The 71826-nt window shown below is 48.1% G+C and overlaps 1 protein-coding gene and 1 pseudogene across 1 annotated transcript; one reads left to right on the forward strand and one right to left on the reverse strand.

Annotated features, from left to right (window-relative positions):
• Positions 1 to 21193: 21193 nt before the first annotated feature.
• Positions 21194 to 36378, reverse strand: LOC144155061 (uncharacterized; annotated as a pseudogene).
• A 4371-nt stretch (positions 36379 to 40749) lies between these two features.
• Positions 40750 to 43968, forward strand: LOC144166455 (uncharacterized). Its single transcript, XM_077695970.1, has 3 exons — positions 40750 to 41391; positions 41452 to 41659; positions 43568 to 43968. The coding sequence occupies exons 1-3, from the start codon at positions 40918 to 40920 to the stop codon at positions 43966 to 43968; spliced, it is 1083 nt and encodes a 360-aa protein (XP_077552096.1). The 5' UTR covers positions 40750 to 40917.
• The last annotated feature ends 27858 nt before the right edge of the window (positions 43969 to 71826 follow it).

Here is a 71826-nt window from a genome sequence, read left to right on the forward strand (position 1 = left end):
TTTTTCGATTGAAACTTTGGGTGAGGGTTAGAATGGGCAAATTGAAGGCGAAATCAACAGCTTAGAAGATGACATCGCACCGAGGAATTAGCGACGAAGCTGTTTTCGCTTTGAAGCGGGAGGGCAGGGCGACGCTATGTTAGTCAAATCAAACCGGAGACAGCAAAGGATGATGGGATAGAGTGCTGGGCTCCGTGGGCTCAAGTCATGGCGGGACTCGGCTTCACAAATGTGACGTCAGGGCCTCTCCTAACCTTTTCTTTCCTCTATGCGGCTGCTGGATTCGGCCATTTTTCCTCCGCCACCCGGGGATAAAACCAGAAATGACGTAAAAGAGGTCATGTGACTTCCTCGGCGTTCCCTGTTACTCCGCCACTGGCGACGGAGCACCGAGAACTGCTCTCGGCGCCAAAAAAGTGCTCCTCCTCGACCAATGAAACACAACGCCCCTGCTCCTGCCCGACCACTGGAAGACGCCAGAACTCGCGAGAGCAGTTTGGGTGCAGTTAGAAGTGCTCCTGTGCACTCAATGGAAAGCGCTATAAGTTAGACATGCGAGATTGGCTAAAATACAAAGTTGTTTACGGTGATAATCGCTTGGTAATTCTTGTTACTTGGGTAATGCTGACCAAAGATTTCTCCGTGTGACACACAAAACGTCGTGGAGTATATTAGTAACAGTTGTGAATCTAAGCAGGGACCCATTATGGGGGAAACCGGGTGGGGGAGTGGGGGGGGCGGAGCTGTCTAGTGCCATCGCCCACTGTATTTTACAACGCCAAACGTATCGCCCGCTTCCCAATGGGAGTGAGAGGTACGCCTGCAGTGCTCATATGTCGCAAGGTGGGGCCACGAGCTGAACCGGGATCACCCGACCGTAACTGAATTCGAGAGCGGCTTGTGCCTGGTTGCCAAGGCAACCGATGTTTGATTGCCGAAGGAGGAGCGCCCCCTCCAGCGTCAGACAACTCAGACTCACGGCGGAGCACATTTTGCTAACGTTGCCGCTTTCCACCACGCGTCGCCCAAGATGAACCGGTCACTTGACTAAAGCGCTGGGAAGGCTAGCGATCGGGGGAGAGTGGCGGGAGTGGAAGGAGAAAGCTTGGTCGGCCGGTCCGGGCTGATCCGTTTGGCATTGTAAAAATAAATGAGGCGATGCTAGTGCCCTTGAGAGGGCACGAGCATCGCCTCATTTGTTATGCCAGATTGTCTTAGCATTGAAAGAACGATACTTTTGCGCCCACAAAACTTCAGAGTGCAAAAAAGAGCTGAAGAAAACAATTCAGGCCTATATACCATGTGACTTTGGTTGGAAAGCAAAGCTGTAAACGGCACCCACAACGATCACCCATGAGGCGTCACTTAAATTCCCTCAAGTCGCTGTACAAATAGTGAAGCCAGAGAGAAGTGAAATGCACTAAACCACACCCGTTGTTACTTTAAAGCGATATTCTTGGTAAGTAATAAATCAATGCATGATGTATGAGACGTGGTTAGTTGAGTTGTATTGGTGTAGCACATGAGTGGAAACTCTTTTTTTACAAAATTAAAGGAAGCTCAAACCCGGTATTAGACGATCTGACTTCTCCGTTTCTGCCGCCGCGGACGGGGGCGACGAGATCGGTGGCATAGAAGGAAAAACGAGCAGGATGAGGAGGAAGAAATACCTCTATTCAGATTTCTGAACGGCCCAGAGTGCGGCCCAGGGGAGAGGTTCCTTCTCCACTGGAGCCCATATGCAGTGCGCGCGGCCTGTCCACCAGCTGAAGCTGGGTAGGCGGAGAGGGGATGGACAGCAGGATCTCCCATTGCTTTTGTTGGGTAGTTAACAGAAACAGAGGGGGGTGCTCAGGGCTAAAGTCGCACACCCCGCTTATGTGGCGGAGTGTTCCTACTTCTGAGCAAAGTTTACATTCAGCGTCGTAGCGATTCGGGTGCATTAAGGGAAGACACGTCGGATGTGGGAAGGACCCGGATTGTATGAGCCGTAGGGTAGTTTGTTGTTCTCTGGAAAGGTCAGGGTAAGGCGAAGGTAGGGTCTGTCTATGAAGGCGATAATGCTGGGTTATGTCCCTGAATGAGACCTCGTGCAGCTCCATAGCCAAGGAGGGGGGAGGGGGGTAAAAGCGCAGGCTTGTTGGTGGGCGTGTTCGGTGCCCTCTATTGAAGCGTGAGCTGGTGTCCAGATGAGCTGAATGGAACCGTTTGGAGAGTGTTTTTCTAGCACACGCAGTGCAGGTCGGGACACTCCACCCGACTGGTAATTTTGGCTTTGGGAAGAGGTGACTGCCTTCCGAACCCCTGGTTGAGTGAGAGGCAAGGCGATGGCTGCCTCTTCTGCTGCCGTCTTGTCTTGGGTCTTGAGTGAGGCAAACGCAAGGAGGTTAGTTCTGGAGGTAGCCACGATGATGGCGTACTGCTGCTCTCGATGTTGGGAGGCGTCTGTGTAGACGACTTCATAATCCCCACCGAGGATGGGGTCGATGGCTTGAGCCCGTCCTTGTCGGCGACCCCCATCGTGTGAGGGGTTCGTATTTTTAAGCAAAGGGAGAATTTTTAGTTCTTGTCGCCAAGAGTCCGGGAGTACATCAAGCGGAGTTACATTCTGTGCTGGCCATAAATGAGTATTTGAATGTGGTCCTTGATGTGTCGTTTGGTGTGATGGCGGATGACAAGGAGCTGTGATTTCTTGCGTGAACACTGGAGGCCACAGACTTTATGACATTGGCGTACTAGAAGTGAGATGACATGCGTTGGTGTGAGTGTCCTTTAATTTTGTAATTTCTAGCACACCCGCGAGGCGCGCGCCGGGCCGCTAGACGGGCCGTGGGCGGAGCTCATAGCGGCGCGAGAGGTCGCGTGACGCCATCACGTGGCATTCAGCGAGAATGCAAGAGGTAAACCCGTATATGCACTCGGTGAGTACACCACCTCCCTTCCCCGTCTCCGCGTGGGCTCGTAGGTAAATCGGTAAGACAACGGGCTCTCGCTTTGGTACTCTATTAGTTCCAGGTTCGATTCCTGCCGGCGCCAGGCAATTCTTTTATTTGTTCGTGGGAGTTTGCTGTTGACACCAACGGTCGTGAAAGAACCCTTGGTGGGTAGAGGTAAAAAGCTTTGCTTTAAAATCTGCCGGAAAGGCACGTTCGTTTCCTCACAGCACCAGTACGATAATTCACTTGCGCATGCTGCTGTGATAACATTAAAATAAAGTGTTGCAATGCATGCAAGCGTTGTCATGAAACGTACTAAGAAAAGCCATGATAACGGTAAACACGACGCGGCAGCCCCTGCCTTGCGTGGGGTAGCGTGCCTGTAAAGCCAACTATAGAAGTGCAGCAAGAACTATATTTTTAACTCCATGTAGTGATGCTGACGCTGTCCCGATAAACTCTGCAATACTCACTCCAACTTCGCACGCCGTAAAATATTCAAATGTCTATACGTTTTGTACGTATGGTTTCGTAACCCAGAGCTACCTATCTGCTTCGTTATGGGCACTCTATCAACCGTTCAATATATTTTCTCGAAGAGCGGAGACTCGTCGCCGACTGTGATGGTATGGGTGACTGTAGCTGTTTGAGCGTTTGTTTATTCACCGCGATATTGCATTCAAGAAATTAAGCGAAATACAAATTTTCGGTGTCGCAGATACTTACGTTATAATGAGTTCGTTTGAATTCCAGGAAATGGTCATTTAAATGTCAGAGAATTTTAAAAATGATCCACACCGGTAAGGCCAATTGCAACCCCTCCATCGTCAAAGACGTCTGCGATCATGCAAGGATAACATTAAAAGGACCCTGCAACATTTTTTGTGCAGTGCAAGTAAGCCTGCGCGACGTTTAGATTACAGAGCGAGGAATACCTGAGCCAAATATTACACGTGCACGTGAAGCGGTGAGCGCGCGAATCGCTGTGAAAGGCGCAGAAAAACCAACCGCGCTGTCTTCAATTCTCCTCATTATGCACCCCTGGCATGGCCTAAACGACGTCACTTTGGGGCATGGCTGTTCTATTCGCTGTCACTGGTCGACTTCGCGGCCTATTTCTCGCATTTCCTGTGACAATTCGCCGTCGTCGGCGCTGTGTTCCACCCTCTTCTATGCCTGAACCTGTATGCATAGTTTGGTGTTTTTGTGTTGTGAGTGCGCGCGGAGTTTGAGTGACGTACTCAATACTCCTTTCAACGAGGCCGCTCGACAACAAACGTTTATTGCTTCAAAAACGCCCTAACAACCTGAGCGCGCACTTGCGAGCAGGCAGCCACGCCTGGTTTTTTGTGCCACCAGACCGGAAATTGACCCCTCCACGTTGCGGAGAAAACTCCCCGGCATGTGATATATCGAAGGACACCGAAGAGAACGCCGCTACGAGAGAGCGCGCAGCTTTCGACGCGTTGTCAGCGATGGAGTTGAGAGGGAATAATTATGCGCGATTTCTCATCGCGCTTAGTTTCGGTGATAGTGAACGGATTTTCATAATTCTTGCGGGAGGCAATTGCTGGGAAAATAGACTATACCCCAAAATACATTCCGAGTAGTCGATGGTAAGTGTTGCAGGGTCCCTTTAATTCGAGGCCTCGTTTGTGTGTTGGTACTTAATGCGAGCATGACTTCCCCAAAAGCCACGGGTGCTTGTATTTGCGGAACATTGCTGTTGTTGTGGGGCCCTTAAATATACACTGGTCTCGTCGTCCGCCGCCCAAGGAAAAAGCGGCCGTGAACGGCGGGGCTTTAGTTGTGACAGAGGCCAAGGATGGCCATCGGGGCTTCACTATAAGGTCCCTGGCCTTACCGTCTGCCTGTAGCGATAGGGGCCGCCATGCGTTGAGGTTGGAACTGGCTCTGACAGTCGCAGTGCGGCCCTTCTGTCCCCCCGAGGTTCCCCAGCTTCTCAAGATAGAGAAAAATACAGAAAAACAAATCTGTCAGGCCTTACTCTCAAGGGTGCTTTCCCCGCGCACGACCCTCGTTCATCTAAACCACGCATTTTGCCCAATATGACTCACCGTATTCTTCAGTCACCTTGCAGGTGGCTTCGGTGTCTGCTGCCGCCGCCGCTGTGTTGCGCGCGGTTCTGACAGGCAGAGATCGTCGGTTCCCTTTCCTTCACCCATCAGTTGCCGGCGGTTCCACTTTTTCCGCCGCCAATTACTGCAGACCACCCCCTGCTTCCCCCGCCACAGCATGAAGAGTTCATCATTCTTGCTGCGTTGAAGTCTGCGCGGTTTTCCACCTGGGAGAAGGAGGATAAACATCGTTATCGTTGTCTTAAGGAGGTGAAGTCTTCAGTCCAGGTCACATATACCTTGCCAGGCACTGCAGCCCGCTCCACCAGTTGAAGCTGCTCGGACAAGCATAAGCTGGACAGGGCACCCCTCCGTAGGTCGGGAGATTTGAACCGCTACTGTTTGATCGGATTAGGTGTGTGGAGAGGGAGTTTGCTTTTCCGGGGGAGAACAACACGACCGGCGAATTATTCTCTGCTAGGTGACATCGGCGGCATGTCGCCACGCATTTGAGTGTCAGGCAATTCATGGCAAGTGACTGCAATATTAAATTACTGAATTAATTAAAAATAACAGACAGGGCCAAACAGTGGGGCAAGTCTGCGGCCTTTCATTCCCACAACAATTGCGCGTGTACGCCAGCCGAAACTATTCTGCAAAAATATGAGATAATTGGATTTGCTCTTACAGTGCTAACAGGCATTCTAAACAAACCAACAAAGAAAACCTTACCCTGGATTTATCTGTGCCGACAAGGTTTTCCCGCGGCGCGGCGTGTATCCAATCGTCGAGCAGTTTTTCATTCGCCGGCAACTTGAACGCATTGACTTCAGTATCCACAGCGTAGATGCCGCGGCAGCATGTTGCACAACGCTCGACCGGCAATGTCTGCGCAGGTCGCCCGTATTTCTGCTCTGCAGCTCACGAGAACACTCACAGGACGCGCCAAACACGGCCAGGGGAGAAAAGATGCGCGTTGGGACTGACCGATTACGGCAAGCAGCGAGGTCATTCTTCAGCCGTTCGTGTAATGCTGAGACGTCTCGGTGGCAGTTGCGGGGAGCGGAGCCGCCGCCTCCTTGCTTCCCGGCTGGTGTTGCTTCCAGCCTTGAAAGCGGTTGGGGGAGAACTCGTCAGCCTGGCGGCTGTGGACCCCCAACCTGCCCAGCGTTGAACCTGCCCACTGCTTTTTCATCTCGCCGCTAGCGAACTGGCGACGACGGGCAAGGCTGTCCGGCGGCATCGCTCCTTGGTACGCACGTAGGGTGCAAAGATATTTTACGGGGATTGCACGGAGCCACGCGCCGAAAAGCGCCATTGCCGCGCAAGTGCGGTTGTACAAGGGCTCCCTTCCTGACCTCTTTTGTCGTCAGAAACACGCGTTTGCAAACTTCTACAGCGAAGCTTGTTTTCCGCGTCAAGTAAAAAAACATGCACCCTGCCCTGAAAGGCAAAACAAAATCAAAACAAAAATGGAGGGAGTAGAGTATAAATGCGTTCCTGCGTTCCAGGAAACAATCCATCTTGCACAGGGACAAGTTGACCCGCAAGATTAGCGAGGCACATAATATAAGAAATACGGGGGTGTGGTGCTTTAGTGTGCCTTCGATTCATTTACATTATACTGAGTTTGAATTTTTAAATCGCTCTCTAGCGTAAATATAAAACACGCGCCTTCATCCACAGAGTTTTTTGTTGCCTGTCACGTTTTGGAAATAATACGATGGGTTGTGACGTATGTATCATGTGGTCACAGGGGTTTAGGTTGTAGTACCCGCCGTGGTGGCTCAGTGGCTAAGGCGTTGTGCTGCTGAGCACGAGGACGTGGCTTCCATTCCCGGCAGCGGCGGCCGCTCTTCTGATGGAGGCGAAAAGCAAAAACGCCCGTGTGTACGAGATTTCGGCGCACATTAAAGATACCCAGGTGGTCAAAATTAATCCGGGGACCTACACTACGGCGCGCCTCATGTAGGCTGTGGTATTTAAATGTGTGTCTGTTCTAATAAAAAACTAGTTGTGAGTCAGCGCTGTGGTTTGTCGTCTCTCTTCTTAGTTTCCTTGTGTAAGTGCGCTACCTTCAAGGTGTTCCAAATCCAATACCAACTAGCCCAGTGGTCACTTCTTCTACAGTAATAAAGGGATACGGATTAATTTATATTAATTTATGCAGCCTAGGGTCCTTTGCTGTGCCCCGAGATCTTGACATCTGGTCGGTCTAGTTTTTCGCCTCCGTCAGAAGCACGGCCGTCAGGTCCCGCGTCAGGTCGAACCAACAGCTAGCGGGTGGCTAGCACATTTGTTTGACCCAAAACGACGAATGGAACCTCGAGGCGGTATTTAAGCACTTCCTCCTCCCTCGTTAAATAAATGTACAGTTAAACCTGGATGCAACGAACCTCTGTGTAGCGAATGACCTTGATTTAACGGAGTTTTTTTAATTCTTCATTGCAGCCTCGTTGAAACCCATGTGTTTGCGCCCTCTATGTGTAACGAATTAAGGCGTTGCGACGCTTAACCTTGGTGTAACGAATTCTCCACGCTAACGAGCCGTTGTTTTTTACACTTTGGCTAAAAAATCGTCTGGAGAAATGCACAAATTCAACGAATTTTGTCGGCATCGCAAACTACCGTGCATTTTTCCACGTGTGAGTGTAGTGTCGGGTAGGTGCTAGGCCTGCCTGTCGGCGTGTAGTCGCATGTCTCCACTGCTATCTGTGGTGTCATTTCGTCGGTGGTGACTTTTGTTGCCAGAAACGAAAAGTGTCGTCTTTGCAAGAAAAGCTCGAAATTTTAAATACGTACCGTCTCCTCCGGCGAGAAAGAAGAACATAGCCGCCCGGTACAGTATTTCAGCACGCTCTGACCAATTTTGTCCGCGGGGAAGGAGCGGTTCACGCGCCCTTTCAGCATAAGTCTGGTACTTGAAAGACGTTAAGGCACCAAAGAGTGCCAAAATGCAAAAGTGATACTTAGGTTACGAGTTTGAATACGGGGCTGGGTGACATTGCTTTTTTGGAGTGCGGCGTAGTGACTTAGCTCGCGGAAAAAAAAAAGGTGCAAATCCAGCAGTTTTTCACTGTGAAATAAATCCTTGAAGGGTGAGTTAACCGTCACTGATGTCTAACATTTTGGTTTTGTTTATGTTTCATTCATGTGAGCCAAAACTCGAAACCTGCATGCAACGAAAACCTCCATGCAACGAAAACCTGGATGTAACGAAAAATTGCGAATTTTCGTCAGCTTCGTTATATCCAGGTTTAACTGTGCACTCAACACGGCATACCAGAGCTGAAAACAGGGAGGTGATACTGCCGTCGGGTATACATCTAGCGAGCGCATAAATCGGCGTGTTCATTGTTTTTTTTTTTTTATCATTTAAATATGCGTAAGGAAGCCGCGATAGTAGTTTGTTGGCACTGGCCTTCCCAGCGCTGTCACCACTGTTGAAAATCAGCCATCCCGACGCTGTCGCCACTCTTGAGACTGGGCCCTCTCACCTCAGCCACCCCTGTTGCCACTGGCCATCCGAGCGCAGTCACCGGTGTAGCGACGTTGCCTTGCTCTGTCCGCTATCAACACGGGGCAGAGCAGAGCGACGAAGTTCTCTAGCCGACGAAAAGTTGAAGCAACGTTTATACACAGTATGTACAAGGGCAATAAAAGCGTTACATGGCTCGCACAGAGGCACAGAGGCCAATCGGTGCATCCGAAAAGTGCCGCCGATGAGTGCCGTGCTCGCTGTGCCTCCGGGCGGGTTTTATACCCCCGTGAGCGTGTGCATTTCTTCGTGCAAGCAAGAGCAAGAGAAAAGCAAGCGTGTGCATTTCTTCGTGCAATAATGTGTTGAAAAGAGCCTTCTTGAGTTTATTTTCTGCTCCTCCCGCAACCCGCAATGCTTTCGGCATTGTTCCAGGTTAGTAGCATGGGTTTTAGTTTGATTTCTACCTGCTTTTGTCGCGCTCGTGTAACATAATTTCCTTTGACTGCGAATGGTTGACGCACCAAAGATGTCGTACAAGTCGGGAAGCAGCTGCGCTGAAGGCAGTCGCATCATCGCTCATCGCAAGTGCGAACACCGCCTCATGATCTCATCGCGCGACGCGCGCCGTCGCGCGACGAGGCAAATCGCCAGAGGGAATGAGCCTTCAGGCAGGAAACACACGCCATCGTCACGCGAACGCCCCCTCACGTTTTCGCCAGCGTCGCGCAGACGAGCGTCTCGTGCAGGCACAGCATGCTGCCCCCCCCCCCCCTCCCCAACCGCACACTTTCGAGAGAAAGTGTTTATTAAACTGAAAATATTTACAAGGCGAAGTTTTGCCTTTCGACAGAGAGCACAGGTCGCACCGGGGGAGAAAATAGCATTGAAGAAGGAAAAAAAGGCAGTGAAAGGGCAATGGAAATTAAATATGACAACAGGCTATTAAAAGGCTATGTACAGACTATATAAATACATACGCAGGTTATATACAGACTATTTACATACACACACACGCACACAAAAGGGTTAACAGGGGGTGGATAGTGGGTGGGGTCTGGCTTCGACAGTTCATGGGCGGGTATTGAGGCCTGACTCGTCGAGGTACGAGAGGAGCATCCTGAAGGCCTTTCGGTGCAGCATGAAGGGTTCCCTAGGACGCAGGATGCCCTCTGCAGTTCTTGAGGGTAGCCCCAGCCGCCGGTACCCAGCCACTAGTTTGTTCCGAGCACCAGCGTACGCAGGGCAGGAGCAGAGGACGTAATCCAATGTCTCAGGGTCGGGGCAGTGGGCACAGGTGGGTGTGGCCTTGCGACCAGGCCTGTGGAGGCGTGCTGCTGTGCTGTAGCAGCCGGTGCGGAGCCGGAGGAGGAGGGACCGCTCTGTTTGGGATATCCCACTGGTGGGAAGGAGCCGCCGGGCCTCACCGGTGGCCACTCGTTTGCAGGGGTGGCGGGCGGCCACCTCTCGCCTGATAGCGCACCAGGGACGCGGAAACTGGAGCCATTTAGGAGTGGCGGGCTGCTTTCGCTAAATCGTCTGCAGCCTCGTTCCCCGGTATACCAACGAGGGCAAGAAGCCACTGCAGTGGGGTGTTGCAGCCTTGTCCCTGCAGGTCGCGCAGCTTGGCAACTCTAGGTGGCCACCTGGCCCGCGTGATGCAAATGCCTTCCTCAGGTGAAGTAGCGCCGGCCGGGAGTCGCAGAAGATGGTGGCCGCTGGTGGCGCTGGCGCCGCCACGGCGAACCGCTCTCCCTTCACAATTTCGCGAGTCTCCCTCTCTGCTTTCTTTCACTATTCGGTCTTGCCATCTTTCACCCGGTATTTTCACTGTTCGATCTTGCCATCGTTCACTCGATTACGACGTACGACGACGACGCGGCTCAGCCCAGAGACGGCCGCCAGAGGGCTGTGCCCTAAAAAAGACATCATATATATTTAAAATCTCAATTTTGCGCTACCGTGAAGCAATATGGGCAGGAGTGAGGCATAGAGGGAAGCAATAAAATCATAGGTATTGTGGTAATAACTGCACGCTGGCATTTAAGATACTATGGAGACGAACAATCTTATGCTGTTAAATGACCCCTTCGAAGCAGCGAGTATAGGATTGCACGCTTCCCAGAAAGACACCTCACCTTTGCGTCCCCGGGGCTAGAAACTACGTGGAAAACATTCGACACCACTTGGGGCAGTGATCACTTTCCAATATCAATTTTCCTTCGTGGTAAGCGAATCCGGATGACAAAAACGTTAGAATTGACGAACTGGACCTCCTTTCGTGAAATTCTCAACGAATCATCTCAAGGAGTTCTCAACGAAGCGCGCACACACAAACAAGTATACTTACAGGATCAATTCAACCTGAGAAGTGACCGCTTCGAACACAAATGGGATCCGCATCGTCGGAATTCTATCGCACGGAAGTTATTCCATTGCATTTTGCCGTAAATTGTTGGGGATGTTTCAGAACACTCTCCGTTTTGCAACACCGACTGCCGATTGTCCGTCAGGGCAGCTAACGGCATTGGTGCCGTTGCGTATGTTTTTTTGCCGTAAGTTGTCAGAATTTCACAGATCAGTGACCTTTATGGGTCTCGAACTGTACATTGGCTGTAGCTTTGACAAACAGAACATGTACTGTTCCATCGTAGCCGTAAACTGACAGAATTTGGCAGAACAATACCTGCCATGGACAAAAACAGGCGCTCTCTCTGCAACGCCGAGGAACAGAACATTCATGTTCCGCTCATTTTTTCCTCTAACTGGACGGTAGTTTTGTACACTAGAAAATGGCAGCGACGTCTCACAGCTGATCGAAGTGGAGAAAATGCCAAGGTATATAGTGTATACAGCGACGGGTTAGCGCATTACCGCCTCAAGAACGACAGCCTGTCCCTTCAATACCCGGAAGAGGCAAAGCGGCCACGCAAGGCACTATAGTAGACACAAATGTGCACTCGGTTGAGCACTAGGCCACAGTAGAAACTGCTGTATAAACCTCATACAAGGATTACGTCAAGGTTTCCTAGACTTCTCCCGTGCTCGTCGGCAATACAAGAGCTTGTCATGTGAACGCTCGGCTGGGGCTAGCCATCCAACGAACGCTGCATGCATACTAGGATTTGCTTCTCATAATCATTTGTCGCGTTTTTTTTTTATATTGGGTGTAATGACGTCCATTTATACGCTAGAATAATTTCTTGGTTGCGCCTGTGGTATGGGGTAGAACTTAAGAAAAGAAGCTGTCTTCTCCGTGTCACTGTAAGAGGAAAAAAAGGGTAAATTTGCTAAGCAAGCTAGAAGGCCAAATGCTAACCCCACGCAAACTGTTCACTGTTGGAACAAAGCCAGGGGGATACTCTCGCGCACAGTTTGCATCGACCGAACGGTGAGTATGCACATTATTGTTATAAAATTGACGTACACCATTTTGAAAGTTCAAATGTTTGAAAGAAATATTTCAGCCATTGCCCTTGGCTTGCAACTGGTATATAATAGGATCACAAAGAGCTTCCATGAAACAACCAACCACACTCACTAGCCATGATGGGCAGTCTAGAAATTGGGGGCTAAAAGTTGAATAAGTTGTTTATCTACTCCAGTATCCATCCTAACTGATCTGCGGTTATTAGCTTCCATGAAACAACCGACCACACTCACTAGCCATGATGGGCAGTCTAAAAATTGTGGACTAAAAGTTGAATAAGGTGTTTATCTTCTCCAGTATCCATCCTAACTGATCTGCGGTTATTAGCTTCACGCAGCGGCTCTCTAAGAGGTACAATGAACTTACTTTTCCCCTCGAATGCGCATGCCCGCGAAAAAAAGTTACGATGGTTGTAGTCAGTAATTATATATCTTGCACCATATGAACTACGAGCAATCAAACCACTGTGCTCTAACTTCTTGCTTTACTTGTATTTTCATTTAGTTAAAAAGGACCCGCCGCGGTGGCTCAGTGGCTAGGGCGTTGTGCTGCTGAGCACGAGGTCGCGGGTTCGATTCCCGGCCGCGACGGCCGCTTTTCTGATGGAGGCGAAAAGCAAAAACGCCTGTGTGTACGAGATTTCGTCGCACGTTAGAGATACACAGGTGGTCAAAATTAATCCGGAGCCCTCCACTACGGCGCGCCTCATCGCCTGCGTTGCGTCGGCGCGTTAAACCGCACAATTAATCATTTACTTTAGAAGGGTTGTAGTTGTACTTCCTTCCCACCCTGACCTCCTTTCATACTCTGGTGAAGGCTTCGGGCCCAAGAAGACAGCTCGTGTGGCTTTTTTTGTTGTTTTTTTATACACTTTTCTTTTGCAGGCACATTTCGTATGTTAAGGCTGTTGGTGCCGCTTCATTGTTTCTCAAACATCAGATCAAAAACGGGACAAAACGTTTTCTGTATTTCGAATTTCTCATCTGCGGGGACTTTCACGGCACCAACTTTAATTGGAGATGCTTTATACTCACCGCTTGGAAACCCACTCTGTATCGGTCGCAATATCTACAACATTATTTGATCGCATTATCCTCTGAAATTCAGTGAAGAGAGCGCGACTACTACTATGATAAAATTTTCTTTCTGAAGGAAAGCGTACACTATATACGTCTATATTCACAGGAAGCTGCCGAGCGCCATACTCCCCAACAGTGCGCTCTGATTAGGCTCTAGCTACAGCCACAAAGGGCGTGCATTGAGTGGAGGAAGAGGGGCTTCGTGACGCGGATGAACGCACGCACGCACGGACAACGATGTCGCTAGAGGAGCCCGGCATGATCCTTCCACTTCGTGACTCGAAGTTCCGTTCTGTTTCAAAAAATTCAAGAACACCGACTATCATTTCGACGCAGGCGACGCACACTCGTCCTCCTTCCCAATGCGGCCCTCAAGTAAAGGACCGGGTGGCCCTGCCCCCCGTGTGGTCTTTTTTTCCGGAGAGCGGATCCGGCTTGCAAAAAAGGTCAAGCCATTGAAGTGTCGTCTCTAGTGTGAAGCACGCTTACAGCGTTCCTCCATTAGGCAGGAGTGGGTTGATTCCTTTCATCCCTTGACGAGGAGCGCCACAGTATGTGCGAGTATTGCCCCTTTCCCGTAGAGCCAAAAAATATTTAAAATTCTCAGAAGCATCACCAGCGGAAGCTTGTCGACCTTCACTAGGCCTCAGCCGCAGGGTACATCGAGCGGGAAAAGTTGCGGGGCCTGGGAGGGACCGTGCATGCATCCGCAGCAGAGGCCACCGACGCGGCTTTCAGCCAGATAGACAAACCTGGAGGCCCCGCCGCAGCGTTCCCTCCTTCAGAAACTTCTCAAAAATATACAGGACAAGCCTTCAGCGCTCGCCCTGTGTTTTAGATGCTCGGTGCTATGTCCGGCGTCCGTCCGGTGTCCGCACCTTCCCCCTACACTAAAAAAAAAGAAATAGTTAGCGGCGCCCGGTTTCGATCCCACGACTCTTCGGCCGCAACGGGAGGTACGCGGCGCTCTTCCCACTGTGCTACAAAACCGAGACAGGAGCAAGTGCTACGAATGCGCCTTATGTCCTTGACTCATTCAAATTACGTCAAGAAGCTACTGATACAACGAAGGCACGCGAAGCTGAACGTCAATAGAAACGACGAACTGAAAACGTTAGAGGAGGATGTTAGCGTCTCTTGCTCGGGGGATGTCCCGCGTCCGTGCCCCGTCCGCAGCGCCTCTGATGATGATTGTGGCAGGATGCCTCTAGGGACTGGCCAACCAAAGAATCCATCACGAGATAGCTTCGCGGTCAGCCACCGTCGTCATCTTCCCGTAGGGGAACCGCTGAAGAAGAAGAAGGAGAAGACAAAGCTGCGAAGGCGAGGGCGTGTACGTTGCTCTCAGCCGGTGCACCAACGTCAACAACCCTTACCTCACCAACGCTGACGGAGACTACCGATTCTACCACAGAGACGACAACATCGACAAGAACACGATGGACGAGTTTCGGCGCCTCGAGCACCACCGCCTACACACCGTAACACAACTGTACTTGCGTGCCTTTGCCACCGGTGTGGACCCGGACGTGGAATTCCCTCTGGCGCTACTAAACACCAGATCACTCAACATAACGGCAACACGCCAGCTGCGCGATAAGCGCGCATGCGCGCCTCGTCTCTCATCTCCTGCTCTCCACTCCATCTGCTCTATATAATGAACCCGGTCCGTGCGCCGCTTCCTCAGTTGCTGCTTCGGTTGAGACACGCTGCACAGTCCGATGAGCTGAATGGACGCCAACAATTCTGCTTGGCATCACCACATAGTTCCCTTCGGGGAGATTGTGTAATTTTTTTCATCTTCTGTCTACATTAGAAGCCCCACTGTTTTGCCACCACACTCACCAACTCGTTTCTGCAGCGTTCCTAGTGAGGTCGATGGGAATGGCAATGGTGAAGACGGGCACAGTGTTGCAGAGGCGTACAATGTACCGGATCGCGCGGGTGCCGGGTGTCCGCGAAGTTAAAGGGGTTGTGAAGAGAAAATGCATTTGTCTTCGCCTGATTTTGCCTGCTTGAACGGCCTTTTAAGAACATAAATCCCAAATATGTTCAAAATTCACTGCTTCGCAAATTTAGAAGGCGCCTTTGAGAGAGAGAGAGAGAGAGAGAGAGAGAGAGAGAGAGAGAGAGAGAGAGAGAGAGAGAGAGAGAGAGAGAGAGAGAGAGAGAGAGAGCGATAAAACACTTTATTGGCTGAGGAAGCGACCAAGGAGAATTGAAGTCCTTATGTTGGCGACGGGTAAGGCCTGAGCGTCCACCCCACCAGGACGTCTTCTTCTTAAGTTAGGTGGGCGAGCTCGTGGTGACCGTAGGCCGGTGCCTTTCGGCGACCTCTTCTGCCCTCTTGACCAGGCGTACCTGTAGGTCCGGGTCGGGGCTGCGAAGCGAGGCCTCCCACCTCTCCTCAGAAGGGATGATGTGGGCCAGGTTGGCATGAGCGCCACATAAGGGGCACGCCGAGGTTGGGTAAAGTCTGGGGTGGATATGCGTCATTACGGCCGGACTGGGGAATTTTCGTTTTGACGCGCATCGCAAGCGACCATGCGTGCGTCGTCGGTCGGCAGCGCAACTAGCAGTGACGTCACGTCAAGTATATTAGAGTTCAACGCGTTCAACCTTCTGTGTGCATATTGTTCTGCAAAGCTTCAAACCGCATATTCTAAAAATAATGCATTTTTTATTCGTTGCCAAAAGCAGTTTTCTATCCACGTGAGCGGTGTCGTGACCGCTTCAGTTGTCTGGCAACCATTGCAGCAGAACTCAGAACCACTGGCTGTTTGTACAGTTCGTAGCCAGTTTCCCTGATGAATTTCACGTTGTTTAGTCGAATGGACCTTTTTCCAGTAGCGATCTGCGCATGCGCGGGCGCTGGTCCGCCATTCTTGGCAGGCGCCTCGGGCAAAATAAACAAAAGCGCGCCCCTCGGTTTTCTGCTTAGGGAGCGACTATAATCTGCAAGTTTTCTTTTTTTTTTTTTCTCTTTGGACTCCTCGTGGTGGGTTCATACGGGCATACAATAATGGCTTTCTAAGAAAAGGGGCGAACACGCTTGGGACTGACCACGCTGCCAGCACATGGCTGCCAGTGAGGGGGTTACGAAAAAAAAAAAAAAAACGAAGGGGGTGGGGGGGGCGGTTCGAACACGGCAGATTACTCACGAGAACGTTCGCCTGCTACTGTGACATTCATGTGAAAGGTGCGGGTGACGGGTCAGTGCGGGAGGGTCTACAGGACCAGGAATTTTGTGCACGAGTTCTCCGAAAGCCAAACTTTCTTGGGGGTGTGCCTTACTGCCATTTTTAATTCGCCGTGGCGGCCGCTAGAGGGACCGGTACTGGAAAAAGGTCCATTCTCTTCGGAATCTTACCTTTTTTTGTATGAAATGGCACCAAATCGCTCGGGCAAAAATAAAAAAAAAAGAAGTGCACCGTGTGCGATTTGAACTTGCGGCCTCCGGGACAGCTTAACGTTAGCCAGCCTAGTCGGACACTTTATCCGCTACACTATCGACGTGGGAAGCGCACGCAGTGAAAAACTGCTGCATAAAAGCCGCTTTACATGTGCAACCCAGCACTCGGTCGTGTTTTCATAAATTCTGATCAACCCACAGCATTAATCGCTAACTTACTGTTGAACGCTTCTGCAGTAAGCCAAAGGGGAGCGTATACAATCAACGAAACAGCGTTAACAGCATTGTTTATTGGGGGAAACAGGAAAGCAATCGAACTGCATGATGGTGGTGACTCCGCGACTCGGCGCTGTATCGCTGGTTCTCGCTAGTTATTTTTGCGCTTGATGAGCAAATGATGGATGAGTTTTAAGTTCCGACAACTCCAAGTTCCTCCGATAAACGTGTTTATGTAATACATTCTCATTTTAAGCGTGCGGTCATTTATCTCGTCAGGTCAGAAGTTTCACGTTCGCGCAACCCACATTACGGGCTACGTGAGACAGACGTCGGCAAACTTGTGCAAGAATATCGGCTAGCAAAACGACAGTTTTGACTCGTGCGAAACAGCGTAAACAGTTTACGAATGCCCAGTTTAGGTTCGCCACTCGCCCGCGTTGTTGACTGAAAGTTCGACCATGTTGATCAGTCGTATCAGAGATTAGACATCTCCCGTTCAGTTGCAGGGCGAGTTTCGTCATGGCGCCGATGTTGTAGCTTTATCTGACCCTTTGCAAGCCCGCTCTATGCCGACATATTGTGCAGACGAGGGAGAACTGTGACTGGCTTCTTACTGACTTACTGAAACGTCACTTCACGTGCTGAGGAGGATAGCCTCAATGAAACCGTAACTGCATTTGTTTACCTATTTGCCGATATCGGGCAACGCAACGGGTAAGCATTGTTTGCTTATCAAGGATCGACGGTTATAAGCGCGCAGACAACACAATTTTTTTGAAAATCTCTTCACGACCCCTTTAAGAGCTGTTGCCCCTCCAGACGAAATTTGACGCGGAGTCGGCCGCTGCCGACGTGTCCCCGAAGGCAGCCCAGCAGAAGGTCAGACAGACGAGCGCGAGCCGGCGCCCCCGTCATCAACAGCTCCTTCGTCGAACCACGCGACAGGTTCGCGTGCCCCCGCTTTTCATCGGAAGTGGCGTGCAACGTTGGTGGCGTGGGCGGCGGAGGCGGGAGCCAAAGCAACCCTCGAATAAAGGTAGGGGCAAGGAGGGTGTGCGCGGAGGGACTGCGGAGGAGGGACGCCCTCCCCATACCAAAGGGAGAAAGGGCACCGCTCCTTGCGGAGACAAGGCGCCGTCTCGACGTTCTCATTCGTTTTGGAGGCCGCGGGAGAGGCTGCACTCGGGCCGTGTCCGCGCGTGATAATGCGAATCACGACAGCGAACGACACCATCAAAGCTGTCTCATGAGGCGCCTAACAGTCTCGAACTGTGGAATCAATGGACTTAGCTCCACCGTCTGAATGTGCGCCTCCCAGCCCGGATCGAGCAGAACGCCATCGCACTCAGAGGACTTCTGTGGAAGATCCATTTGTTCCAAGCCCCCTCCAGTCCTCCAGCCTGTCCACCCACCTGCGTTGGGGTCTACGCTGGAAAGTCGGTAAGTGCGATTATTTAGGCGAAGCAGCGATTCTGTCTGCTGATTGTCGGAAGCAACGAGCGCCAAGCTGATCGCGTTTGCGAAAGGGCTGGAAAAAATGAGCTGCAGAAGTCGCGTACGCTCAAATGCGGTCGGGACGTACTTTCGTTAAATGACTCTCTATAAATAATATGTAATTGCAGTGAATAAAGTAATATAACATCCCGAGCTTAAGCGCTCCAAATTTATGAGTCCAAACATTTTCAGGACTTATTGCCGGGGCGTTCTTGCACGACAAACACGTCATCTTGTAAAATTAAATACAAGGTTGAGAATAGGTCTCTCAGCGTATTGCTCAAGGAATGTGAACCTGGTATTAACTGGCTCAAGCACGTAGATAGTAGCAGCCGAGAGACCGTCAAGTCACCTCTTTTCCAGCGGAATTATTCAATAGCATTGCGAACATTACCTTCCGCAACTCTTTGGAGCCCTACATAACTCTGCATGTGAACACCGCTTGGGTGCCAACAACGAAACAGAACGTCGTTTTTCAATGGTGGGCCTGATCCGGTTTACAAAACAAATGGTGAAAGGGTAAATAAAAGGGTGAAAGGGATTCAATATTGAAAGGGTAGAGCCAGGGCCGACCTCTGTGAAAAAAAAAAAAGCTTTCCGTTACAGGAGCCAATAAAAACGCACTCTGATTCCTAGAACACCGTAATCATCGTCATCGTGGCTGACGGCCTTGGGACGGGTCTAGGTCTTTTCGGTGCAGGGCGGTTCGGTACGAATTCGAGCGAGCGTTGGAGGCAGCGAAATTCGCGTGCGTTTGTAACATGGGAGCAGCACGCGAGCAAATACAACCTGTTTATTACAACTGTTGTTGCTCGTATTTCTGCGTTATTTTAGGCCAATAAAAATTTATGCGGCATTGAGAAAAAAGGCCTACCTATTTGCGTAACCGTAGCCAGAAAACGTATAGGTTGTTCATTACTTCGTTTCTTTAGCGACAGTATCACCGTGTATTTTCTCTCGTTTTTTTGTCAAAAATCAGCGACAGTAACTTCTTTCACGTTCCAGAAACTACAATAACAGCTGCGTAGTTAAGCGCCACCGCAGTGGCAAAGGAATATGTCTTTCTCGCGTAATGAAGAAATTGAAATATCTTGACATTCGTATTTGTGGGCGTTGCTTTCTCTTGATAACGTAATGCACATACCACGCCACTATCAATTCATTACCGGAGGCACCTGTTATACCTTCCGTCCCGGCCTTATCGTCGTTAGCAGTTACTATGCCGGATTTACTGTGTTTTTGAATTGGAAGTTGAAAAGGTTCTTGTATAATATTCAAAGCTGTCTGCAATGTTCTCTGCATCCTGCATAGATATATTTTTTGCCAGGACTGTTCGCTGGGGATTTTCAGCGTTGTGCCGGAAATTATAGTTATCACAATTTCGTAGGGTTTTATTCCTATCAGTGATATATGGCACCTGCAGCTCCCCACTATCAGTATTTTTTAAAGACGATAGTCTTTCTTGGGCTCATTAAACGCGGAAATTTTGGCCTCCCTGTATGTCTGTTTTTCTGCCTGTCTGTCTGCCCCTCGATTCAGCCGCCCGGCCAAAGTTAATGCAGAGGTTGAACGGTATACGTTGTTACGAATCGGCCAACGCCGCCGTATTTTCCCGCACCACTCCACGGCTGGGCGGCGAAGCCACCACGTGCGCCTTTCTGCCGTCAGGCGCTAGCGTGTCGGTGAATCATACTTTCTTGTCTCGACATGCAGGGCCAGACGCCTCGCTTTGCAAAGCGCCTCCGGCGATTGCCAGCGGCACGCCCAGGCATGCTTCACGGACGTGCGCCCCACAACCGTCAGGTGCCAGCACGTCGGTGAGTCATACATTCACGCCTCGACATGCCCGGCCCAGTCGCCTCGCTTTCAACGCGCTTCAAACTTCGACGGTTGCCGGCCCGGCAAGGCATCTCTCAGCATATTTTCAAGGACACTCTCTCCCCTCTCTCGGACTCAACGTGCGCCGCCGAGGCTACCGATGACTCACGAACTGTGGAAAGAGCGTTGTGTGTGTCTGTGACGTTCGTGGCGTGTTGCTACTTGTTGGCGTTTTGACCGTTGCTGCTTTTGGGTATAAATAGAAGCAGCCCAAGCGCTCTAATTCATTCCTGTTTGAGCAGCGAATCCATGCGGTCGCTCTGCTCGAGTCCTGTATTGTAACCTCGCCCGTCGGGGCATTGTTTTTTTTTTTTTTGGCTTCAGCTCACCTCTCGCTATGAAGTAAACAGTTACGTTAGCCTACGGCTTTTGGACTTCTTCACGGCTGCAACAGCGGCTGGCCGCTCGCATCATACACGCTACCCCTCGTCTGTCGGAGGCCACGGAGATCGGATCGGGTGCCCCCGCCCGGTCGCAACAACTGGTGTCAGCGCTGGGATGACACGGTTGCAACAACGTTTATATACCCAGAGATATTTCTAAACAACTACCGTATTTACTCGCGTAATGTTCGCACCCCTGAAGTTCGTCGTCAGAATATGACTTTTTTTATTTCCCTCGCAATGATCGCACCCTGAACTTGCCGCAGCCATATGTCGTTGTGTGCCAAGTCCAGACGACGATGGTCCTGCGGGGACCAACTTTTTCACACAACTGCGCCAGCCTAGGCAGGAGCTCAAACCCTGTAGGCTAACATTGCGTTTGTTAACTGAAGCAGTGGTAATAATCGATCGCTAGAAAAAAAAAGAAATAAACCAGCTATTCATTTTCTGCCTATTGTTGCGCAACAGACATTTTCGGCAAGACCGCGGGGGGAAAGCGAGGGGATGGCCTGAGGGGGAAACTTCCTAGGACATAACAGCTGCCTAATAGCGCACCACGTGGAAAAGTACACGTGGCCTGTTCAACTCAACGACGAAGCGTACCTTATTGCGTTATGCGGAATGCACCATGCATGAATATGAGCGTTGCGTTATGCATATCCGATGGACGATGCGAGAAAGCAGGCAGGATTCTGCATGCATCGTTGTACAGCAAATAAAGTGCAGCAGTTTTCTTTTCTCTGGCATTTTATTTGTACACTTTTACAGGTATATTGTGGCACACACTTCAAGGGAGACGCACGAAGTTAATGGGCCATGTTTCGAACAACACCCCTAAGGAAGGTCATTGCTTGACGGTTCTTATACGACTCGGCCGAGGCCCTTAGTTGTTCCGCCACCTTACATACTTTTGGGCTGGTTTCTGCCGCTCCCCCATCTCCAGCTGCCCCAAGCGATGGAGCAGTGAGTCTTCTCGGTGCAGAACGTCAAGGAACCGCCAGAGGTTTGGGTGGCAACACTGCACGTGGGCTTGAAACCCGCTGTGCCAAGCCTCTGCGGTGTTAGTAGTCTTGATACCCGCTCTGAGCGCCGTTTGATGATGATGATTCCAGAGCTCGACTGGAAAGAGAGGCAGGCGCCGTCCTCGGCTTGTCGGCCTCCCAATGAAATTGTTTTCGAAATAGTCCATCCCTTGCTGAAGATCTCCACGCACCGTGCCTGAAAGTCTCAAATACGTGGTCCAATTCGGTGGGGGGCGCGATTGCTATAGCTGAGATCATTCGCGCTTGTAGGTTCAGCTCAGGATCGTTCACATACAATCCTTGGAGGCCCTCCTTCTGGGCGTGCCTATACACACTTTGAGACAGGTGAAAAAAACACCCCTTAAAATCCTTGTAGGCCCTCCTGGTCGCGCGTATACACACTTCGAGACAGGTGAACAAAACACCCCTTAACAGTGCAACTCGGGAAAACGCCCCCGAATGCGTTTATGGCGGCCTGCTCAAAGTCGACCACAACTGTGTCAGGCGAGCACAGGCCGTTGCAGTGCCTGTTCAGTGCCTCAAAAGCCTGCGTGTACGTCTGCTCTGTTTTCCTTGTCGTAAGGATATAGGCAGCTGGCAGCACACAGCCATGTACACAACAGTGGATCGTATGCACCTATTTCGGCGCACGTTAAAGATCCCCAGGTGGTCAAAATTAATCCGGAGCCCTCCACTACGGCGCGCCTCATCGCCTGCGTTGCGTCGGCGCGTTAAACCCTACAATCAATCAATCGATCGTATGCACCTGAAAAAAAAAGTTCCGGCGCAACCTTAAAAGTGCCGTCGGCGAACCACTGGCTGCTTGTCTTCAGTATATCCCCCAGCCTCTGCTGCTTATGTGTTTCAAAGCTGTGGAATTGAGGGGATACGGCCCGTTCGTCACATGGCGTTTCGTCATAGGCCGGTTTAGGAGGGTTAGTTTAGTTGTTTAGGAGGGCGTGGAGAGGCCTGTGCTACCTGCACTAGTGTATAACGCCTCGAAGCGCTGCTTTTTTTCTTTGGGGAAAGGGGTGAATGTAGAAGTCGGCGTGACCTGGACTGCTTTGAAGGGCTGATCGGTCAAGGGCATTGAGATTGGTACCTAGCTGGCATGGACAATGGTACTTTAAGTTACAGCTGTAGTCGGGCAGGGTGGTGGAGAGGTCTAGGTGACCACGTCGTGGCGTGACCTGCCCATATGTTTGAACCCTTTAAGCGCAGCTGAAGCTCTGTTCAGGGGGTGGGTTGCCAGGCCCGGGAGTTTTCCCCTTTTCTCCGAAACGTGGAGGGGTCTATTACTGGTTAGGTGCCACAAAAAAGCAGGCATGGCTGCCTGCTCGCAAGCGCACGCTCGGGCTGGTAGGGCATCTTTGAAGGAATAAATGTTTGTTGGCGATTGGTCTGGTTGAAAGGGAAGTATTGAGCTCATCACTCAAGCTCCGCGCGCACTCAAAACACAAAAGAAACGGCAAAACTGTGCCTGCAGGTTCAGGCATAGAAGAGGGTCGCACACAGCACCGACGGCAGCGGATCGTCACAGGAAATGCGAGAAATTAGCCGCGAAGTTGACCAGTGACAGCCGATCGGACAGCCGTGGCCCAAATGTCGTCGTATAGGCCATGCCACGGGTGCATAATGGGGAGAACTGAAGAGAGTGCGGTCGGTTTTTCCACGTCTTTCACAGCGATTTGCGCGCTCACCGCTTCACGTGCACGTGTAATATTTGGCTCAGGTATTCCTGGCAGTGTAATCTAAACGTCGCGCAGGTTTACTTGCAGTGCTGAAAGAGTGTTGCAGGGTCCCTTTAAAGGGACAGGAAGTCTACGGTCAAATCACGTGATCTATAAAAAAGAAGCATCAGGGTACAAAAGCGTGTCATGTGATATAAGTTTGAATCCAATTATAATATTAGCATAATTAGTCAGGTGTGACGGTATATTAACCTAACTTCTTCCGCAAAGAACTCAAGCACACTCGCCAATGGGCCATAGCCAAAAAAATTTTCGGGGGGGGGGGCAGGGGGGTATTATTTGAATTGAGAAGATTTGCCGAAATAAGCACTAAGTCTGGCTCCCGTCGTCCCTGCACTCGCCTATACCTTTCTGTAAAAGGCGACGAATAGCAGGCGGTAACATCACTTTTACGTTCCAAAACAAGCTCCTAATGCGAGTTTTCCGTGTGACGAATATTCCGGCAACAGGAGAATTCCTCGTACGAAATGCCCTATGACGAGTTGGTATTCCTGACCAGTTTACCTGTGACGAGTTTATTCGCGCAAACACATAAACATGTTTTTGCTTGTCTTGCTGGAGCCTTTACGCTGCCAAAAATAACGGGAACCAAAGACAGTCACACGTCATGGTTAAATGAAAAGCAGACGATTGCTGCAGGTTGATTCACCACCGCATGCTGACTAGCCCCTTCGCCACGCCCCATAAAAAGCAAAGGTCAAAACAGGAAGGAGGTGGGAGAGGGGGGGGGACAGGCGGTAGCCAGGATTTTTTTTCGGGGGGGGGGGGGGGGCTAAGGTTGAACCGCCCGCTCGGGGGTTTATAAAGCGCGTTTCAGGTCTCTTATGCTAGTCACGTTGATTATTGTGGTTTTATTTTGCCGTGCGCAGTTGTAAGCTCAAATTTTAAGTTCAAATATCGCGCAGGTGATACTGGACGCAATGCACGCACGGGCACCTCGTCCGTGTGTACTTTGTGTGTACTGTGTGTACTTTGAGGAAAGAATGCCATCCACAACGAATCGGCGTAGGCTTTAAACACACATCTTTATTTCGTTGTTTTTGTGGAAACGAGTGAAGCAAAATAGCAAATATTTTGTGCGTACACGCCTTTTAGGCCCGTACATCAGCATCTACTCCAACGCTAATACAGCATATTGTCCATTGATATCGAGCGCAGGTGCCTCCCTACATGTGGGAGCTAAGAATAATATGCTTAAGAAGGTTTGTGGTACCAACAATAATTTCACGCAAATTTCATCCCGAAACGCGGCCAAATGGCAGCAATAAACCCGCACAACACCACTACCAGCACCAGGTTGCAAGACAGCTAGAAGATTTCTACAGGATTTAAGCACAGCTGTCCCGGCATTTTTATAACATTCATGGCACCGCTTATGTGGAAAAGCCACTAGGGGAAGGTGGCGGGCCAACGGCAAAAATAATGCAGTTTTTAAAAGATAAATAAAAGAATAAATACAATGCTATGAGATGTGTACCGAAAAGATATGACATGCAAGTTAAAAATTGAGGGCGAGATGTGTCCATCAACACCAATTAAGTGTGAGAAAAAACCTCTCACACCTTAAAACAGTTTGTGAAAGAATGTATACCGGGTGCTGTGTCACGGAAAAATACAAAATGCATGTACGAAAATGAAAGCGCAAATAAAGTAATTGAAATAGTTTGTTAGGAAAGGCGATGTCTCTCCGTAGAGAAAATGGCAGCATTTATACAAAAGAATGTGGAAGTGGTGGAATAGAAACAAGTAAAATGAGGCAGAATAAATAAAGCAAATATAGAAAACACGCAATCGAAAATAAAAAAGATCACAAGGCCTAAAGGATTTTCTGGTTTGGGGAATGGCAAGAACTCCGAAAGTTAGTTTTAAAGTATATACAGGTCCCTTGTTCTATTTAACGTATATACAAAGCCATCGTGGTATACAGAGCGGGAAGCTAGAGGACAAAGCCTAACTGTCGGGGAACCCTCGCGAAGCGATCGATGACATCAGAATGGCTGATGTTTACATCCCTGTGAGAGTAGAGAAGAACCAGGCCAACCAGCCTGTCCTCGGACATTTTCGAGCGCAAGCAGGTTTTGAGCCTTCTCAGACTGGAGAATCACCTTTCTGCTGTGGCAGTTGGTGGGAGCGTTCCCAATATTAGCATCAACTTATGGATGTTCGGGCAAAATATGCTGTCGCAGAGAGGAAGAGCACCAAGAGCAGAGCTTGGGCGTAAGCTCGACTCTGTTGCCTCCCACTTCGTCCACCAGAGCCTGAAATCACCCATTGATGCACTCCCATCCACATTTTTGGCGAACACAATTAAGAATCAGTTCCTTTGCTTGCTTGAGGCGGACATCAAGCGCTGGAGTAACTGCTGCGGGGATCAGCACACTAAATCTCCCTATTAACTGCCTGTGCGTCTCAAATCGCTGGTTTAGTTGAGAAAGTATGAAATCAATGAAGGATAGGTAGAGAGACTTGCGGAAGTAGACCGCTTTCCGCGGGAGCATTTCCACGATGTCGTTGGTGGCTGCTAAGACTTGGGTTTACTATCTCCACATTGTGTTGTTCGCCACATTCTCCAGCCTTCGCGAATACCTCCCCAAGGCAAGCCTCGGTATTTACTCGATAACCCTCAATAGTGCGTTGCACAACATCTATGTGTCCAATCGCCATGCACATGTCCGCGTTTTTTGCTTGGAGCCCCCTCGATAATGGGAGAGTCACTGCAAACACTTGCTCTGCGACATGGAGGCTCACAATCAATGACGGCGAAAGCAGTGCACACATCAGGTTGTTCGCCTCTGCTGCGTTCTCAGGGCATCCTGTCGACTTAATTTTTGCTAGCGCCGCAATGACCGAGTCAAACAGACTAACGAAAGACAGAAGTGCATCGTGTTTCTCTATCCAACGGGTCTCACACAAGCCAAGAAGCCGCGTTCGCCTACACCCAGAATGCATCTGAACAATCTGTTTGCTTAGCACGTTTGTTCGGCTTGGGGTCTTTCTAAAGAATTTCGCAGTTTCCTTAACCGTCTCGAAGCAATTCCTAATATCTGCAACAGAACAAGCAGAGCAAAGCACGAGGTTTAAACAGTGGCTTGCACAGTGCGTGTACAGCGCAGTCGGATACTTCTCGCGAACGGCGGTCTGCACCCCGTTTGCTTTCCCGGCCATCGAACTGGCGCCATCGTACCCCTGCCCGCGAAGGTTCATGTGAATACCGATGCTCACCAAAAATTTTACAATTTCTTCTGCGAGTTTCTGGCAGCTTTGGTCATGTATGGGAGCGCAAAGGCCCCCCCCCCCCCCCCCCAAAAAAAAAAAAAAAAAAACTTAACCTGGTTGTTTCCTTTGTCCAGGTAGCGGGCAGATATTGTAAGTTGTTCGATGCTTGCAACATCGGCCGTCTCATCTGCGAGTATGGAGAAGCAACCAGCGTCGTTAATTTTTGAGACGATGTTCTCCCTGATGAGGGTGCCGCAGATCCCAACAACCTCATTCTGAACTTCCGGGCTTTAGTAGGAGGCATTGCTTGAGCAGCTTTCGATATGCTCTTTAAGGCAGGCGTCACCACAACTACTCCGCATGCGTGGCAGGGCTCTATAAAGTTAGTGTAACCCTCGTTTTCTGATGGGACAGTGCTTAGATCTAGTGGCCCGCTGTCATTGTGGCCACGAAGAGACAGGCCTTGCCTTCCACAAAAGATTATTGGGTCGACGATAGGTGCCAGTCGCTTCCCGGTTTCCTTGACCTGAAACTTCCTGGCGTTATCGAGCTGGTCAGCTGCAGTAGGTGCACTACTCGAGAATGCTTTTATGAAGTCATCGGCTGCCGATTGGCTTTCTCGATGGTACCCCGTTTTCTGGTGGGAATCGAATATTTCGAGTGCATGTTTCCAGTCCGTGCAAGGTCTGGACACGAGCGCGCCAGCGGGCGCGTGCTTCCCTTTGCCAACTTCGGGGTTAGAAAAGATTGCACAAACACGGCAAAACGCGCGCTCACACACAGCGGAATAACTCAGCCATGGGTACTTTTCAAGCCACGTCAGTTGAAATTTCCGATTTTGTTTAGAGTCGCAGACGCTGTTGAAAGCGTAGTTTATACCAGGACGCCATGGGGATTTGAGCAGCTGGTGCCTTGTGACGTCGTCAATTTGGGTGCCACTTTCGTAGAGCCCAATGTCGAGCCTGCTGTACTCAGTTTTCCCTTGGTTTTCTGAAATAGTTAATTAACTTGACACCTTTGTATTGCTGGGTTCCAAATAATAAAACTTACTTTGAGGAGGCCTCTGATCTACATGAATGCGTGTACCATCCTGCGCGGGGCGGCCATCCCCTTCTAGTCTTGGTCGCGTTCCTGCATAAGGTATAGGAAGTCATCCAAAAGTTAAATATTGTATGCAGTATTGAAATACAAATGTAGCACAAAATAGTAACGCGAATACTGCGGCCTTCGACGGGGCTCTTGCTTTAGGCACGTTGGAAGTTTGTAGTGAGATTCGATTAAGGGACTATAATGAGGTATCACTATTCTGATTATAAATATTACAGAAGCACGTATTCCTTAGCGGACGCGTGTGCTATAATGGTTCAGCCGAGTACACAGCGCAGGTGGTAAAGATAAGCGATCAAGCATCACTTCACAGTGTTTGAGCTTGTGCACAGGGAACAGAAAAGCATTGCAGTTTTATTCAGTAATTCGGGAAATCAAAGTGACGTTGGTCCTCTCCTTGGTTGAGCGGAAAACAGGGGGATTGGGAAGCTGCGCAAAGCCAGGGGGAGTATCCGACGTGGGTCGATGCTCGAAAAGAGTCGGCGTTTCATTCCCCACTGGGAACCAAGAAACCATTCGTGAAGGCGCTGCACACTTTTCAAACGCTATAAACTACTGCATTTCAGCATGAGGCGAACTTCAGTGGCACGGGTAAGGTTGGCGACGATAGTGATGTTCAAACTGAAGCTTGATTTTAGGCTGCTGAAGATAAGACATGCGGAATCAGCTAATGGCGCGAAATTTACATACCTACAACAGACTTCGCCCAATACTGTTACTGAAGTGATGTTGGCTATTGTTTATGAATTACTCAATGTAGCCTATCAGCGTGAGGATGCCTTGTTAGTAGTCCCTCTTCTTATGTGCCCCTGGTCTCTTTTTGCGCTATGAAGCTTATGGATTACCAATGTACCAGAAAAATCATTTGGCTATTATACTATATGCAGCTGTAGATTAGGCACGCTCGCATCAGGGCGAGAGTGATGGCGCTAATCAGAAAGCCGTAGTCTGTGGCGCATTTTAGCCGACATTCATTTGTCACGCAGGACATGCATTGACAAAACGATAGTCTTTCGCCGGAAGCCTTCACAACAGCACTAAACAAGTTATGCATGTGTCGTTATTCTATCAATAGACTAAGTCAGCATACATAACTCAATAGTTACACATACAAATTCGCTCCTCTTCCATTGTCACAGTAGTGGAAGGGCTCCAAATTTTGCGACTCTTCATGTACTGATAGTAACGCTGTTCTGGTAAATTCTTAAAAACCATCTCTGACTTCGTAACTACAAAAACATTTAGGCATTTACATAATCAGTTTTAATGGTTTCTTCCCCGGAAGTTACCTATTCGCCAGATGACGGGCGTTTGTTTCAACAATTGTGCAGCAGGAAAAGCGGAGTATTCAGTAATCGTGATAGTCACGGCGACTGCATATCTATTTCATCTCTTTTGGTTATCAAGCGCAGTTAGGGTTACCAAACATCTTTCCCTAGTCCTATAGTTTTTGAAGTACAGAAACCTACGTGAATATTGGTGATCTGCAGCAAAGAGTCAAATCTCGATATAACGAATCCCGTTGGGCCACCAAAAACTGTTGTTTCGAAATGTCGTTGTAATGAAAAACTGGCGATTATAAGCCAGTGCTCAAGGGGTCGCGGGTTCGATTCCCGGCCGCGGCAGCCGCTTTTCAGATGCAGGCGAAAAGCAGAAACGCCCGTGTGTACGAGGTTTCAGCGCACGTTGAAGATCCCCAGGTGGTCAAAATTAATCCGGAGCCCTCCACTACGGCGCGCCTCACCGCCTGCGTTGCGTCGGCGCGTTAAACCGTACAGTCAATCGATCAAATAAACCTAGGAATGAAAATGACATACGTTAGCAGTAGACGCGTGTGCAGACAGTAAACTCCCAAATTAAAATGTTGCGACTTCAAAGCTACTTCGTTTGAAGACATCAGTTATTTTCTCGCGCGTGCAGCACGCGCGACCCATTAGGATTTCATCTACATATTCCACCTTGAGCAATACCTCATCGGGTACGTCATTACACCGAGCAATGAAAGTGCGGAATTTGTTCATGTGCACTTAGATATCAATGTTCGACACGATGTTATTTTCTGCGTTGGGTGAACTACTGTCGCCTTCCTTCGCGTTGTCATCGTCGCTAGTTGCGTTAATCTTTCGATCACACATTATACTCGGTTACAACTCAAGAACGGCACCACCTCATGTAGTGTATCACTCCGCCAAAGCGCCGGACTCGTGACGTTAGTGCGCGCGCGTTTTGAAAGAATTTGTTATGAATGCGTGATATCGTCTGCCTTGTCTCACGCAGTTTGTTTGTCGTCACTGGAGTCGTTTATAAGCATATTAAGTCCAACAAATCACGGGAACGGCTCACGCCATGTTCAAAATATTCCCAGTAACGCCCTACTTGCGCCGGGCGGAGAAACATCCGGCTACGGTGATAAGTCACAGCGGCAACTTCCGGTGCCGTTCTTAAGTTGTAACCGAGTATAGCTTAACAGAAAAATCAGGTACTACAAAGAAATACCTGCCCGCGCACGAGATTAGCGTCAAGAAAGACCGACCGGTGACCGTCACCCAACACAAGAGAGAAAACAGGCAAACGCGGCTAGGCCTGGTAGGCTGCTGCACATTAAACCACAGTTGTGTCGCGGCGCTATCTGGTGGCACTGGTCATGGTGGTCATAGAGTTAATACTACTGACTCTAGAGGAAAAGCTGCCCGGCCAGCCCGTGCATTGAAACCGTGCTACACCCGGGCGCAGACATGATGCCACCCTCACAGCGTTGCCCGCTGTCTTTTTGCCTACCAGAGTTGGCGGAAGTAGTGGGTATTCACCTAGTAACCAACGCATTCCATCATGGCAGCCACCGTTGCTGTGAGTGCGCCGTCAAAACTTTGATGTGCAGAAACGTTGTGTGAAGTTTTCCTGTGGTAGGTAGCGAACTTTTGTGCCATGCTGCTGCGTTAGATGCAGTTTTGCATTCTCCGCAACTGAGAGGGGTAGCGCGTAGATTAGCGGGTACTTCGTACGCTCGGAGAGGTAGCTTCGTCGCTTCCAAGTTGAGCGGACGTGTCTTTTCGTGCTCCTGTGCTTCGGAGGGGGTTCATTTCGGCGGCCCGTTGCAAGCGCGGGCTGTTGGTGGTGGCCCGGCTTTCCCTGTGCTGGTGTGGGCGGTCGAGTGCCAGCTCCCGCCCCCCCCCCCCCCCCCCCCCCCCCTGTACCCGTCTGTCGGCCGCACTCCTATCCAGCGAACTCCAAAGCGGTCGGGACCGCCGCAGACTTCGCTCTTCGTCGCACCAAGCTCTCCTCCGCGCTTCACCGTTCCCTTCGAGGTTTCTCGTCTCCCGTACGCAGCATCACGCCAGCCAACAGTGTTCGTGGTGTGTTGTGTGCGACGGAATCGACCACGGTGGAACTACTCTTTTCTACTCTTTCCTCCTCACCTTTCTAATCTTTACTTTTCTTTCTCCTATCCTATTTCCCCTACTATTCCCGCTTCCGGACTGTGTTAAGTGCAGGTAAGCTCCCATGAAAGCTTAATAATATCCCTAGTACATTTTCCTTCTTCCTTTAAAAAGAAATTACTTTCCCTTGATTGCTTTTTTCCCCTGATTTTTTTCCCGTATTCGCGCATGCGCTGTTTCTGTATATATCATCTTGTGTGTGGTAAAAGAGTTCAGTTGCTATGCAGCGCTAGTCCTGTGTAGTCTTTTCTTGGTTGTCCCGTCTGTACAGCGCTAATTTAACATGTTTCACACGCCTACCCCCCCCCCCCCCTGTATGAGTCAGCTGATAATTTATTGAGGTGCTCTTTTCAACTACTTGCTTTTCTAGCGAATGGAAGTTCGAACTGGACAACGCTTCCAAGAAATGCATGTAAATGGAAATCGTATTTGTGACTGCACTTTATGCTAAACAAACACGCTTTCTGTGCTTGTGCCTGTCTACGAGGCCCCTGCAGCACGTGTGCCAACTTTTTTCTCCAGTTGAAATGCTTTTAGGTAGTGGCTCTTGCATTAGCTTAGATTCAATAACCGTGAAATACCCAAGCCTAATATTACTATATTATGGGCATCATGAAACTCACTCAAGAGATTTTCCCTTTCCCGAAACACAATTAAGCTTCCATGTTGCGCCAAATATTTTCCCAAATATATTCCGATAATAATTGGCAGGGAGCAGCTTGAACGACGTTTTTTAGAATTTCTTAGAATGACGCCCGTTCGCTTTTCTGAATTAAAAGCCAAGCCGATGCACTGCATCCAAGAGTAACGCATTTTTTTATTAGGTGGGGTTTTGAAACAAATCATACGCGAACAGTGGTGATACAAAAGTTGCTTCTTTGTGTTACTTTATTAAGTTATTACTCTGATCAAGTTCATGCTCAAACAGTACATCACTCTTCGGCTGCGAGAGCAAGCCAAAAGAATTACAGAAAAGGCAAGGTGCGCATAGGTGCGAGCAATGCTCACGAAACAAATTTTATTTCACCACCAGTGATCACAGGCGGCCTTCACTTCACTACGCTTCTTTAAAGTGAAGTGAAGGCCGCCTGTGATCACTGGTGGTGAAATAAAATTTGTTTCGTGAGCATTGCTCGCACGTATGCGCCCCTTGCCTTTTCTGTAATTCTTTTGGCTTGCTCTCGCAGCCGAAGAGTGATGTACTGTTTGAGCATGAACTTGATCAGAGTAATAACGTGAACAGGATTTTCCCTGTAGTGCTCTGCTTGTTCCAACGACTTTGCATGCCTTGAACAAAACTGCCGAAAGGACGACAGAACAAGGCTGTCAACATTCGTCCTTTTTTCTTTGCCTGAGTTGCAACGCAGAATGTGTTCTGCCGTATGGAGCACATGATGCACAAGGGGTGATAGCATTATGAGGCCCCCATTATTTCTTATGAAGATCAGAATGCTGGTGACCTTATGCTCAATGAGCATTTCTGTGCAAGAAGTACAGCTTATGCGCTTGCACACAGCTCTTACAATAAACCCTCCAATGTACTGCACAATTTCGCTGCTGAAATTGCTAATACCATAGCCGAGGCTTGTGTAATCATGGTCGGCTACAGCATTAGCAGCAGCCAGCTGTGGTGACTGAGCTCCTTCGGGGTCATCCTCGTTGCTGTGAGCACGTTGAAGTGGAAGTGTGGAAATCCCACCAAGGTCTGGCATGACGTTGCCTGTTGCCGCCGGCTTGATGTCAGCATGAAGGAGGAGGCTGCGGTACGCGTAGCGGAACTGCAGGGCCGATGGGTTGTTATTCCATCCTCCTCTCTGACGGATGCAACTGAAAAACATTTCCAGGTGGTCTTGGCTGAGCCGGTATGTGCAGAGGTAACTGTTGGAAAAAAAGCAGAGTTTAATGCATTGCTGGATTCCGAAATGACTGCAATCAGGAATACACAGTAAGTTTCTCTACACAGTACAATGCTGAATGATAATAGTCTTATGTAAAGCAATTTGGCTAATATGCTATTTCTTGTACTGTTGAACTAAAAGCTACACTGCTAACGCTTGCACAAGGGTGATAAAAAAATTATGATGCTTTGGTTTTATATATTGTATTGTGGAACAGAAACTATAGACGTGCAATATTTTTCATTATGATCCCTTTACGTTTTATTTCACCTTTTTCAGCATCTAACAGGCATGCATTTCCATTCAAACAAATGCTGTCCTCACACAATCCTCATCAAGGCTTCCTTAAATCGCAGCCGGCTATGTTAGGCCAGTCTACAAAAACTGGCCCTTGTGGGTTGCAGGTGTTGACGCTTGCATGTGTCTACACATGCAAGCAACTACACAGAAATACAGGTACCACGAGAAACCCAACTCGTGTTTTTAGGTTGTGTTAGGTTAAGCATTAAGTGTTAAGGTTAAGTGTCAGGTTGAGTTTAAGGTTAAGCATTTAAAAGGCAGTGCCATTGTAATGAAAGGCAAGGGGCAATGTTAAAAAAGTAAGGCTTGTGTGTTTCTTTAGTAGTAAAACATAAAGGCATGATAATTTTTCCATTAGTCTCAATTACGGGAATAGTATGGGTTTACCTTTTTGGATTATTGGTATGGAACATGAGATTAATTTTCCAAAATACGACTGAGGTCAGGCTAGCATGGTAGCTTTTGTTGTACTGCTTGCAAGGAAGGTTAATTCTACCTTATAGCACCGTTACTGAGTGAGGATCATTGTGGGCGACGCCTGGTACAGTTATGTTCTAAAGCATTGGATGCAGTTGATAAGTTCTGAAATTTAATTTAAATCACATAAATCTTGTAATGCACTAAGCTTACACTTCAAGTTAAAATTGTTAACTCAGCATCACTGTGTACATTTAGCAGATATAATTTTTGTCAAAAGCAAATTTGTTTCTGATGCACTAAAACGTGCAACCAGCAGTAAACGGGAAGCTATGGGCATACCTGCACAAATCCGACTTCAATAGCCTGTCTGCAAGTTCAGCTACACTCTTCAGAGAGAAAGCAAGGCTGATTACAGACATTCTCCTCCCAGAGATGCAGACCAAGTCGCCACTTGGGAGGCGCAACATCATCAGCTTAGCCGACATCTCCAGCATGGTTTCCTTCTGTCTTTGGAAGGATGCAGGTCAAAGCGGAGCCTTTAGGTCCATTGATGTGGGGTTCTGGGAGTTCAGCAAGTCAAACGACCTGGAAAAAAATGCAATAGATTTTAAGTTGTATGTAAAGTTCACTTGAACTACAACGTACCGATCAACATCGGCGATGAACATGGCTGTTCCTGCACAACCCTCAAATTGCCTAAGCTCCAACCGTCGTGCCAGGTCGAGACTTTTGCTCACAGATGAGCTGAGCGTCTGCGCGGCAAGCTTGACCTTCATGATTTTCCGGTGATACTCAACATGGCCCCTTCTGAGCTTGTTTGCAGCACGAAGCCCTTCAGCCTCTTGGAGGTCTTGCAACCTCTCGATGTAGGCCCACTGAATGGCCTGTAAAATAAGATGTGGTGAGACACCGTGAAGCTATCAAAAATACACAAGTTACTTACTACGTAATACCTGCTGCGTAGGACTTTTTTGTCTCCAAGGAGATTGCGTAGCAGCTTCAAGCCATGAGCAGCATCAAAGATCAAGGAAATTCTTTGTGCTGGCTTGTCTGGATGAGCAAATGAAGTCTGGAAGGAGTCGCTATTGCTTTCATGGATGCGACACCCAAGCAGCTTGCCCATGGAAACATTTGCAGCAAGTGCATCACACACAACAGCGACAACATTCGCTGAACATTCAGTAAGTTGTGCAATGGCTTCGTGAAGAATGTTCTGTAGTGCTTCACCCCTGAGTCCATTGTTCAGAAAGTATGCAAAAGGTACCTTCCATCGGGCCGCCACACCAACAGCCATGAGCACAAGTGCGTCACCAGCTAGCCCAGTTTCATCTGTGTCCAGAGTACTCTGGCCATTTCCGAGATCCACGTACCCAATGAGTCGTCCACTTTTAAATGCAGAGCATTTCTTTAACTCACGATGTAACCCGGCGTTGTCGGCGTTGGCATGCCTCGGCGTCCGCAACAGCCGTTCCAGGTGCGCCCTCTCCCCCACTCCTCCTCGCCTGCTCTCCGCTGCTCCTCGCGTGTTCTCTTGCGTTCGTCGGCGGTCGCAGTTGATAAGCGCCCTCTCCCCCACTCCTCCTCGCCTGCTCTCCGCTGCTCCTCGCGTGTTCTCTTGCGCTCGTCGGCGGTCGCAGTTGATAAGCGATGGAAGCAAGACCTTCAACTAGTACCTCGACGCAATCCAACATCAGCGCCGAAGCACCAGTTCAAGACGTCGTACCATCGTCTTCGTCGACGGCGGCAGAAGACAAGGCGGCGAGGCGGCGGGCTCGCGACGCCGAGCGCAAACGTCGTAAGCGCGCTGCCGACGCCGAACTTCGTGCACGCGAAACCGCGGCCAGGCGTCAACGTCGACAAGCGGATCGCGAGCAGCGTGCACGAGAAGCAGCGGCCAGGCGTCAGCGTCGAGAAGCGGACCCTTCGAGTCGAGAGCAAGTCACAGCTTCGAAACGTCAGCGTCGGGCCGCGGACCCGGCTGTACGGCAACGAGAGGCGGCGGCGAGCAAGCGTCGTCGTCTGGAACCCGCCGTCGCGGAAGCCGTGGGCAACGTCAACGGGACTTTGGGGGTGCCGACGCGCGCTTCAACCCCACTATGCTCTGCATTTACACGTGTCCCTCGCGCGGGGGCATGCGCCGGAGGATTTTTTTGTATCAAGATCGCACTTTTTGCGTATGCTCATGCCGTCCAGCATGATGCAGCAGAGCTTCTCCCGTTCGCTTTTTCCCTCAAGGGTCTTTTTGATGTGGTCAAGGGCTTCTTTCGTGAATCCTGGCCAGGCATCAATAATTTTGAGCCAGGTGCGTATTGTTTGCTTGCTAGGCATGGGAAAAATACTAGAAACATACGTATATGCCCTGGGAGAATGGTAGTAAAGCGTGGAGGCAAACTTCCTGAATTTTTCGCTGTAGCGCCGTCGAGCTGGTGCTTTTCTGATGTTCGAGCCCCAGTTCTGTATGAGTTCATTAGGGAGCTCACCGAAGCCTTCCAAGGCCTGCTCTCCATCGGGAGAGATGAGCTGCTGTTTTTTTCATTTCCTTAAGAAGAGCTGTTAAGGTAATCAGCTTTTGCTTCTTCTCCTTCAGCCGCTTTCTTGTATAATAGAGCTTTTTCTTCATGACTCCAAGCTTCTTGCTCGTTTCCCGGAGCCTTGATTTGGGTGTCTGGGTGGAATGGTATTTGTGGTCAAGGGCAGACGGTGGCTTTTTACTTGATTTGCCTGGAGAGGATGCTACCTGTCATAAAAAACAGTAGCTTAACTTTGCAAAATTGGTTTCATTGTGGTTCACAACATACCTGAGCGGGAGTCTTGGGTGTTGCTCCACCTGAGGCACCCATGCAAGGGCTGTTTAGTTGACCTGGAGTGGAGTGTCGAGGCGTGGATGACTCCTGAGAGAGAAATAGGTAACCTGATGCTTTGGCATTCTCACTTAAAACACTGATCATGAACATTTGTGTTGAGTCTCGTGAAGAGTAGGCAGTCCTACACGACCAGTTGACCTTTGTGTAGTCGTGCCATTAGACAGTGTGTCAATTAACCAAGGGCAGCGTTCATTTCATTCACTATACACTACCTGCAAGCTCTTGCGTGGTGTTTTGGTTGGTGTAGGTCCTTCTGCAGCACTGGTGGGCCCACTTGTTGGTGTGTCCTGAGTCAGAGAGTCGGCGAGCTTAGTCTCTAGTGGCTAGGACACTTGTGTCTGCAGTCGATTCACTTTACCTGCGGGCGTTTGCGTAGTTTTCGCAGTGATGTGCACGGTTCTGCACAGCTTCCTGACCTAGGTGAAGGTGTACGAATGGGAATTTCCTGCAATACAAATTTTTAAAGCTTCGGGCTCACAATAACCAATTTAACCTACCTCCTGGCCTTTGCGTGGGGTCCTTCGGGATATAGCCTGTTCTGCAGTGTGGCCAGAGAGAAGCACAGGCCTGGGCCTCTGCGCTTCCTGCAACAAAAAAATATTCCAGGTCAGGCACAGGCATGAATTAGTGATTCCACCTACCTCCAAGCGTTTGCATGGGATAGTGCATGGAGTCCTTCGGGGTGTAGCTTGTTCCACAGTGTGGCCAGAGGGAAGCACAGGCATGGGGCTCTGCATTTCCTGCAGCAACACAATTTAAGCTTGAGCACAGGCATGAATTAGTCATTTCGCCTACCTCCGGGCGTTTGCGTGGGGTCCTGCGTGGCGTGGCCTGTTGTGAGGTGTGGCCAGAGTGAAGCACAGGTATTTCCTATAACATAGTCACTTAGCTGGGCACCTTTAATCTTGCTTATTGTTCCTTACCCGCTGGGCCTTGTGTGGGGTTTTAATTGGCACAGATGGCTCTCAATGGCTCGAGGTAGCTGCTGCAGGCTCCTACGATAAAATTGGTGAACTCATTTGCATTAAGGAATACTGTCTGCGATGGTAGAAAATTTAATGATAGCCGCAAAGGTTTTTGTGCCAAAAATTTATTTTAATACTGGCCTCTGTCCTCTTTTCCTGTAGGAAAATTGTTGGCACTGCATCTGGTTTCAGAGTTCGCTTGGTGTGGCCTTCGTAGTAGCAGGATGGTGCAAAATGTTTGGAACAGATCCTCGGGTGTACTTTCACTGGAGTCGTTGACATGCCAATAGCACTGATCCACCTCTTAAGCAGTGACTCATTGCTATAAGGAAAGCTGAAAATTGTTGATGGGTGAAGTATTCTATTAATATGGAATGCTTGGTGCCATCAAATAGATGTTTAGTGTACACCAACAAGCTCCATTCAACTACCCAATGTGAACCCCCCACTTTTCACTTTACGAAATAATTTAGCAGGCAACTGTGCACGTGCACATGGAAATGATTTAGAACAACTGAGCACTAGTGCGGTCTCCTTGTCCCATATAGGGACTGTGACATTAGTGCTGAATTTTTTAATATGCATGCAAAGGCATGCGGTTATTTCTACGAAGTCTAAGCATTGATCAATTTTATCCCAAGAGAAATAAATTCTGGTTGGTGAAAGCTGGTTTATGGACAAATTCCCAACTGGGCGCTGCTAGTCTCAGCTGAGACCAAACCAGCTGGCACCAGCTACCATTATTTCTAGGTCTGCGGCACAAACATCTAGCGGAAAGGTTTCTTTTTTACTTGGTAGGGCGCGCAAAAGTAAATTTTGTCTTTTATTATATATTTATCAATTCAACCTCTCACCGTTTTTTGCTCAGTCTGGTATATCACTAAGCTCAGTCCAGAGACTCGAACTGAGTGATATGCGCCCGGGCTTTCCGAAACGACTGCAAAGTTGCTGAAAAAGTTTGTGGCGTGCATAGCACTAGTGTGCTAATTAGGCCCTCCGTGGAGTTATTCGAAGGGGGTTAGCTGCTCAGTACCTCGGCTGCAAGCGGCGGGCGTTTTTAGTGATTTAGTGATAGAGCCCCCCCCCCCCCCTCTCCTTCAGAAAAATGTAGCGCCCGGTAACGATCGATCCCCTGCGGTATAAATTAATCCATATAGTCCCGGCCTCTACCACCTGAAACTTCGCTTCTCATAGTTTCTGCGCGCGTATACTTAAACCCGAAAAATAAAAATGGGGAAAAGGAAAAATGTCAACTTTCTCAGCCGAAGCGTGCGCTTTTCTTTTTTTTTTTTGCGAGGGGGGGGGGGGGTAGAGGGGTCATGTTGGTTTCACAGTGGTTGCATTTTTTTATCATTACATTACAAAACTACCGCAGCCAAGCATCATGCAGTTATGGGGAAATACCGAATGTCGACGGACATTTCTAATTAATAATTTCTAATTTCTAATTAATATAAATGCGCGTATGCATGTCAATCGATTTGCTTCGATGTAGTACTTTTCACGGAATACTACGATCATTTTCAAGGCGATGAGTGAAAAAATCGAAGCCATTTTACTCTATGAAGGAAGCCACATAAAATACACACATCACACTGGGTTAGAAAATGAAAGAATAAGCCAGTGGCAAAATTTGTAAATTTCAGAGATTGACGTTTCGGCTCCCGCACATGGTCATAATTAGTCACCTTCTATTTAATATGCATCTAGATCAGCTTGACTGCCTTGAGTTCGGGTCAGGGAATTGTACGCGCATTTATTTTAGGGACGGGATATACGTACAGCATTCTTGCGCTGCTGAGCACGAGGTCGCGGGTTCGATTCCCGGCCGCGGCGGCCGCTTTTCTGATGGAGGCGAAAAGCAAAAACGCCCGTGTGTACGAGATTTCGGCGCACGTTAAAGATCCCCGGGTGGTCAAAATTAATCCGGAGCCCTCCACTACGGCGCGCCTCATCGCCTGCGTTGCGTCGGCGCGTGAAACCCTACAATCAATCAAATCAATACGTACAGCATTCGCGGTAAAGTTGGCTTTGCCGCAAGGCGTTTTAGCTCGAGCTCGGGGAAATGCATGGAACCCTGCTATATAAATCTTTCACTAAACAATATGAGGCCCGCGGGAACTCGGTATGGTGCTATGTTCGTCTATAAGATGAATGTCATGATATAAAAACACTGGTCTATAATCGACCCAAAGGGAATTCGCATACAGTGTCGAATGTTGTACAGGTAATGTTAGGCATTTAATAACTCGCACTAAATATTTGGTATCTCTTGCAAAATTAACCACTATAATCTAACTAAAATACAGTAACTCTTATTTATAGGTGCGCTCAAATTCACTTACTTGTGAAGGGAGACGTCCCTGGTCGGCTTCGCCTTGCACACAATACACGTCGGGGCCATCGCAGCCCGGAGACGCGCATGCAGTGCGAGATGCTCTCTCTCACGGCGGGTGCAGAGTGAGCATTTCGGACCAAAACCGCAGGTATTTCACACCGAGGTGGTCCACGGTGAGAACGGAAGCAACCGCTTCCGTTCATTAGGTATGGCGCGCAGGGGTTCGGTTGTGAAGGACAAAATAATTTGCTTTCTACTGAACCTAGAGTGGACCATGCATGGGCCATCGGAGGGGCAGTGTATACACATATATGAAAAAATTTTACTTCGTAATTTTTCCCTCCATCGAGTTACGGAAATGTGTGTCATGAGGGGCATCAAGGGCAGCATATACGGTATGATTTTCAACAAATTCACATTACGTGTTTTAATGAAGCGGCGTCCATCACCCGAAATGTCGTACACATCTCCATCGTGAGATATATACAACAGAGCCTGTTGCCAAGAATCGAACACGCGTCCTCGTGCACAGCAGCGCAACAAAGCGGTGCTCTGAGCCATATACGGAAGAATTATGCATGCAAAATAGCACTTGAATACAATAAAAGTCAAGCAATTTTTTTTCGGTTGCATGTGGCTGCGTATGGGCGCAACAGATTAGAGAGTTTTAGCAGTACGTTCGTTACGTTCGTTACGTTGCTACCGGGTTTACCGGGACCCGACTGCGCATGCGCGCGTACGTACCGGGTTCTTTCCGTAGAGTGAGACGGAAAACGTGTTTTAGCACTCCGTAGCGTCGTACCGTTCGTTCCGTGTGACGGCTGATTAGCCGAGTAGTTGCAAAAATCCACACGCTAAAAATACGTAAATAAACAACGCAGTTTCTCCTAAAGCATTGCAAATCTAAAATAAATCTTACACAAAGTAAACAATCGTTGTTCCAATCAATGTAAGACAATTTGCGGTTACATTTATAATTTAGGAGACTGCTAGCGACGTGTTGCGGGGGCCTGTTACCTGCACTAGACTGCACGCTGCGTCGTGCGTGGGTCAGTGCGGTCTCAGTGGCTGTCCGTTCGATTTCTGTGCCTTCTGTTTTCAATTAGCCAAGACGTCCGCGTTGCTCGCAAGCTAACTGTGTTTTTGTTCGCCAACCATCTTCTGTTTTGCCTTTCCTGCTTTCGTGGAAAAGGGGCTCCCTCAACCGCAGCCATGCCTTACAGTGTGCTGCAAGACCCGCTGCTGCTCGATGCTCTCACGTGGCGCGAAATCGAGGACATTTATTTCCTCGCCTCGGAGCTCGAGCAGCCCGAGCCGCCATGCTACACTTCGCAGTACGGCCTGCTGGACATTGCGAGTATACGGGGGATGAAGTTCGTCGAACTCTTCCGCTTTGGCCGGGACGAAATCGACGAGCTTCGCACTTTGCTGAGAGTGCCGGATGAAGTCGTGAGCGCCCAACGCGTGACGGTGACCGGCATGGAGGCTCTCTGCATGACTCTGCGGCGCCTCGCGTACCCGAATAGGCTGTGCGAACTTGAAATGCAGTTCGGGCGCCACGGCACAGTTATATCAAGTGTCGTGAACAAGGTGCTCGCGCACATAGAATACTACTTCGCTCACTTACTGTCTGACATGACAAGTCATCAGTGGATGAATCCGTCGCGACTGCAAGAGTTTGCCGAGGTGAGAATTCATTGCGTTTGTGCACGGAGCGGACTTCTAATTAGCGGTCGTCTGTTTCAGGCCGTCCATGCGAGGGGTGCCCCACTCAGGAGTTGCTGGGGTTTTATTGACGGAACGGCGCGCCGTGTTTGCCGACCCACAGTGGACCAGCAAGAATACTTCTCGGGCCACAAACGCTGCATTGTGGTAAAGTACCAAGCCGTCATGTGCGCCAACGGCATCATCTGCCAGCTAGATGGGCCGTACAAAGGAAGGCGCCATGATGCTGGTGAGATAATTGCGACTATTACTCGGCTTAACGTTTTCATGCAATGCATATGTGGAAGGGGCCTGGAGTGTGTTGTGGAGAGGTTGCAATATTGAATAGACCACCTATTGTGCTGTGCTAGCAAACAAAAGTGAAGTGGAAAGAAATAAAAAGCATTCCCGGTAGTATGGCAGCAGTACCAAGTTGCATAAAATATAAACGTCCCACATGAAGGGGGAGTGACCGCTTAAGGAACAACATAAAGAGTGAGAGGAACAGGTTCGATGCGTCCCTCTCCGCGAAAAAAGATTCTGCTTCTATTCTTGCTCGGCGCCCCCACGATAACCTTCAAATCATGCTCGACTGTAGTTGTGGCACATTCGTATAACATGGCGCTGATGCATGGGGATGTGTGTATTCTTCCTGAAGCAATAGCCACCTTGTTATTTTTATGTGCTCGTAATGTCACGAAGTACTCTCAGAGGAGTGCATTATTGCACTGCTGTTGAGTGTTGGCCTTGTTTTACAGTTCCTAAGTTCCGTTCTATCTCTAGTTTTGTCGAACAGACATGGTAAGATTGCAGTTTCTGTAAGATTGCAAACACGGAATGCTGATTCGAACCTTGAGGGTGGCCAAGGAATCAAGGAAGTAGTGTCAAAAAAAGCTCAGCTTCACAAAAAACCGAATTGTAGTTTTGCTCATCTGGAGGCAATACACGATGGACACAAAGCAGTGCTTGTCATGCAGCAGATTTTATTGAACTGCACTAGTCAGTGAAAGGCAATGTCGGTAGTCAAATAAACATGTCAAGTATTCACAGTTCACGAAGTCAAGGGTTTGACGGAAACCCGTCTGGTCGGGAAGCATGTTTGAGTAGAAGCGGAGACACCGACCAAAAGAAACTTAAAAACTTTAAAACAACAACAAGACGTTTCGGCTTCGTTACTGAAGCCTTGTTTCAGTAACGCTTCAGTAATGAAGCCGAAACGTCTTGTTGTTGTTTTTAAGTTTCTTTTGGTCGGTGTCTCCGCTTCTACTCCATTCACAGTTCACTGAACAAAATCCGCTGACATGCTTTGTCATGTTATTATACTTTGTACCATCACAAAAACAACAGACGACAAAATATAACGCTTAAATTCAGACCACATGTGTATCCACGTGAGGCTTTTCGTGCAGCTTCGAAGTTACACGGGCACGACCGCCTTGATCAACATGCGGTGGGTTCCTCTAACTGAATGAATAATTTTTTTCCAGGAGCATCGACAAAACAAAATCCGCTGACATGCTTTGTCATGTTATTATACTTTGTACCATCACAAAAACAACAGACGACAAAATATAACGCTTAAATTCAGACCACATGTGTATCCACGTGAGGCTTTTCGTGCAGCTTCGCCGTTACACGGGCACGACCGCCTTGATCAACATGCGGTGGGTTCCTCTAACTGAATGAATAATTTTGTTCCAGGAACATCGACAAGGTTTGTCTTCAGAGCGTAACCCAGGCAGACGAAGCAACACATAACACAGGGCAGGATGTGTTTCTTCTCCCACATTTACCAGCACTATCATATAAAGCAGGGTCGTTATGAAGAGGTTCTCAGTGGATTGCGGCAACACAAGTGGGATTGCCATTTCTCTTTCAGAAAAGTCTTCAAGGAAGCGTCTGTGTATGGAAAAGTACAACTCAGAACTCCGAGTCACTGAAATTTTTCCCAAGCTTTCAGCGGTTTAAGTTATTGAGGGTTCACAGTAACTGCAGAGTATGCACACAAAAAAAGATGTGATTGTTTGCTTCTGGGAAAGCAAATTGCTAAAACAGGGTTAGCCAATTTAAATATTCCTGCTTCAAGGAAAAGTTTTGCGAAGTCTAGTGCAATTTTCAAACAAACTACTGTGCTGAAAATTTGTTTCCGTTCCTTCAGGTATCCTGAAGGAGTCCAGGCTCTACGAGAACCTTGAGAAGGTGGCGCAGGGCCAGAGGCTGGTCATCTATGGGGATCCGGCCTATCCGCTGAAGCCGCTTCTTATGAAGCCTTATGGAGGAGCATCCCTGCAGCCCCATGAAGCCCGCTTCAACCGCCGCATGAGCACCGTGCGGCAGGCAGTGGAGTGGGGCTTCGGGAAGGTGGCTGGCGAGTTTGCTTTTGTGGACTTTCACAAGAATCAAAAGTTCTCGCTACAGCACGTGGGACGGATGTACAAAGTCGCCACCCTTCTCTCTAACTGCCACACCTGCTTATATGGCAGCCAAGTCACAGAGTTTTTTGGAGTGAGTGCTCCAGCACTTCATGAGTACTTGGTGCCATTCACGTCATGTACTTAATGACTAGTTGTGGGCATATTGTCAGGATGTCCGTTACTTTTTTATTTTGATTGTAGGGTTTAACGCGCCGACGCAACGCAGGCGATGAGGTGTGCCATAGTGGAGGGCTCCGGATTAATTTTGACCACCCAGGGATCTTTAACGTGCGCCGAAATCTCGTACACACGGGCGTTTTTGCTTTTCGCCTCCATCAGAAAAGCAGCCGCCGCGGCCGGGAATCGAACCCGCAACCTCGTGCTCAGCAGTGCAACGCCTTAGCCACTGAGCCACCGCGACGGGTGAGAGTGTTGAGTAGACTGTTTCATTATGTGGTTGGTAGAAGGGAAGATAAGTGAAGTCTTGTAAAATATGCATGTTACAATGCCAGACTTGCATTGTTTTTGTGGTTAGATAGGTAGGGTGCCCTATAATTTCTGCATCTGGTAAGCAGTGCTTGTAGGATACAACAGTTATCTGCTTCTTTCAGTCCATGACCGCGAGAGCACATTTGTTGAATGCAGTGGGTGTAAGCTGGGCACTTGTTGAAGTTTAAGGACAAACAGCCCCAGAGGTAATATGGTGGCGGCACATTCCCAGCATGTGGAGGGTTTACAAGGGGCATGATGACAAAATACAGTCGAACCTCGTTAGAACGAAGTAGTGTTGGGACAGCAAATTAGTTCGTTATAACCGATATTTGTTATAACAGTAGGGGTAAAAACCGGCTGTAACAAATAAACAATGTGGCTCGCACAAAAATACTTGATCTAAAAATGCACGTTTTAGGCTTCCAACTCACTGTAACAAGGTAATCCTTACCTTTGTCCTTGTTGCATTTCAAGCTGAATGAGCCGGAACATGAGTACGTGAAAGTACAACAAAACAAGGTTCACTTGGCAAAACAGGCCTGCGTCTTTATTTGTTTGATGAAGGATGTGATCATTTGGTGGGTATTCACAGCACTGAGCAGTATGGAGTTTGTCCCAGTGTCCACGAACAAAAAGGCCTTTATACTTCCGCAGTTTCAGATGCCGAAGGGTTTTTACAAGTAGCTTCTAAGCCTCCTGGTCAAATATTTGTTATATCCGATATCGCGCGCTGCTCATGGTTTCAGTTTCGTTATAAAAGAATAAGTGCTATTGAAATAAAGTGTGACCAACCAAAGATTGTAGTCAGTTCGCTATAGCCGGTAATTCGCTATATCGGTGTTCGTTATAATGAGGTTACTGTACAGGTTTACTTTATTCAAAAGATTAGGTGTTTACAGGTTGTCAGTACATAAGCCATGTGAAACGTGAGGGCTTGACGTCATGTTCATGAGGTGTCAAAAGAGCACGTCTATGGCAGTGTTGTAGAAAGCTAGGAAATTAGCATCGAGAATGGTCTGCTTAATGTTGGCAATGATGAAAAGCCACTGGGCGATGCAACGTAGGTGCAAATTGACTGAGTGATCGCAAATTGTAGCTGTCGATTGGTGAGTTGTTGATGTGATTGATGGGGAAGATGACCATTACCTGGAACTAATGCAACAAGAAATGCATTATATTTTGGGGTGTGTAGTATCGTTGCTGATGGCTGCAATCAAAGCTGCAAGCTATCCAACAACAACCTTTATTGATGTGTGCATGTATATATACAGATCACAGCGTCATCTATCATAGCACAATGTAATCACAATGCACCGTATTCCCCTCCTCATTTCAGGTGTATTTCAGTCCATTTAGTACTGTTGTCGAACAGCTGTGAGAGTTATGTACAAGTTTCAAACAAAGTCCCCTAAACTTTGCACTCAACGATACCACAAAATGATTTTCAAAAGGTTAGTAAGCACAGAAGAAATGTCTGGCTGTTCAATAGTCCCGATATCTGTTTGGTGGCCTTCTTGCTCTAGGTGGCTGTATCTGACGTGCTGGTGGCTCGTAAGGCGAAGCAGAGGTAGGTTGCGCTTCCCCGCCTGACCTGGCACTTGTTGAAAGATCACTACAGGCCTGTTCTCACTTCTCACGGGTGTTGTACAGCTGCCACTCCTGGGGTAGTTGTTTCGTAGCCGTGATGGCTGATGCTTGCGCCGGTATGCTAGGCGGCGATGCCGAATGCCCAATATCACTATGAGCTGAAGGGGGTTTCTCAGCATGGATGGGTTGCGGCGGCATCTTGGCCATCTTTGATGCGTTACATGTCATCCTGTCATTAAGACAAAGTGGATGGTCCCTTCTGTTCCATAATCTTTCGAAGATGGCTAAAGGAGAGGCGCCCCTTGAACCCAACATTTGGTCGCCTGACGCAGACCCTGTCGCCCACAGCTATGCTAGCGTCCTTTGCTGCCCAATGCTCGTCAGTGTACATTTTGCTGTATGCTTGCTTCTGCTTTTTGCTGTTCCTCAGCTGATGAAGTTCTTCGGTTGGGGCAGTGAAGAATGACGGAGACGGGTTACCAACAATGTCTAAGCAGGTTGCTCCAACAGGGCCAACTGGATAAATTCCTAAATACATGATTGAAGCGTTGCACCTGTCCATTAGCCTCAAGTTAACATATTGAAGAGTGTGTCCGGTGAATTCCACACTCTTTGAGAAACCGGGCAACCTCTCGAGAAGAAAACTGAGGTCCATTGTTGGTGACCACTTCATCTGGGTATCCCTCCTGGGAAAATACTTGAAGCAAAAATGTTGGGGATTGTCCTTCTCGTGAACTCTCTGCTGAACCTCACGTCGGGCTAATTCGAGAAGTAATCAACTAGCGAGATGGTGTATCTGCATTCCTGCGGAGCTTTCTCAATTGGACCAGTAATGTCAATGGCCAGCTTCTGCCACAAGCGGTCGGGTAGTGGGACTGGTTGGACGGGCGCAACAGTGGTCTTGGCGCTTTTATAGGCACTTTAGCATACACTGCAGTTCTATGTGGCACTTTCTACTTGCTGATCCATTCCTGGTCACCAAAAGCGTTGTCGCAGGCATGCCTTCATTCGAACTATTCCAGGATGCGTTTCATGTGTTATCGGGACTACCTGATGCGAGGTAGACCGTGGAACAAGTCGTTCTCCATGCAGGAATAAGCCATTGAGGACAGACAATTCTGCCTGCAAGATTCAAGTACGGCTGTACTTCCTTTGAAATGGAACTTGTGTGTGGGCAAGACGACACCACGTAGCCTTTGACACCTTCCAAGGTAGCGTCATCATGGGTGGCTTGCTCAAATTCCTCTGGCTATGCAAAGCGGCTCAACAAGGAGTACAACCTTTTCCTCAGCGGAAGTGTCTTGCTGTGGCAACGGAATTGGCTGATCGATCGATGACTGCAGAAACTGGCAGGCACGAGAAAACATCTGGGACCTTGTTTTCCAACCCTTTCTTGTACTCCACCTTCTAGGTCTATCGAAGGAGTCGTTCTGACCACCTTGCAATCCGAAAAGGTTGTTGCCTGGTGCTCCGAGTAGACAGCAATGCCAGTAACGCACAGTGATCCATTCATCGGTAGCGTGAAACGTTGTCCCCATAAATACACATGCCATTTTTCACGTGCCCAGACATATGCTAAAGCTTCACGGTCGGCAGTAGCTACCTCCTTTCGGTCTGTCAATGTTCTTGACGCAAATGAGACTGTGAATGCGCTGCCCGTCTCTCTATTGCAAATCTACACCTAACCCATACACAGAAGCATGAGTACCAAGTGGGAGTGCTGGATCAAACATGTGCAATACTTTGGGCAAGAACAGAAGCTCTTTTACCTTTATAAAACAGGCTTTGGCTGCTGCGTGCCAGTCGAAGGGAGTGTCCTTGAATGTAATGCAAGAAGATACGCATTTTCTTTAGGGGTGGTGGTCTTGAATAGATCTGTGGCTTGCCAGTGTGTACTTGGAATGCTGCCAAATGTGAATGTGACATCGGGCTACATCAGGGACGGAGACCCTATCAGCATACTGTAACTTCAACATCAGTGTGGCCCTTTCACAATTGCAATACAACAATTGTCCTCGTGGTGTACATTTATATAGTTTTGTTCTTTCAGTGTTTTTTACTGGAATAATTGTTTCCACTACATTAAACATTCAGTTGAGAGTCAGCACTGTGTATGTCCTTTCTTGTTTCTGCATCTCTTTCCTGCGCTGTAGTCGTGGTCATGTAGCACTGGTATATGAAAAGTAGAAGCCATTTCGAAGAGAACACAATTTATTGAGATAGTGCAATTATACTGCAGCAAACTTATGCTGTTTAAAGCTTAAGGGGGTGTTTCTCTCGAAAATAAAAATTCTGCATTTTCCTAACAGCTCTATTTCAGCCACCAAATATTTTTAAACAAAAAATGTCAAATATTGAGGAACCCAAATTTGACATCACAGTGACTGAAATTGTATAAGTGACACAATAGAAGCCAGCACTAAAAACTAGCCCAAATTTCTTAATGCTCCTTCGAGTTGTGCCAAAAAAAGTGACACTGAAAACAAATTGTTCAGTTTATGAGTGCTAAACTAAATTCGTGAGATTTGCTTATCTTCACATGCTCCTAATCTTGAAATTAAAAAAGCTTTGTTCTCAGTTTCCTCATCGCAGAGGCTTTCTTACAGTGCTGCAACGTCATGCGACAAAGCTAACACAAAAGCGTGTGCCCTATGGCAAAGCCACTGGTGTGCGGTGGAAAAGTAAACTATTAGCAAATTGTTCAAAGGTTGTCATATTTACAAGCCTCTACTTATTTCTTTGAATATTACCCTCATTTTAAATTGCTGATAACCCCTTGGTTTTGCTGGGTGTTAATTTCTGTAAAAGAGGCACACAAAAGAAATGAACAGTCCTGTGTGTGCAACCTCTGTGGGACACCTTGTAGCATCCCACAAAATTTTATTTTTGTCTGGTGGTGGCACACATACAGAATAATGAACATGAGCTACTGGCAAGAACACACTTGAAAGCCTGATAAAAAGTATCACCACAAAGTGTAATACATGCAATTTAAAGCACACAAGGCACTAAGAACCACAATTATGCTACCATCTGTAATTATGCTACCATCTGTAACAGCCACAACAAGTATTTCATCTGAAAGCCTCTAAAGGAATTTACTCTGCAAGCAGAACAAAAAAGGGGGTCTTTCCACTCATCGTAACAGTGCCAATGGTTCTGCAGATTTTGTTTGCCTGTCTAAACCATGAGATGGGCACCAGGCACATTTGCCCTACTTACCAGCGAACTTCGTTTTGGTCGTAAGCAAGTTTTGACAGGCTGAACACAAGCCAAGGTGGTATGCCTACAATGTATGCCAACATACACTGAACATAAGACGAAATTGCACAAAACTGCCTACTACAATATGGCGACTATTTTGCAAAAGGTTAAATGACTTATGGCCGTGGGTTTGATTCGCGGCCGCTTTTCTGATGGAGGCGAAAAGCAAAAACGCCCGTTTGTGCGAGGTTTCGGCACACGTTAAAGATCCCCAGGTGGTCAAAATTAATCTGGAGCCCTCCACTACGGCGCACCTCATCGCCTGCGTTGCGTCGGTGCGTTAAACTCTACGATCAAATCAAATGACTTATGTGCAACGATGACAGCGGCATAACAAGCACAAGATCACATCCTTTAGGACCTTGCCAATGTTCTGTGGTGACAATGGCCATCTTGCTGGCACAACTCCATTACACAGTGTCATTTCTAGCCAGTGTTATTGAACCATCACATCAAATAATCAGATGAAAGCTCTGAAGAGAGTACATACTTAATTAAGCATAACACACCACCCAAAAAAATTGAGACAAATGCATAGGAATACGCACATTGCTGAAAATGACAATATCTGTAAAGTGTGACAGAAAACAAAATGAAAACATTGACTAGAACAGAATGCATCACTACAAAGCAAAATGGTTGAGCTACAATGTAGATTACAATCATTGCAAAGGGGAAAAAATAAATTCATTGATGCATCACTAACCATGAAAGACAATATGAGTTGTAATGGTAAAAAAAGGGGTCCTATTCAACTGCGTTTCCCATTTGAACACACCTTTGCAAATGCAGTTATGCAGAACGACCACAGAGAGTTCTGTGTTCACTACTGGTTCTTTGAGAAGGGAGACTGTTCTTGTGCTGCAAATACTGACACTACTGATTGTTACACACCAGCTGAACACTTTTTTTTTAAAAAGAGCCAAATTTTCAAACCACAACTCAGTCAGATAAAACTACAGAGACTACAGAAGCTCGGCAATTTTCCCCTACAAAAAAAAAAGATTAGGCAAGAAAAGAGGTGAAATAATTCCCTGCAAACGTATACACAGACTGTGTTTCTATTGAAAATAAGCCAGATCCTGCTGTGGCGGCAATCAAAAATGAGCGAAACTCATTTTCCCAGTGGGAGTTTTCTTTGGTGTGACTGTTCAGCCTGTTTTGTAAGTGTTTTAAGGAGGCTTTTTTTTGCTTTTTGGAGTTGGCTTATGAATTCAGATGGCCTCTGAGGGTATGAGCCACTTCATAAAGGTGAAAAAAAAATGATCCGCCGGAAGAATTTGAAACGAGCTGCTAATGCAGCTAAGAGGACTTTCCTGCTATTCAAGTATAGTTCTACTCTTCCTGAAGCCCTGTTGCATACTTTTGATGCCTTCCAAAAGTCCATCGTACCATTCTTGAAAGTCAATTTAAATAAAGTTCTCATGGGAATGCCGCATCAACTTGAATGTTTCAATTCAATGTGAGCCAAATGCAAACTTATTGCTCAAATTCACTGCACTATTTTTAATTACTTGTGGCCTTACACTTCCCCTAGTTTACACGTGAAACATACGTGGCTTTGACAGCGTTGCATTTATTTCTGGTAACAATATTGCAATTTCTTCTCAAGTTCACTTTAGGTGGATTTGACTCATTTAAAAAAAAAATAAAACTTTTTATCTTGCGGGAGAACAAATCTGGCTGCTTGCCCAACCTAACCAATGAAAGAAATAGGAGAGGTGGGTAAGAGCGGCCACTGAAGGGCATGTTTTAAATTATTCACACAAGCTACTATCCTCTGTACTGCCATGCAAGGACCTGGTTTGAGCTTATTTGGGTGACAAGCTGTGAAACAACACAGCCATCACAGCCATTAGTACTAGGAAACCTATTCATTATAGACCTGGCAGGGAGAAAAAAATCTGCTCCTTTTGTTGCAAATGTCGACAAAAGACGATAGTTGACTAGCACCCCTGCCAAGTAAATGCCTCCCTTCTCTCAGAACAGAATAGTCTGTGGTGCTATGAAAAAACATTATACAGTGGAACCCCGATTATACGACTTTCAAAGGACCGTGAGAAAGCGTCGTATGACCAGGGTGTCGTACGACCAGGGTGTGGGTAAATGCTGGCCTAGTAGACGGTCTCACGCGACAGGTGGGCTAACAACTTATTTAAACTACTATATTTAGCGCGTTCTCACGTGATTTGCGAACCTTTAGCTGATTCCCAAGTGAAAAAAACAACAAGACACCCTTTGAATGGTCCCGCACCGCCGCTGTTCGGTGAAAGTGCTCAACGCATAGCTGTTTTTGTTTCACATACGACCAAGCAAGGTGAAATAGATAAGATAATTCAAACTTCGTGAGTAAGCCGTATTGCGGCGAAAATTATAGCGCGGTCTTGCTACAGTGACTTGCTGCGGCGGCCAGCGAGTGACCCAAAAGGGCGGTGTCATCGTATACGTGTCTCCAACCTTCGTCTCCAGGCTCCGTCGTATGAAGCGGACCGCGTGCACCCGAGCGTCATATCATCGGGGTTTTTAATGCATTGTCTCTATGGAGAGTTTGCTGGGATTGAGGTGATCTGTCACAAGTGCGGGGGACGTATCAGCGGTGTTCCACTGTATGTATTAAAAACCACAACATGTCTTGGGTACTTAAAATAAATACAAGAATTGTTCAGCTGTGAGTATTCAATGGAAAGGATATAAAAAAAAATGAGGGGGAAGGGGGGAAAGCCACCAGCACAGTTTGCATGATCCCTCACTTTTTGATGCTCTCAACCAGAGTCTGTATGAGCTTCAGGTGCGTTTCCTGCTGAGCAGCAAAAGACCGACGTTCTTCAGCCAGGATCTGCAGGACCTCGGCCCGGGCACGCTGCTCCTCTGCCCGCTCCTCGGCCCTGATGCGGCGTTCCTCAGCACGCTCCTCGGCCCTGATGCGGCGTTCCTCTGCCCGCTCCTCGGCCCTGATGCGCTGTTCTTCACGCCACTCTTCCGCCCTGATGCGGCGCTCTTCTGCTTGAGCGTCCGCCCACATTCTTCGCTCCTCCATTCTATCCCGCATTTCGTCATCATGCCTCGTCTCCTTAAAGGCAAGGAGCCTTTCCTCGTAGGCATTACGCCTAGTGGCCTGATCTGCATCCTGGCATCCACGCCTCTGCAAATATTCCATCTCCACCATATTCTGCCTTGGCCCAGCTGCACAAAATATCATTACCAACGAGTTAGGAAACACTAAAAGTGCAATTAAACAACAACAAAGTCGCACTAATGTGTCATGTAAGAGCCTCACGCTCCTGAAATCAATATTCTGTAGACGGCACAGCTTCAGTGCAGCATTGAATAAATCTTATTGTTACAGCATGACTATTCAAAAGTAGCCTGTCAGAGCGTACAATGTGATGGCAGCTATCAACATGGAAAACACAGTGTAAGCATTAAAACAAGTGCCTCACGAATTGTAGGCGGTGTGTGAACCATTGGATACTGATTAAAAATGTTGCTAAGGGCTCACCAACAGGGTTTGACTCATTTAATTCCACCTTTAAATTTTCTGGTGGTGTTCCTACCGACTTTTATTAGGGTAGCAAAATTTTTTCCTACATCCTGTGAAAATGGTTAACTTGTGCTGCTACCCAGTGGAAAGTGTTTAACATGTTGCTTATGGCATAAAGACTGCCATTGTCGCTTCAGCGAAGAGTGTCACTCGTGACGAAAGACTCGCCAGTGGAACGCCATTGGCAGCCTGCATGGCATACTTGTACATGGCTCTAGCCGTCGTTCTGTGGTGCGGCCTGCAAAGCATAAATAACCACAATGACTTTGCCAGATCAGTGAATGTATGATTTATGCACATATTAAGGAAATTAAACCACAAACGATACTGAATGTGCCAAGCTACAATGTCAAGCTGACAGTGCAAGTTCACTCCTTTGTGTAGCCGTTGTAGTACACAAAGCAAGTATTCTAGCCATATCTGCGGAAGGTGGCACTGGGTGTTGCGAGCTCTGTGTCGCCCTCTGGGTGCTGTCCAGTACCTATAGCTGCAATATGCTTCACTTCAGACAATTGTTTTCATACCACGCATTGGTGCCGTCCGCACAACCGATGGAGTCTGCATTGTTGGCGGGGGCGTGATGGGAGGTCTGGTTTCAGCTGGAGATGGGGGTTGTGCAGGAGGAGGGCCTGTGGCAGCTCTGGTTTCAGGTGGAGTGGGGGGTTCTTCAGCAGGGGGACTTTCGGTTGCCCTTTGTGATGGGCCATCCTCCTCAACATCTGGCTGCCCTGTGCACATCTGGTTGATGAGGTCAAACACTGTAACTTGGGCGCCATTCCCTGCAATGGAGAGACAATAAGCGAGTTTGTTGTGTAGCAGTTTGTGATCTTTTGCTTTTGCATTCATGCACAAGTGGCAGTAGCATCATTTCAGGAATACACTGCACTTTAGTCAGTGGTTATATAATGGGGCTGCCTTTATGGTAGTGCTGCCAATTATTCTTCCCATTCTTAAAGTAATAATTCTCAAAAAAGTGTTTTCATTTTCTGTTACAAGCCTACTACAAGCAAGCAGATTATTATATAAAACTGAAAAAGAAAACCGCTATACTACATCACACAAACAAAATGTAACAATCATTGTAAGGTCAGAGGAAGACGACTCTGGTTTTTGGGACTGAGGACTGACGGAGGGGCTATCTACAAAAACGAGCTATAAGAAATTGTGAAGCAATTTGGTTAAGTCATATTAGGCATATATAGGGCATGGAAAAGACAAAAACAATTAGCTTTTATCCCATCTACGCTCATTTTTCATCCTGCTCTTGCTCTGATTACTTAACACATGCCCAGAAACTGCCATCATGTTTTAGTCGATTACATTATTTGGCTTTCCTGTATTTTCAACCTTGTATATGCACCGTGGCACCCAGGCTCTTGGTGTACTGCTTACAAAGGCTACAAAAATGGCCCCAATGTTCTTCAGCACACCCGCTGTGGGACCTTAGTACAATAAAATAAAAAATGCAGATTGCTCTGCTTCTGTGCTGTGTTATATGCAGCTGGCAGTAAAACTTTAGGAAGTGAATTTCTCTGCCCTGTGAGGGCCTCGTACACATATCTTCTTGCGATGGGATTTGTGTTTTTAATATCCATGTATTGTAACTTTGCATGTGTTAAAGTATGTGCATGCTTATGTTGGCAGCAAGCCGCTGCTGCCGTTTTGCCTTGTACACAGGGCCGTGGACCCTGTCAAGCCCGTTTGGTGGCTTTTTTTCACGGTCCCCAACACAGACGTTGTTGAAATAAAAAGATTGATTGATTGATTGGAAACCGTTCCACCACGTCGGTTTGTACCATGGGGTACGAGAATGTGGGAGGTACTTCGGTACCGCTAAGTACCAACCAGTAAAAATTGGTACAAGCACCCCCTGCTCAGGGGATCTTGTGCTTGGGAAGTTACCCGACTTTGTCGGGAAATGCCCCGGTGGAAGGAGTCGTAACCGGTTTCTTTAATAGGTACAGGCGTCCCTGGTCGAGTGCGGACCCTTCAAAGGGGATTCCACGTCTGGAAAGCTGCCTTTACCCTATCGAGGGGCCCCTGACCCTTGTCCATCTGGCGGGGCCCCCGGCAATTATGCTGCGTTGCGCCATTGCCGGGGGTGAAAAAGTCTGGCGGCATGTCCTGCCACAGGCAGTTGCGAGTTGAGCATCCACCGTGGCTGTGGAAGGCACCATGTGCGTTCGTGTGCCTTGGTGGCGCCGGGCACCTACCGGTAAAATAGGTACAAGCGATTCCCCGGCCTGGCGCTCGGCCCTTGTGTGGGACTACAACGCTTGGGAAGTTCACCTGGCTGCACGGGAAATCGCCCCTATGGAAAGGGGCGGCTGCAAAAACTCCGGAACTGTTTTTTTTTAATCACTTCATGAAGCTCGACTAACCAGTGCTTCAAACGCTGAAGGTGCATTTTTGCTACACCAGGCCATGCTGTCCGAAGAACCTTCAACAGATAACATAAAAATTAAGAAAAAGGTTGTCTGGGCAAAAATGGTGCAATAAAAAAGGAGCAAAAGTGAAGATTGAACCAAATAGTTGACCCCCCTCCCCCAACGTGTGACAAGTATTTTTTGCAAGGGGAAGAAAAACAAGAAAGCGAAAGAGAAACGCGTTAAAACTAAGGAGCCAATTTCAACCATTACCTGCAAACAAACAAAAGGAGAGGCCAACCCATGAATAACAAAGAGGTCAACCTGGAAACAATTATCAAGTTGAAGCCACCCAACTCAGCCCCACCCTCCCTCCCTTCTCGACATCGGCCGAAAATGCAACTGGGAGACGAAATTCCCAAGAACAAGAAGGTCAGTGCTAGTCGGGGTGATGATCAGGATGATGATCGCCGCCGTTTGAAACGTCTATTTCATCATCATCGTAGGCAACATATTCCCACTTATTTTTAAGAGTATCTCACCTTCCTGCTCCTCCGGTGCGTCCTCCTCGAAGCCCATGCTCTGCGAGTCGCGGTAGGCGACAGCGTCGGCTCTCTGCAAGTGCGTCGTCTGCGAGCCGGTCCCCGTGACGCAACTTGACTCGTACTCTTGCGCCTGGAGAGTTTGCAGTGGCTTCCTCTTTCGCGTTATCGGCTTCTTAATTTTGTGGCCGCATTCTTTCATGAGGTCAACCACTTGTTGCAGGAGGCGGTCTCGTTCAGCATATTCTTCCTCCGTGCCCGATCTGTATGTACAATAGAGTTTTGCCAATTACAATGCAACGTTGGGGATAAAAAATACGCAGTGTCTAGAGTGCAGTCCTTTAGCTCAGCACTGCAGGCCAAGGGCCTTACTGCAGGCATGGCTAGAGCGCTATCCGACGACATTCGAATATTTAGCACTATGCTACTCCCCCCCTTCCTTTTCTCCGAACCATCTGTTGGTGTGGTGTGGGGGTTCTGTTTTAGCTCCTTCATTCCAAGGATGGTGGCTCAAAATCAGCTCCTGCCTCTTGTTTCGCTTGTTTCGCCTTGAACTGTAGATATCTCAGATATCTACAGTTTTCATGGCTTAGGCCGCAGTTTTAAATGATTGCTTTCTCTTCGTTAGGTCGTTTTACGTTAGTTTAGTATAGGTTACTTAGCTTTCCGTTAGTATGAGCGATGTAGTTCCAAATGTGGAATTTGTTTTACAAAACGCAGGTTGTCCATATGTGTGTCTATTATCACGGCAACCATGAGAATTGCCGATAGTAATTTCTCATGGCAGTTGCCTATGATTGGCTAAGCACGCCACCCACAGATTCGGTGGACAAATATTTCGTAAAAACTCGTTCGACAGCTGCTCCCATTGCGCTGTAGTGTCGCACTTGCTTTTTTTAGCCAGAAAGCCCAGCTTTCAGAATTTCTGAAGTTTTCACTCGTGATTTTGTTTATGCGTTTTTCTTTTTTAATTCTGGTTATTACTATATCAAGAGATCCCCACAGAAGACTTCTGGAATGGGTTGGATGAGGTTTCATATAGATTGAGTGTTGTTGGGCTGAGTTAGGTTAGGTTTGTTGGAATTGGGTTGGATTAGGGTAGTTTATGATACGTTTGGTTAGGTTACGTTAGGTTAGGTTATGTTAAGTTACGCTTGGAGGTAACGTTTGGAGATTATTGAGCTTGGAGGTTACGTTGGGTTAAGTTTGGAGGTATTCAGCAAATTTTAGGTCATCCAGCTTTTTAAAGAAACTGCCGTTAGAATTTCTCGGAGGTCATTCTCACGGCTGCCGTGAGATTAGACGCGCCTATGCTTATAGTACCGTCGGACGGCACTCCAGACACAGCGTGAAAAATAATGGCCAAAAATCGCGTCTACTTACTTTTGGAGGGTCTTCCTCTCGTTGGCCACAAAATGTCCACTGATGAGGTCCACCCTCTCCCGCACGCTCCTCACTGTGTAAGACCGCTTCAGCAGAATGTTCACCCGGTTCACCAGCTCGAACCACCGGGCAGGTTCAGAGAACGGATTGATGTTGATTACTTCTAACAGGATGGCAATGTCATCACGAGTGGAAAATCGCGCTCGTCCGGACGCATTGTGAGGCAGCGGCTGCGGCGGCGGCGAAGGCACCAGAGCGAGCGCAGGTGAAGGCATGGTCGCGCGCCGTACACACCGTACACGTGGAGGAGAACAACACAGAGAACAACGCCGATTAACTTCGAACCCAAAAACTACTAGGCCCGATCATCACTTAGATCAAATCTTCAACTCAGGAGGCGCTGACGTCTATAGCGGATGTAGTTGGGGATCCCACTTCCGCGTGACTGTGGATCGGCTCTGTTCACCTCCGTAAAAGCCGCTTACGGAGCACGGCTGGCCACCATGTTACGTAAGTTACGGTAACACGGAAACAGCGCAGGGAGAGACGCCGGCCGCGCACGGAACAACTGGCGCATGCGCAGTCGGGTCCCGGTAAACCCGGTAGCAACGGTAGCAACGTAACGAACGTAACGAACGTACTGCTAAAACTCTCTATTGACGCAGCTGCGTATGGTGTACGTTTGTGCTTCACCTTGCACAGCTCCAGATAACAATGGTTATGCAGAAATAAATTATCCTAATTTATGAACATTTGTTTTGCAGCTCTGGCTCAAGATGTAAACATTGTTCTGTGAAATTATGGCAACACGTACGTAGACAAGATCCAGTTTTATTATACGCAAGCCATTTACAAAATGCGGACATTTGCTAGTTTCATTAACGCTTCGTATATGCTAAGTAAGCCTAGCTGCATAGCACGATCGTTAGCTTAACATGACATGACCTGCAGACGGCAAAGGTTCTGCCACTCCGGGTAGGTACGTAGAATATTCGAGGATACGTGGCGGCGGCTTTATTAGGCAGGTCGACACAGCGCCCTTGCGCAGCAGCACGGGAGAAGACGAGCGAGGTTCCGCCAAGCAACGAACAGAAGACGGAAACGAGACGACGGCGTGAAGAGAAGCTGCGTACGTTAATTATTCGCATGTGTCCGACGCTCCCCTCAAAACCGGAACTGAAACTCGCCCCTCCGCCACCCCCTTTCTCTCCTCTGCGTCTGCTGTATGTGTTGGTTATACTTGTTTAATAACTTCAATTTGCCTAAAAAAACTTATAAATGCAGTATGTATGCGCAGTGATGTACATAAAAATTGGCTATAGTTAGTTTACGATTGACAATTTGCGCCCGATTTACGCATAATTTTTAGCCCCACCTTCACTTAATCGTCTAGCAACAACAGCGTCGCATCATGGCGGCAACTGTGTTTAGACACTTTTTACGGCCAGCTTTACCGGCCTGATGGTGGTACCACGATAGCTACTGCACTCAGGGCAGACGACGCTCAATGCGCCAAGCTGGAAGTCGAGCTGGAAGTGGAAGTCCGTTCCTTCATGCAGTTTTTTCATGCCTGCATGCAGTTTCGCGTATCGAGGAGTATATTGCAGCTACATTCCCTCAGAAAGCCGGTGTGTGCAACCGATCCAGGAATGCTGCGGCCCAGGCCTTTGGCAGTTGACGAAACGGCGTCGTGCACAAGCGAAAAAAAAGTTGGGGGTTGCCTTCTACGATTTACCTCAAAATAGAAGTTGTGATGTTCAACGCTTCCGTAACTTTATTAACTACGGCTGCAACGTGTTTAATTTCACAGAAATGCTCTTAGTACAGTTATCGGGAATCGTTTACAGAATAAATACCGCATGATAGCAGAACGTTATTAATTGTCGTGGAGGAGCATTGCTTTAAAAGAATTGCAATGGTTGCTGGCTAGTTGGTTTATGGTTTTTCAAAAACCAATTCCTGCGTGGCTGAAGGACGCGAGACAGGACCGTGCCCGAAACATGTACTATGTTTCACTACTGAATGCTGCGGTCGGTTTACAAGCTGCCACCTACGCTTGAGAAATCATGCATTCCTCCGTCTAACGACGATGATGTTGTTTTACAGCAAAGCTTTCTCGTGTGGCTTACCTTGGTTACGTTATGGGTTTAAACTTTGACTAGTTGAGCTTAGAATTTGACGAGCACGCAGCTTGGTCTTTTGATCGCAACACCTTTATTTATTTATTTATGTATTTATTTATTTATTTATTTATTTATTGGTTCCTCAAGGGCCCCTGCTTGGGGCATGACATGAGGGGTGGGCGTACACACGGCATAGGGTGACATCACAAAACATCATGGGCATGTTTCAATGGTTCGCCTAAAACACTGGGAATCGATGATAAGGGCGGTTTCGGCAGGCAGGTCATTCCAGTCTCGCGCAGTGCGCAGAAAAAAAGATTGCTGAAAAGTAGTGGTGCGGGCATACTCGGGATACACTGCGTTAGGATTGGTGGTGCGTGAAATGCGGTGCGCTCTTCTGATGTGCTGATCATCGATGGGCAAAGAATGGAAAAATTTGTGATAAACACAAAGTCGTGCAATTTCGCGGCGGGATACAAGTGTGGAAAGATTAAGTTGGGATTTCAGGGCGGAGATACTTGAACCACGAGAGTACTCAGAAAATATAAATCTTGTTGCGCGATTTTGGACGGATTCCAGAACATTAATGAGGTTAATTTGGTAAGGGTCGAAAATGGCATTAGCATATTCAAGCTTGGGTCGGACAAAAGTTTTGTAGGCAAGAAGTTTAACAGCAGGAGATGTGAGGGCAAGATTACGGCGAAGATACCCAAGCAGCCGGTTAGCAGAATTGGCAACGCTGTTGATGTGAGTGGACCAAGTTAAATCAGATGAAATATGCACACCAAGGTATTTTAACGAATCAGAAGTTTGGATACATTGATTGTTAAGGGTATAATTTGATAAGACGTGATTGCGGCGACGCTGAAAGGATATTAGCTTCGTTTTAGAGACGTTCAGAGACATAAGCCAAGTGTTACACCAATCTTGGATGCGATTAAGGTCGTCTTGAAGAGCAGAGTTGTCAGAGCTGTTAGTTATCGGACGATAAATTACACAATCGTCTGCGAAGAGACGAATGCCAGAGGAAATATTAGAAGCCAAATCATTGATATATATAAAAACAGAAGAGGTCCCATGACTGTACCTTGTGGTACGCCTGAGAGTACTGGTGTTGATGATGATGAATGATAATTAACATAGACGAACTGCTGTCGGCATGTCAGAAAACCGTGGATCCAGTTAACAATACACGGGTGAAGGTTTAGGGATGACAATTTTAGTAGCAGGCGAGCATGGGGAACTTTATCAAAGGCTTTCTCAAAATCGATAAAAATTGCGTCAGTAGGTATATTGCGATGTAGACTTGAGTGGATATCATGCAGAAAAAGAGCGAGTTGCGTATCACACGAATGACCTTTACGAAATCCGTGCTGGTTTGCGTGAAAAAAATCCACAGATGTTAGAAATGTAGCGATGTGTGAGTATAAAACGTGTTCCATTACCTTGCAGGAAACGCTAGTGATAGAAATTGGACGGTAATTACGTGCACATGACCGACTTCCTTTTTTATGGACGGGGATAACCTTACCTGCGCGCCAGTCGCGTGGTACGCAGCCGGTGTTTAAAGATTCTTGAAAAATGAGCGACAGAAAAAGGCTGCAAGTGTATTTAGTGTTTTTTAATACCTTGGCGTTAATGCCGGCTATTCCTGTACATGACGAATTTTTTTAGTGAATCAATTACTTTTACTATTCCGTGAGGTTCGAAAATGATGTTGTTCATTGGCGGGTGCGGAAAAGCCGGTACATCAGGAAGGTTATTCAAGGGTTCAATCGTAAAATTTTCACTAAAAGTTGCATTCAGGATATCAGGAACTTCATTGTCGGGAATCGGAAAGCCAGAGTCATCGCAAAGGGCTATTGAATTAGATTGATCTGGATTTATAGTTTTCCAGAAGCGCTTAGGGTCGGTTTGGAGCATAGAAGGTAGAGTAGTTGAATAAAAATTACGTTTCGTCTGTTGCATTAGGGCGTCAAACTCTTGGGCTGCACCATAGTACTTTTCCCATGTGCAACTACGGTTAGATTTTTTGGCTGCTCGAAACAAACGCTTCTTCTTATTATTTAAACGTTTTAGTGATGCAGTAAACCATGGGGAGCCCGCTCGCTCGGTTATTGTGACGGTAGGAATGTAAAGTTGTACTAAGCGTTGCAACGTCTTAAAAAGCAACCAATTTGATTCAAGAGAGCGTTGTGAGAAGCCAGTGGAGAAGCTATCAAATAATGTTGTTAGCCCCTCGTTTATACTGTTGTAATCACCTTTATCGTATAGTGTGAGAATCTTTTTTGTTTTTTTGCTTTTAATTATGTCGCAAGAAAATGTTGTGTGTACAGCCATGTGATCGCGAAGGCCACGCAGGCAAGTGACAGGGGAAAAGTTATCAGCATGGGTGGATAGAACGAGGTCGAGAATGTTGGAAGAATGATCTGTAATGCGGGTTGCTTGAGTCACCAGTTGAGACAAGCCAAATGTAAGGCAGACATTTACAAAATCACTATCGGCGCTATTTTTTGATAGCGTAGGATGAGGATCGGACCAGTCAACAGAGGGGAAGTTAAAGTCGCCAAAAAGAAGAATCGGGCTGTTTGGGTATTTCGCTTTTAGTGTGCTTAAGGCGTCATGTAGTAATGGCGAAAAGGAGCTGTCGCTGTTAGGGTTCACGATAACAAACACCAATTAGGACGCGTGGATGACTAGCGTTACAACTGAGCCAACTCATTTCCAATGGTGACGAAATTTGCACGGGCGAACAACGCAGATTACGGTTTCTGGCGATAAGTACACCGCCACCGCGGGAGCTATCAGGTCTGTCTTTGCGAAATATGTCGAAATTGTTGACGGACGGCAAGATTTCACTGACGTTGACTGATGAATTTAGCCACGTTTCGGTTAGTAGAAGAACGTTTGACGAGGTTGAACGTAATAGACTGCACAAAGCTTCTCGTTTGGGGACAACACTGCGGACATTAGCAAGCAAGAACGATAAGGTGCATCGGTGGGGTGGAACTGTTGCACGCTTCTGTATAACGGATATGTTAGGAGTTCTGCTCAACTACCTGATTGGTGGAGTGGTCAAATACATAGGTTTTGTTATTTGCGACCATTTTTTCATGCCGTAACTTGTATGTCAGGTTTCGGGCCTTTCCAAACTCAATGAGGCGTTTGTGGGCGAGGCGCGTGCGCGCTGAAAGATCTTGAGCGACGCTGTAGTCCGAGCCTTTAAACGTGCTAGCCACGCTCAAGATCTTATCCCTATCTTTGAAGTGCAAAAACTTCACAACGATGGGCCTACACTTGTTGGGTTGGAAGGACCCAATGCGATGAGCACGCTCAATTTCAAGGGGCTGGATGTTTACTTTAAGGAGGCGATTACTAATATCAATTATTGCATTTTCACTCTCCAGCCAGGTTTCGTTTTGTTGGTCTTTCACTCCGTAAAAAACGAGATTGTTTCGCCGCGATTGGTTTCAGCATTGTTAATCCGGCCAGTCAGCATTATGAGCTCATTTGTGCTTGCATTGGTAGCTGTCTGAATTTCAGTAATTTCGGACTTTATAATTTCGATAGACGAATAGGCTGTCTCGATCTTGTCTAGCCGAACTTTTATTTCGGTAAAAGTTTTGTCATGATCAGCCAATGTCATTTTAATAGATTTCAGCTGCTCGAGCATGGCTGTCTGACCGGATTGTAATTCTTTCAGCATGTTGATCATTTCGGTTGGGGCATCGGTTGGGACATTGTCAGGAGGACCGGGATTGGTTTCAATATCACCGGCTAAGATTAAAAGATCACGTAAAACGCATGCACAGTCATACACATTGGCACAAATGCAGCCTGGGCTCGGCAGCACGAGAAGACAGCGACTACTTCGTTTTGTAAAAAGGCAGTGAGTGTTCTTTACCTGCACGAAAAAGATGCGGGGAACATTAGCACGGCCCATCTTGGTCGTGCTGCCGAGCCCACTGAAGGCTGCGCTGCTCCGGTCCGGCCTTTTAAGGCGATTCAAAACAGGCGTCTGCGCAGTGGCGGTCCCAGAACTAGGGCAATTCCAGGAGAGCGAAAACGGCTGAAGATAAGGTCTGGGCTGCTGCAGGGGCTGCGCTGACCAGGATGCGCAATCATTCCGAAAGCGGCTGTAGGCACACGTGAGTCGATGCAAAGGGAGGCCCAAAAGTTCAGGACAGTCGCTGGGAACGGGCACGTCAGCGGCAGCAGGGCAATGGACGAACAGTAAAGGGCGATCCATGAGCTGCAGGCACCAGAATCCGAAAAACTGCACGAAAAAGATGCGGGGAACATTAGCACGGCCCATCTTGGTCGTGCTGCCGAGCCCACTGACTTTGACTTTGACCATTTCCCATTCGATTTCGCACAAAGAAAGCTTAGCGTTCAATCATCGTATTCATTAGAAGGAGGGATAGATGATTTTGCTGTTTAATTTTGAACTTCCATGCACCCCTCTCCGAATCAAAACTTTTTCCAGCGTGTCGGAAATGTTTCTGTGCTGGAGGACTCGGGCTGGTGACCCATATTTCAGGCAACTAATCGCGCGTTTTTGGTGTCTTCACAAGGCATTACACAATTTTTAGGTACTCCGTAAAATAACACAGGCTGACGTTAACACTGCCACATTTGCCAGCCTTTATTCCACGCAGGTGGTAAAACGGGAACGGGAGGAGGGAGGATTTGTAGCTTGGGCTGTTGGGTGGTTGAATAAATTTGGCTCTTGATAAAATCACCGCCACAAACGTGGGAGTTCCGCTTCGGCTTTCAGGCTCCCATGCTGTCACAGTGTCGCTCACCAAAACCAAAGGCTTGCGGGTACTGAAGCTTGCGGGTACTGAAAGTGTAAACTACCGCAACACTTCTATCCATCTCTTAGCAAGTGCCTTTTTCTTCAAAGCACACGTATCGAGGTATCCTAGCGCTAAGGCTGGCATGGAAACCATAGTCAATGAAACCAGTGAAGATAATTTAAAATGGTAGAAATAATTACTAATATTAATATTTTATTCCTACTAAGATAGGACGCAGCCAGGAGCAGAGCGCTGCAAAAAGTGCTCATGTCAGTGTAGCCCGTTCCCAAATTTAGAGGCGTCAAATAAGTTTATGTAGCCGTTAGCGCATTTAAGAACAAATGAATACTAACAATAGTAGTTTTATTCGTACTCAGAACGGGTGGAGCCAAGCTTAGATCGCTCCAATAAGCGCTCGTGCCATTGTAGCCGACACCCAAATTTAGGAGCGTCGGACAAGTTTACGTAGCCGTTACTGCATCTAAGAACCCAATAGATCTGTCTAGACTTCGTTTCATCGCACATGTCCGCTCACAAGACCACCAAAACATTCAAAGCACCGAAGGAAACATGACAAAAACAACGTGAGGCTGCGTAGTCCAATGCACCGGTTCATTCTACTGACGAAGGGAGCGCCGAGTGGTGGCGCCACCCGTAGCTGCCCGGTCCCTATACGCTGCTCACTCAGTGCGCCTGTCGTGTGCGCGGCGCATTTTCGCGTCCATTGTAATAAGAAGCAATAAAAATAGAGTGCCTGCAACCGCTCTAGAACATGAGTCGCGGCCAGCTGCCCGACGAGCAGACGAAATCCCGCCGCCTCCGCCGCCAAGCATCGGATCGTTTGTAGCTCGCGAGCAGAAGCTCCGACCTCCGATGGGAGCGGTGCGCCGGAGAGAAACCGTGACGTAGGGGTCACGTGATGCGCACTCCTAGGAGCCAAACGGCGGATTTCTCCTTCGTGTGAATACCCCTTCAGCAGCTAAGCGGAGCTGGAGTGCGACTGCGCACGCAGCCTGAGCGGACCGTCGCGGCCGTCTCCGCTAGCGCGGCGGGGCGATGCGGGCGCCCTCTCGCGCGCGTATGGCGACTCTGCTTATTCTAAGATGGCTGCCACGCCTGCGACGAGCGCCGCGGCTTCAGACGCTTGTTTGACGCGCAAACCGCGAAAGCGGTTCTTTATCGACGAGGGCTTGTGCTTGCTGCGAGACGTGGCTACTGCGAACCCATTTGAAAACTACACAGAACTATTCTAGTTCACTAACAAAACGCCGAGTTGGATCGTTGCCGCCGAAAAGAATTCAAATAGATCTGGGACGCAACTTCGTTGGCTTTTGCGTGGCTGTCATCGAGTCGAAAATTTATTTTCATTCATTGTAATTGACCAGTAACGCAATAGGATTGCACGTGTCAACACTTAGTAAAAATAAGCTATACGCACTGGTATTACTTTTTTAAAGTGGCGAAATGGTTTTCGGTTCTGTTTCATTACGCCAAACTTGGCCAGACGGCGCTGCTAACCCGAAAGGTCTAAGGTCCCTGAAAGAACTAAGGTAGCGCCAACTGCTCCCTCCTTCTCCGCTGCCCTCCTCTTTTTTCTCTCCCCTCACCCGCGGCGCCGCCGTCCCTTTAACTCCGCGGCGGGGCCGCCATATTTGTTGGCCACTTGAGAGCAGACGCCCTCGCTACGCTTCAGGGCGCTCGCTGCAGTTTGCTCTTGTTTTCGCGCCGAAATCGCTCTTTGGTAGCATTTATAGGATTTCTAGAGCCCCGTTTTACCAACAGGCACTGAGTGATAGTGTTTTGTTTTATATTTTTGTCTACAAGGGGATATTTTCGGGGCGGATGCCGCTGGCGCATACGCACAGCGCGGTTTTTGTTTACGTGTGCGGCATTCTGTAACACCTCAGGATAGCTCGTGAATGCGAAAGGATCGAGCGTGGACATTTCAAACTGCGTGACTGTGGTCGCGCAATCACTGCACAGAGGTCTTGCGCACGGTTCGCGGCAGTATACAGTGCGCTTCATTCGCAAATGCCGTAGTTCGAGCGCTGCGCTGGCGTCCTTGCACTCGCCTTTCTTGCGATAATTGTGTATCCTCAGCGGCGTTCACTCTGCGCCCGCTTTTACTAACGACCTACAGCCTACCTTAATTACGCGCAGTTTAGAGTGCTTTGCCGTTTTTGTAGAAATGTTTCCTTCACCTTCATGTCGTTATAGGCTGCTGTGAGTAGACTAAAAACATACACATGCTGTTGTACGTGTGTGCACGTACAGCGACGTGAAAAGCCCCTGCTTCCCCGACTTCGCAGCCGGATACACTAAACTACACTCGCGGCCGTACGTTCATGTGCGAACCTAGTGAAAAACGCAGACTTGTAATTCTGGGAATACGCGCCAGAGAAGACTGCGATCAATCGATCGGGTAAACTGAAATTACAGTCCCTCTCGGTACAAATTATGTAACTAGTTACTGCAGTTAATTAATCATGCAATACGTTTTTTCACCGGGCGCGGTCGTTTACAGCCGCTATTAATGGAGGCGCCTGGACAGAATTGTTTTGTGCTGGGATATATTCTGGCAGATTTGTACATTGCACTAACACAGGGATACACCCGAAAGAAATTCGAAAGAGGACCAATGTCACGATGATTATCAAGAGAAAACAATAAATCACAAAAATGAATTGGTGCCAGCAAATAGATATTTTATTGGAACAAACGTCCGTAATGACGTCGTGCAGGTGGCTTGTGCTGCTGACGTGGCTTCCCGTGAGAAAAAATGTTGGGAGTGGCATTTGGGTTTAGTTTTTTTAACGCCAAGCTTCTCCAATATCCGTTGCTCAAATTGATCCGTGAAATAATCCTATTGAGAAGGGAAAAGAAATGTCGCCACCGAGTTTGAGATGCGCCACAAACACTCCGCAAATATAGGCAATTTTTAACGCCAAGCTTCTCCAATATCCGTTGCTCAAATTGATCCGTGAAATAATCCTATTGAGAAGGGAAAAGAAATGTCGCCACCGAGTTTGAGATGCGCCACAAACACTCCGCAAATATAGGCAATAATGCATTGCAGAAGGGAGTTAGTGACCGTTCTACCGTATACATATAGCATGGTCAAATTCGTGTTCGCGCATCTGCTCACTGCCGCGTCCGCTCAACTCGCTACACTAAACCCGTTTAGCAAGCGCTTTGCTGGACAAAAATACGTCTGCTGAAAATAATATAGTCGCCCAGTGTGTTTTGGTTCAAATCGCAATGACTGGATACGCTGCGCCATTGACTACTAAGATGAAGTAAGCGCGCACACTGCAAATGTACGGCATCACGTGTAATGCAAACGTAAGTCGTAATTAACGTTCCTCTGTGCATACACGGAAGAAAGGGCGTACAGCCGTTACGGTGCGAATATGCATTTGAAGTGCTCATTCAAACGTGCGCGAATTTAATAAAGCGATAACAGAAATTGCGCATCAAACGTACGTCAACGGCGCGGTCACTATATTAGCTGACCTTAAATTGTTTTACCTAGCCGCAATTTTTTTTTCTCGCAACAGCCTCAATTTGCGTCGCACCGACCAAGCCCATATTACGCAGCAAATCACTCCGATGTCATAACAACGGGATTATAATACCACCCGGGTAGCTAACACACAAAACATGACTTCACGCCAAAAAGAGCGTACACCCACTCGGAACGCACACGATACATGGTCAGACGCAAGCTGCCGTCGGCCAAAACAAGCATGAATTCAGGTGAACAATTCTCGCGTCACGAAACCCTTACGACAACTGACTGAACATGCTACGCCGCTGATATTGATGCTGGAAGTTAAGCGCGCACATGACAAATACACGGCCTCTTATCCAAACCAAAGCTTACGACGGGACGAACTCGGCGCTGCGCGCAATGCCTACTCAGAACAAAGCGTGGACGACGGTCGCGAAGGGAATACGCATTTCTTCGTAAGTGACCGCTCAAGCTCGCGCAGAATTTAACAGAGCAAGAACAAGCATTCAGAAACTTACCTCGCAAAAGAGTGATGGTAGCGTCGGCCTGAAGTATGCCCGTTCAAATCTATGCAACCAAACTTTTCTCCTTTCTGCGTCGCGTTTCCCGGACGGAATAACGAAGTCTTGTGCCCTGCCTGACGATATTCGCGCTGCCTAAGGCACAACACATCGACACCGAGAAGCAACCTAAAACGACACCGGTGCGACATTTTTTCGAAGCGAGCAGCTAATTCCGGTACTGAAGCACGGTGGCGACGGTGGCTCGGAAGCCAGCAATGGCGTCGCAGCGGCGGCGTTGCGCAATGTCCCAGCCGGCGAGGCATCGGCGAGGCGACCCGGCGGCGGAGCAAAAAAAACAAAACCACGTGACTTTTCCCTTGGCCAATGGCGCACGGCGTTCGCCGGCGAAAAAGAAAATGGCAAAAAACGAAGTAAGAGAGGAGCGCGGGCGAGGGCGAAAGGCGGCGAGATCTAAAGATGGCGCTACCTTAGTAATTTTAGGGACCTTAGAAAGGTCCTATCCGCTGCGCATTACGCGTAACTAAAACGAGAAAATCGCTCGCCGCTCCGCTGCAGCTTAAGCGGGATTCACACGACGGAGAAACCCTCTCACGGAGGCGGACGGATATGTGACGTCAACACCACGTGTCCGTCTTGGTGGCGCATCTATGGTGTCTATGGCATCCACACGTGCGGAGCTGCGCGGAGTGACTAGCAGACGACAGAGCGGAGAAAGCGAGGGCGAGGCTCGCTTCCTCCTTCCTCCGCGCGAGCCTCGCCCTCGTCCCCACTGCTCTCTGCGCATGCGCAGCGTTGCTATGGCAACGGAGGCGCGTCGCCTGCGTCGTCTGCTTCCTCTTGGGAACCTTTTTTTTTTAATCTTCCTTGCTCTCGTTCGCCCGTAGCGCCCCCGAACGTCAAGGCGCGCTTCTGGCTTCTTCCTGTTTTCCCGACAGCAGCACCTGCACGATGGAGGTGGATCGAAAGCGTCGTTTGGCTGCGATGGCTGTGTTACTTTCGGAGCTGGACGAGGAGGAGCCATGTGCTACAAAAAGTTGTTGGGTGAAGGACTGGCTGGGCCGGAAACACCTGGGAATTCAGAACCAGTTGTTCAAAGAAGTCCTCATCAGTGATCGTGATGAGTACCGCCGTCTGCTCCGAGTTAACCATGCCCAGTTCGAGCAGCACCTTTGTCGGGTTGGCCCCAGAATAGCTCGGCAGAACACGGTTATGCGGAAGTCAATTCCTCCGAGGACTCGTTTGAAAGTGACCCTGCGTTACCTTGCCACTGGTAAGTACTACGCTTTCTTTATTTTTCCTTCATGTGTACACCACCTGGAATCTGTAGGTAGGCCTTGCAGCTGTGCCACGCACGTCTTGTTATGGCCCGTGACAGTTCACGTAATTGGGAGTGGGGGATAACTAGGACGCGTGATTTGCTTCTCCAGGCTGTTGTCATACGGTGGCTGGGTGGGTTTATTGACGATCTGTCGCTCTTTTCTTATACATTTTTTTTCTTCTATTACAGGGGAGGATCATTACTCCCTAAGCAGGCAGTTCAGGATTGGCCACTCCACTGTCAATGACATTGTTCACGAGACTTGCTGGCAGATTTATCTTGAACTCAAAGATGAACACCTGCAGATGCCGATGACACATGAAAGATGGGTCCAAATTATGAAGGAGTTTGAAAGAAGTTGGAATTTTCCCAACTGCGTTGGAGCACTGGACGGGAAACACCTAGTAATAAAAAAACCGGCGAAATCAGGATCAGTCTACATAAATTACAAAAAGACATTTAGCATAATTCTTCTGGCCGTGGTGGACGCCAACTAGAAGTTCATTTACACAGATGTTGGAGCTCCAGGGTCGCAGGGGAATGCCGGTGTATGGCTGACAACGCCGCTCCAAGAGGCGATCCTCAACAAGAAAGCCGGCCTGCCCAACGAGGTGAAAGTTGCTAGTGCCCCGGACATATTGTTGCCACCAGTGTTCGTCGCCGATGATGCTTTCCCAATCGGCGGGAACATGATGAAGCCTTTCGGCGGGACGAGCCTCACGGCGGACAAGAGGGTGTTCAACTACAGGTACAATTTGTCAGCGCAAATGCCTATTAACGCATAATTGAGAGTGGTTTATTATCCGATGTTATTTGAGGGAGTGCAAAAAGGTGGCCATAGACGTGTTCGTGATTTGCATATCGATGTAATTATATAGAATTCGTTTTCAGTTTGATTTTAAAGGCACAGCAAATTAAAGCAGAGCGAAATTTCGCTCTAACTCTATGTTGAGACTACCGACGTAACAGCCATATCGTACGCTATGGAAGTAAAAGAAAAACGGCTTTTCTCGCGTTCGGTTGGCTGAGACGTCAAATGACGTCATTATTTAAAGATATTACGACAGTTTCGACAACAGCCTGAACCCGGCCTAACTCTTCGAGCAATGCAATAAAGCGCACTTTATAGCGTTCGCTGAAGTTTTTTAAATAAATTGCGTTATCTGATGTTTTTTTCTTACAGGCTGTCCAGAGCTCGCCGCGTTGTTGAAAATGCCTTCGGCATATTGTTCAGCCGGTTCAGGTATCTGCTGAGCATCAACAATGCCGAGCCAGATAGAGCAAAAGCCATTGTGGACGCCGCATGTGTACTGCAAAATTTCCTCGCCCAAGATGTGGTGCGTGCTCCCAAAGGAAACATGGACGTGATAGGAGATACTACCCTGTTTGGCTTTCGTCCACGCCGTGGACGCGCGAATGCATACGGGGCTGCCTTACGAGAGAAAATGTGTGCATTTTTCAATGGCAGGGGTGCAGTCCCGTGGCAGCGAGAGAGGGCGCATGTGGAAATTCCCGGCAGCCGCATGCTCCGCGACCAAAGCTAAAAGCAAGCTTTCCTCGCAACAATCTGAACTGGCTGTCATAACTTCAGTGTTTTTAAACTTATTTCCCCTACTCTGCATTTTGGAGCGGAGGCATTTTTTCCTGGCTCTGAGCAGTGTGATTTCTTTTGTTCCGTCCGCTACTGCGGACGCGTATTGAACGAAAACACCAGAAATCAATAAAGAAACAACAAAGAAAGTTTATTGCTTATGTTTTCATTTTAGTCTGTATTGGCCGCACCGTAAAACCTTTTGTATACAGCGAACACTTCTATCTGGAAGGGCACCCAGCTTGGTTCTGGCAGTTGCCTAATGTACGAAGCCAAAAGCTGACCGAACTGCTCCTGAGCACCGTTTGGCTGCCGGTCTGTTTGCATGGCGTCGGCTATTTTTTCCAGAACACCCTGCCTCTCAGACCACTCTTTTGACGGCGGAGAAGTTTTTGAGTGTCTTGGTCGCTTCGCACTTGGCCCGGAGTCTCTGTCGGAGTTCGTAGACGGAGTGCTCGATGTTGTCGCTGGACTTGCCGGGCTGGAGTTCTCGTCCTCGGATAGCCCCTGCTCCTCGGGGCACTCTTCCGAACGTGGTTCCTCTGACTACAATGCAAGCGCGCGAAATAAGGAATAACAAAGAAGGCAACAAGTAGTACAAAAGTAAACGCCTTTTAGTCGTTACCTCTCCGGCCTACCTTTAGAAAATTTAGAAAAAGAAAATAAACATTCGAATGCATGTTTACACGTATTTGCAACACTTTCTAAAACAAGAGTGCGCGTTGAGGTGTTCGTTGAAACGTAGCGAGCTTCATAGTAGCAGTTACCATAAAATTAGCAGTTTAGGAAGTACGAGTAGCATTCCTTGCTGCAAAAGTAGCATGGAAGCCACGCAGCTGTAAGAAAAAAAATCTGGCGGGTTAAAAGAATATTACGAGTGAAGAGCTAAAGCTCGTCCCTCCTAATATTCGTTTAACCCGCCAGATTTTTGTAAAACTTAAAATGGGTGGTTACCTGGTCAA

The sequence above is a fragment of the Haemaphysalis longicornis genome, unplaced genomic scaffold (genome assembly GCF_048455015.1).
Source record: "Haemaphysalis longicornis isolate Haplotype H1 unplaced genomic scaffold, Haemaphysalis longicornis Haplotype H1 scaffold_1, whole genome shotgun sequence".
Classification (NCBI taxonomy): domain Eukaryota; kingdom Metazoa; phylum Arthropoda; class Arachnida; order Ixodida; family Ixodidae; genus Haemaphysalis; species Haemaphysalis longicornis.

Coding starts and splice junctions, on each gene's coding strand:
- LOC144166455 (XM_077695970.1), top strand. CDS start 40,918: ATGCCTTACAGTGTGCTGCAAGACCCGCTGCTGCTCGATGCTCTCACG. Junction 41,392..41,451: donor GACTGCAAGAGTTTGCCGAG/GTGAGAATTCAT, acceptor CGTCTGTTTCAG/GCCGTCCATGCGAGGGGTGC. Junction 41,660..43,567: donor AGGAAGGCGCCATGATGCTG/GTGAGATAATTG, acceptor CCGTTCCTTCAG/GTATCCTGAAGGAGTCCAGG.